The sequence below is a fragment of the Pelobates fuscus genome, chromosome 5 (assembly GCF_036172605.1).
Source record: "Pelobates fuscus isolate aPelFus1 chromosome 5, aPelFus1.pri, whole genome shotgun sequence".
Lineage (NCBI taxonomy): Eukaryota > Metazoa > Chordata > Amphibia > Anura > Pelobatidae > Pelobates > Pelobates fuscus.
Genome location: NC_086321.1, coordinates 327,057,866 through 327,129,954, shown reverse-complemented (window position 1 = coordinate 327,129,954; position 72,089 = coordinate 327,057,866). Strand labels below are relative to the sequence as shown.

At 42.7% G+C, this 72,089-nt stretch overlaps 1 protein-coding gene across 1 annotated transcript; it reads right to left on the bottom strand.

The window, feature by feature from the left end:
- Positions 1 to 21,127: 21,127 nt before the first annotated feature.
- LOC134610299 (C-C motif chemokine 21a-like) lies at positions 21,128 to 52,277 on the bottom strand. The gene is made up of 5 exons (XM_063453245.1): positions 52,213 to 52,277; positions 38,008 to 38,086; positions 30,126 to 30,246; positions 26,435 to 26,569; positions 21,128 to 21,586 (listed from the first exon to the last, which is right to left on the bottom strand). Exons 2-5 carry the CDS (start codon positions 38,066 to 38,068, stop codon positions 21,547 to 21,549), a joined length of 357 nt encoding a protein of 118 aa, XP_063309315.1. The 5' UTR covers positions 38,069 to 38,086; positions 52,213 to 52,277; the 3' UTR covers positions 21,128 to 21,546.
- Between the last annotated feature and the right edge of the window lie 19,812 nt (positions 52,278 to 72,089).

Here is a 72,089-nt window from a genome sequence, read left to right as displayed (position 1 = left end):
TGTTTGATTCGGGCGTGATGCCCGGAAGAACGGAAGGAGCGGTTCCCGGCTCGCCGACGAGCAGGTAAGCTCGTGTTGTCGGCGTGGCCGTGCTGGTCGGGCACGGCCGTGAGGCTCGGCGGGCCGGTGACCGCAACAGTCACTGTATCATGATACTAAGACTGCTGGACATCCTGGTATATCCAAAACGGTGTCAGCTGTTTCTCGGTATTTTTGGTGGGATACCTTACGCAAGGATGTCACTGATTATATAAGTGCTTGTTCCACTTGTGCATGTATGAAATCCTCTCGTAGAGTTCCTTGTGGGCTGTTGCATCCGTTACCCGTTCCCGAGAGACCTTGGTCTAATCTATCAATGGATTTTATTGTTGAATTACCCCCTTCGAATGGTAACACAGTCATCCTAATGATAGTAGATCGATTTTCCAAAATGGCTCACTTTGTGTCTCTTCGCAAGTTGCCCACTTCCAAGGAACTGGCTCTTATCTTCGCTAGAGAAGTGTTTCGGTTACATGGTATTCCCGTATCTATTGTATCCGATAGGGGTAGCCAATTTATTTCCAGGTTCTGGAAAGCCTTTTGCTCGGAAATGGGTATTTCTCTCTCATTTTCTTCTGCTTACCATCCCCAGTCTAATGGAGCTGCTGAACGTGCCAACCAGTCTCTGGAGCAGTACCTCCGTTGTTTTGTGTCTCACCATCAGGACAATTGGTCTGACCTGCTTCCTTGGGCTGAATTTGCTCGGAATAAAGCCACTCATGATTCTTCCGGCAAAAGCCCTTTTTACGTTGTCTATGGCCAGCATCCCGTTGTTCTTCCGGCTGCATTCTCCTCACAGGGCATGCCAGTTCTGGATGAGCATTTGGCTGGTTTGCGTAATACTTGGGAACAGGTTTAGCGTTCTTTGGTGGACTCTGCTGCTCGCCAGAAGGCTCAGGCTGACAAGCATCGCAGAGCGGCTCCTTCCTATGTTGTGGGGGACAGGGTTTTGCTTTCCACACGGAATATTCGCCTCCGGGTGCCTTCTATGAAATTGGCTCCCCGCTTCATTGGTCCTTATCGCATTATACATAAGGTTAATCCCGTTTCTTATGCCTTGGGTCTGCCTAAGAATCTGCGTATACCTAATGTCTTTCACACCTCGTTGTTGAAGCCTTACGTACGCAACCGCTTTACCCGGCATACTCCCCCTCCTGTCTCTGTGGAGGGTCATGAGGAGTTCGAAGTGTCTGCTGTTATTGACTCTCGTTTCCTTAGGGGTCGGCTTCAGTACTTGGTACATTGGAAGGGTTATGGGCCTGAGGAGCGCAGTTGGATTTCTGCGGATGCTGTTCATGCTCCCCGCCTTGTACGCTCTTTCCATTCGCGTTTTCCTGCCAGGCCTGGTCCTGCCCGGAGGGCGTGTCCTCGGGGGGGGTACTGTAGCGTTACTTACCTTATCCGGGGGCCGGCCGCGGTCCTCTCTTCAAGCCGCGCGCGGTCCTGCGGCTGCACGAGCCGCGCGCGGCTCATCCGACTCTCCAAACAGGAAGACGGGCAGTGACCGCGAGTTGCGGTCACATGTCCCGCCTGCAGCTAAGAGCGCGCCGCGAGTCTCGGGCGCGCTCTTAAAGAGACAGTGGGAGTCTAAATTGCAAAAAGGCTCCCATTGGCTCCTGTCATGCCAATCACCCCATACACTTACCTTTTGGGGGTGTGGAAGTGACAGGAGCCAATCACATTAGTTTTAAGGCTACTTATACTTACCCTTTTCCCTTAGTTCCTTGCCCTATCGTGGTTTCTGCTACAGTTCCCTTTAGTGCTTGTTGTGTTCAGTTGTGTTTCTCCGTATTTGACCTTGGCTTTGTATTCTGACTTCGTTTTCGCTTTATCCTTGTCTGTACTGTTTGCCGGCTTGCTGATTCCTGTGTACCAGACCCCGGCTAGTTCTCGTTTACGCTGTCTCTTTGTGCCCTTGACCTCGGATCGTTCCTGACTCTGTACTTCTCCTATTACGTCGAGTCCGGCCACTCTAAGGTCCGGTACACCTATCTCTCCTCTGTGCTGTCTTCTGTTTGGCTGGATCCTGCGTGTAGGGGTATATTCTCGTTACAAGAATACAATTTTCCTTTGCTCTATACCCCATCTTCTTTTTGGACGTTCACTTCCTTGTTCGTGTTGATTCTCATCTCTAGTTCTGAAGCTTCTGTCTGAAGTCATTGAGTCTTGACACTTGCACTAGAATAAATTATATGTTTGAAGCCAAATTTTTTTAAATTATTATTTTTTTTAAATCTTGTAACTGACATTTTTTATTTCTTTCCTGACTCTCTTCAATCATTATATCCCATGATATGCCAACTACCATAATTGCCATGTCAAGATCTATCCAAAGCCATTTTCTTTTCCCTTATCATACCCCTGACTCCACAGTCAGCCATGTTTCTTGTTCTCCCAACCATGTTTCAACTTTATTCAGCAGTCCATTTTTTGAGTCTAGCAATGTCTAAGTAGCATAGAACATTCCTGGACATCTAAAACATACAGGCTTACCTTAAAAGAACACTATAGCATTAGGAATACAAACACGTGTTCCTTACACTATAGTTTTACTGTACCTATTTTGGTGTCTGCCCCCCCATGAGGGTTTAATGAGTTTTACTTACCTTAACTTTCCAACTGGTTTCGCCATGACCACTCCACCTCCATGGCTGAGATCAACAAGATGTCAGTACATCTTCAGGGGGAGCGATGGAAGGCGTGAGCTCATGCACAGCACATCTCTAACTGCATTTGATTGAGAACTGAGTCTGACTCAGAAGACGTCCACAAAAGGTATGTTTAACCATGCAATGGAGAGAGTGCAGTTTCTAGTAAACAGCAATTTAGTTAGTTTAGTTTAATGGCCCTCCTCACTATTATTAAAGTGAGGGGAGTAGGTAGGGTGTTTTTCTTTATGGGGAACCCCTAGTCACCGGGGGGACAATTTTTATGGGGGGACAATATGTCCACCACCTTATTATGTAGGTCCACCTTCTTATTATTTAGTACCCCATCTGCCACCCATCCCCTGTTCATTTTATCTAGTAGTTGCCACCCATAGCCTTAAGGCCCCCATTTATTTTAGTAGTCTCACTTGTGGAGCACGGTTGGTGCAAGGGAGGAAAATATAGCTGCCCAGTCGCTAGTCTTTGTTTTTATAACCGCAAGCAGCCACCGGTAGACAGTAGGGGTAGGAGGTAGGATTTAACCTCCCTCATACCAGTAATGGGCACTTATACCATAGGCCAAGAGTGAGGGGAAACATGGGGGGATTTAGGAAGCGGTAGTGAGCACTCTACTTGTTATAAACTGAAGCGAATGAATGAAAGAACAATTTGCATGGCTGAAATTTCATCCAACAAGCAATTTGTTCTTCATTTCATTTCTTGTAATTTGTATTAATCCATTCGTCTTTTGGAATTTAGACGAAAATGTGTTGTTCCAAAAACAAATGTCCAAGACTAATGTCTTTAGTAATCTTTTAAGACATTCTTTTAAAATACTTTTTATTAAACAATTTTCAAAGTATAACAGAGTAACCATAATGGGGAAAATAAACTAAGGGAAAAGGTACAGAAGAAAGGAAAGGGAAAAAAAGAAGAAAATCTGTTTTTCTTCCTCAACAACAATGAAAAAGTACACATTAGAACCAACTTTTAATCTTATAAGCTACAGACTAATAGTATTTAGGGGCACAGCATATCATATATGGCGGTAGATGTGACTCTAAAAAAATAATATAATAATGGAGCAGAACAGATACAACATTTATTCCTAGTTGGAATTACATTAATAATAAAAAAATGGAGCTTCCAGTATTGAGGACAGATAGCATCTGGCAATATGGCCTGGCCTTTATTTCAAGCAGTGGCCCTCACACTAGTTCCCTTATGTCAGTGAGATCTGGTCAATGATCAGGAAGACAAAGTCCCAAAATTTAGTTGAGTTCTCCGTTTGTCAGAAAAAAACATTGGCACTACTGTCACTCTTCCCCAGCCAGTACTAAATTAGACTAAAGTTATAAGAGTCATTGCAAGAGTCTCCAGTTGTCACCTGTTATCTGAAACAGTCAAGCAAGTGGGTTCTGGTTATGGCAGTAAAAGGTCAACTATATATAGATAAGGCTGAAGATTTTTAATAGCCCAAATCAATGTCACACTATAAAACACCTTATAGATGTTTTTTTTATACCAGAGTGTATCTGGTTCAATACTGAGATCAGTCAAAGCACAGAAGCATCACGGTTATCACTGAAATGATAACCCTGATTTATTGTATATAAACTCTACCAAAGCACCCAAAACTACCTTGAGATGTCAAAATGAGACTTTACTAATAACTGACCAAAGAACTGTTGACCAAAACGAGGGATGCCTCAACCTTATCTGAAAAATAACAGAAACTCCAGGTAATTTTTCCCCAATTGTAGTAGTGACATTTGCCTTGTGGGAAAGCAGCCATCTAAAAATGGGGGTACCACCCTTTGGTGGCCATTACTCAGAATTCAGCCACCTCAATGTTACTTGCTTTGAAAGATAAGCTTGCACAACTCACCTCCTGGGATCTTGTAGTGGACCTACAGCCCTTCCAAACACCATCTGCATGTTTTCAACTGTGATGAATTCAAAGAAAAATAGAAACTGAAGGGCTTCATGAATATTACCCAAAGAGAGTATCCCTAGAAAGAGACCTCTCATCTAAAGCTAGGCTTGATAACCTTGAATTAAACAAATCTAGTATGGACTGTTCAGCCTGATATATCATTTGAAATGATCATCTGTGTCTACTTCTCTTTCAAAGAGTTTATGTTTCAGTTAATTTGTTCATTGCATGAAATTAGAACAGTATTCTCTCAACTCAATGTATTAAGTTATCAAACCCTAAATACCCTGTATAAACATTACTCTCTCACTCTGTTGAGAGATGTGAAGAGCGATCTAGTTCTGGACTAAACTCTAGATCTTTTGGTTGAGTTGAATAATCACCACAATATTGTCAACGGTCCCTAAAAAAATTCTGTGTTTGGAATTTTTTTTTGCAGAACTGAAAACACTTGCCGTGCAAGTCTACGAGAAACATATACCGAGTTTGATTATGCAGTCTTTTTTTACTCTCATTTTACCTTTTGTTTTAAGAAGCTAGCGTCTCCACTTTTCTGTTTAAAAAAGCCAATCAAACATGGGACGAGATATTTAAAAGTCATATGTCTCACCATGTTTTCCACTTATGATCCAATGATACATGGTCCTCACTCAAGACTCATAAGCTGCAACATGGATTTGCAAATCAACAAATGTTATACAGCATCAAAACTCATATTGTCATGCATTCCAGCAAGACCTTCAACTGTATTTTTTTTTTTTTTTTTTAATTCTTTATTTTTCTTTGTGCAAAGAATGACAGAACGTTTGCCCATGCCACAACAGCAGGGGTTAACCATATAAACACAGTAGTTATACAATAGTGACATGAAAATTACAGCACATTTTAAATTTTTTAAGTCATGGTAATGCTATCCGTACAATGCCATTAGTGGTGCAATACGTTAGTGATTCGGTTGCGCTATGTGTTTTGGGTACTTTAAGTAAGACTCAATGCTGAGTGTGACTCTCATGGCGGTAGCCCGGTAGTAGGGTGCGTGCGAGGTGTAGTTGTTATGCAAGCTTAATACATTTGGTTGAACGAGTGTGGGAATGTAAGTCTGCGGTTAACTGTAGGAAGCATGGGATGAAGCTGGTTGCACACTCCTACAGGTTATATATAACATCTTGACAATATACTTATAGTAGTGCCAGAGAATAGAATAAAATAAGATAAAATAGAGGTGGCCTAAACAGGTACTCGTAAGGCATGACATCAGCTTATAAGATATACACCAAGGCAATGGAAAAACGACAAAAACTTCAATATTTGCATATAGAGGTTATACGAGGTATGGAGCGATTGACTCGTCTGTATTAGCGAAAGTCCCGGTCAGCTAACCCCCGCAAGAGATAGTCCACAAGCCCACTCTAGTGCTTTCGTGAGATGCCAGGAGGATGAGAGACAAGGAGAGCAATAAAAACTGTGTGGTCAGACCTTAAACCTAGATAGAGTGAAAGTATCCGTTTGTTGACGCTAAGTACCTAACGTTGAAATCAAACTATATACATAAAAATAACACTTTGCGTGTTCCTTAATATTGAATAAAACATTGTGAATCTCAATCCACACTAAGGGGTGGCTCCCTGGGGGGGCCTGCGTAGTAATATCAAGAGTCACGCAACCCAGGGTGTTAAGTGCCGTGGTACGGCGGGTATAAAAGGGTCCCTAGGGGGGTACGGAGAGTCTATATGAAGCCCCCGGCATGCCCTGCTCATGATAACAAATAAAAGTATAGAAGTAACCATAAAAAATAAAAAACGGGAGAGAGGAGTCCGGTATATGTTAGACCTGTGTTCTGACTTAAATAGCCTTAATTACAAGTCTCTGTTTTGGTACGTCCTGGGGAGGCAGGTTACTGCTGAGATCGCTGGGTCTCTCACTTCAAGTTGGGGTTGCCCCTGCGTTGTGCAGCTGTCTTGGCACGAATGGCGCGGTCCTCGCTGGGTCCCAACGGTGCTTTAAGTTGGTCGTGTCTGTCCTGCTTGCAGGTATGAGGGAATTTTCCGGGAGGCCGAGCGTTGGTAGTAGCCTCACCGCCTCTTGCAGGTCTTTAACCGTGTGGGTTTGGCCGTTTGTTTGGACCTGAAGGGCCCTTGGTGAGCGCCATCGGTAGCCAATATCGTGTTGCCTGAGGAGCGTCGTGATCGCTTGGAGGGACCTGCGCCATTGCAGGGTGTCCCCGGATAGGTCTGCATAAAAGGTAAGGTTGGCGTTTTCAAAGGTGAAGGGAGTCTTTCCCTTAAGAGCAGTGAGGATCGCAGCTTTATCTGCCCCCGAGCGGAACCTCACCACTAGGTCCCTAGAGGCATTTTCTGGGGCCCTCCTTGGCTTGGGAATCCGGAAGATCGCCTCAAAGCTTATGGATTTGGCCTGCTGTGGTTTCAGTAGCGCACCAGTGAGCCTCCTTATTAGGTGTGGGAGCTCTTCCGTCGGTATGTCCTCCGGGACGCCTCTAATCTTGAGGTTGTTGTGACGTCTATGGTCCTCGATAGCAGCAAATCGCTGGTCAGTAGCCTCTTGGTGCTTCTTGAGTGCCTGTATCTCAGAGCGTAGGTCGGTTATCTCCTGGGCCTGTCCTGCTGTGGAGGCCTCAACCGCCCCTATTCGAGTGACCAAGCCCGTCAATTCTCCGCGGAGCTGGGCCACATCGGCTTGGAGCACCCGCTGCAACTCCCCCAGCATGTTCCTCAGCGTGTCTGTGGTGACCGGCTCAGGCGGTTTTTGAGGTTTAGGTGGAGGTGCCAGCGGGCTGAACATTCCGCCTGTGCATTCATCTAGGCTCAGCTCGTCGGAGTCTGAAAATCCCTCCATTGTGGCGGCCATTTTGGCCCCATGTGCGCCTTGCGCCAGGCGGAATAAATCCCCGATATCGGGCCCTGATCTGGGCCTGTCCGGTTTCGGTTTCTTCGTCTTCCGTCCCATGACAGTTGCGGATCTGTGGGCTCGGTTTGTGGGTCGTCGTTCAGACCAAAAAGCCGTTTTTATGAGCCGTGAGTGAGGAGCTCTGCTTTCATGCGACCGTTTCGGCTGGCTGCTAGGCCTGTTTTTGTTTTTTTGACAATCTGTTTTTATTATAATTTTTTACACATCAATGTTTGGTTAGAGTATAGTCGCATGAGTGGAACACAAGTTCTGAGTGGTACATAACATGACAAGATCACAGTAGCATTTACATAAACATGGTATTCAAACATTAACTATTTTATGTAGGAAGGTTTTACAGCTAGTAATGAGTAGCATGCAGAATGGGTAAAGCGGGCAGGGTAAACCCGGCATTTCGGGTACTAAACACGAGCTTGAATACCAGTAGGTACATTATCAGGCCATCAGCTAGTGCACCCCTAACAGGGCCGGACTGGGAAGAAAATTCGGCCCGGGCATTTTTTAATTAAGGCGGCCCACTGAAAAGGGGGAGGGGCCAGATAGGGTGTGTTTTCTCATCACCAATGACAAGCACGCCCCATCACAAATGTGCAGAGCTTTGCTGAAGAGCTCTAGCATGAATAAAAGGCCCTGTATTTGTTATGCACAGCACAAGCAAATTTAATAACATGATTGCACTGTGTTTGCTTGAAATTTGTCTCTGGCGTCTCCATAGATGGGATACCAGGAGACAAAAATGCCAGGAAAGAGTATTGTGCAGTGTGTGTATGAGGGTGCAGTGTGTGTGAGGGTGCTGTGTGTGAGAGGGAGATGTGAGTGTCAGGGGTGCCATGCGTGTGTATGTGTGTGTGTGTGTGAATGAGAGTGCTTTGAGTGTCAGGGGTGCAGTGTGTGTGTTTGTGTGAGTGTGGGTGCTGTGAGTGTCAGGGGTGCAGTGTGTGTGTGTAAGTGAGGGTGCTGTGAGGGTAAGAGGTGAATTGTGTGTGTGTGTGGGGGGGTGCTGTGAGTGTCAGGGGTGCACTGTGTGTGTGTGTGTGAGAGTGAGGGTGCTGTGTGTGTGAGTGAGGGTGTTGTGAGTGCCAGGGGTGCAGTATGTGTGTGTGTGTGAGTGAGGGTGCTATGAGTGTCAGGGGTGCAGTTTTTTTGTGTTTGGGGTGCTTTGAGTGTCAGGGATGCAGTGTGTGTGTGTGTGTGTGTGAGAGTAAGGGTGCTGTAAGTGCCAGGGGTGCAGTGTGTGTGTGTGTGAGTGAGGGTGCTGGTGTGTGAATGTGTTTAGAGGGCTTGTGTGTTAGGGGGGGCAGAGTTTTATATAAATATATAAAAAATAAATAAAAAATAAACAATCATTGATTGTATTCCCCCTCTTTTCTTACCTTTAGCCTGGGAGGGGGGACCGTGCCGCCATCCCTGGTGGTGCTAGTAGTGAGTGAACTCTAGCCTGTGAACTCTAGAGCTCCTCCGGGTACTTCTCCTGTCTCCGGGAGATCCTGCCACCTCGGCCCATGGACATCGTGGCCCACCGGTGTGCCCGATTGCCAGTTGCCATGTACGGTTGCCAAAATCGAGGCCCAGTGGTGGGTAGTGGGCCCCAGATCTGCGTTTTGCTGTTTCGACTTAGGAGTGTGTAGAAATGGCATGTGTTGTTGCGGCAAGGTTTGCAAGTGTAAAGACAGGCAGTCAGCTCTCAAATGCTCAATGAGGCTCCCCAAAAAACAAGATTTGGTTGGAGAATAGTACGGAGCGAGGTACAATTGCGTCCGCTCCCTGTCGAGGTCAGGCTCCGCCCCCCCAGCTGTATTTTTTTTAACCTATCTCCAACTGACACAAGTTTGTGAGTAACATGTATTGCAATGAAATACTCAAATGTTAGCTCCCTGTAGTGGAACTGCAAAGCCTACCAACTTGTAATAAAAAAATCACTATACATTTAGATTAGACAATAGATGCGTTTCTATTTAGATTAAGTTGTAGAAGAAATTGTAAGTACATAAATTTCTCATAGTCATCTAGGGAGTTATGAAATTCAGTTAAACAAAATTACATCGAAAACATTTTTTTCATTGGTACCTCACCCAATGCAGGCTATTAAAATATACCCATGGCTGTCCCATATACAATCAGTGACAAATTGACTTGGGTACTTTGTTACACACATGGTATTGATCAATCACCAAATTACAGCTTTTCTAATAATATGCTTAATATTCAATTTTCCTTTACTACTCAACTCTTTCTCATGAAAATGTCCCATTGTACCATCTCATCCCAGTCATGACATCAAGCATCGATAAATGTTGGAAATTGTGGATGCAAAACACTGTGTAATCTGTAATCTAACCATTTCACATTTTCAGATTGTTGGAGAAATATGTGCTGAGATTTATGAACTGATATGAATGGGGATAAACAGATTTTAATATGAATATAAATTGCCCTACCTATCGGAGATACACTACAATTAAAGTAGTCTTATGCGATGTATACAGTCATGACAATGTATTTTCTCTTGCATGAGATGACTTCTTTTGCCTTTCTGTACCCAGCCGTAATTTGAAACTTTTTCAATAAAGTTTATGAGTAAAGACATTTTATATTTATGTAAATTCACATAATTTTTCATTTTTAGGTTTCGTATCCCTGAACAGCAAGCAAAATATTTATATATTCCATGTTTATATGTAAAATAACCTTTCCATGTATCAAGGTTTTTCAATAAATGGCAGGATTGGATTTTTTTTTATTAAATTAAGAACTGTAGAGAATTTAAGTCCAAATGGCAAATATAGGCCATAGTTACAGCTTGGCTACTTTACCCTAACTTTTTCCAGTTGGATTTCAGTGTGATACAATATACTATTTAGTGAAAATCCTGCAGATGTTATGCTAAGGGATTTCACAATGAAGTAGATAATATAACTAAAACAGGTGATTATTTAAAATTAGAATGTTTTTAGATATATACAACTTTATATCTTTATGTGGCACACATTAAATTAGCCATTTTACAGATATACAGGGAAATAACCTATCACAATCATATATACCAGCAGGGACATTATGGTATATGGTAGGCATCCTTCTGTACTCCAGATGCTGTGGACTGCATCTCCCACAATGCCCTTACATCCATAATGGTGGCAAAGCATCAGGGGGGACACAGTCCACAACATCTGGAGTGGCGAAGGGTGCCTACCTCTGGTAAATTATTGTTTTAATGCCGAGTAGGGAATTATGACCTTCTTAATAGGTTAAAGGGACACTATAGTCACCAGTGCAACTACATGTATTCCTGACCCTATAGTGTTAACACAACCATCTAGCCCCCCTGGGCCCCTCATGCCTCCATAAATATAGTAAAAAAATCTTACTGTATTCAAGCCAGAAGCTGTAAATCTGCATGCTGTTAGACTCAGGTAGTGATGTCCCGAACGGTTCGCTGGCAAATAGTTCCCGGCGAACATAGCTTGTTCGCGTTCGCCACGGATGGCGAACATATGCGATGTTCGGTCCGCCCCCTATTCGTCATCATTGAGTAAAGTTTGACCCTGTACCTCACAGTCAGCTGACACATTCCAGCCAATCAGAAGCAGGCCCTCCCTCTCAGACCCTCCCACCTCCTAGACAGCATACAATTTAGATTAATTCTGAAGCTGCATTTTTTTTTCTTTTGTGTTTGTGTTTATTATACAAGATATTATCCTCCATAGCCAGTAACCTGTGTTTATTATACATTATCCCCATAGCCAGTAACCTGTGTTTATTATACAGTATCCCCCCATAGCCAGTAACCTGTGTTTATTATACATTATCCCCCCATAGCCAGTAACCTGTGTTTATTATACAGTATCCCCCCCATAGCCAGTAACCTGTGTTTATTATACATTATCCCCCCATAGCCAGTAACCTGTGTTTATTATACATTATCCTCCCATAGCCAGTAACCTGTGATTATTATACATTATCCTACCCATGGCCAGTAACCTGTGTTTATTATACATTATCCTCCCATAGCCAGTAACCTGTGTTTATTATACATTATCCTCCCATAGCCAGTAACCTGTGTTTATTATACATTATCCTCCCATAGCCAGTAACCTGTGTTTATTATACATTATCCCCCCATAGCCAGTAACCTGTGTTTATTATACATTATCCCCCCACAACCAGTAACCTGTGTTTATTATACATTATCCCTAACATAGCCAGTAACCTGTGTTTATTAAACATTATCCCCCCATAGCCAGTAACCTGTGTTTATTACACATTATCCTCCCATAGCCAGTAACCTGTGTTTATTATACATTATCCCTCCCATAGCCAGTAACCTGTGTTTATTATACATTATCCCCCATAGTCAGTTATCGTTGGACCTAGGCAGCATGATGTCTTAGGCCGGACCAGAGAGTGAGTGAGTGAGTGAGTGAATAATATAATATATATGTTCAGAAACATATTAGTAATGTATGTAAATCGGGTTCATGCAAAGAGGGTGAAAAGGTATTAAAGAAAAACACACTTATTGCATCAAATTTACAAAGCCAAACTTTTAAAAGCTTTCCTCATTTCTTTCTCGGGATGAGGAATATATCGGTTGTTGACTGAGGATTTCCATCTGCCCAATCTTTTAATAATATGCACTGGAGTGTCAGTTTTGAATTCTAAATGAAAGACCAGAGACATGGATACAACCCAATCTTAGGAGTAGTGTTCTGATGTAGTGTTCTGTGAGAGTAGTGGTGAAATGTGTGTGGCATGACTGAGTGTGGGTAAGTAAGAGTCAAGTATTTTAACTGGGGGATAATAAAGTGGTATAGCGGATGGATAAGTAGTTTGGTTAGTTTTAGAGGTTTGTAGCGAAAGTATATAGTGATCATGATTTTTAGCGATATCCAATATTTTTAAGGTGGTCTCAAACAAACATAAAATGCTATATAAAATTTGTTGGAATATCAAATAGTCGTGTACAGTAAATCAGAGAGGGCTCAGAATATCGAACCAACGATCGGTAACCTGGATGAAGTAGGGGGTCTATCTGTTTTATTAAATATGCGGTAATATGCTTTTAATGGGATAGGACGTTAGGAAAGGTGTGTGATTGGGATAAGTGGTTGTGGCTGTATTTACCTTATCCTGGGTCCGACCTGGCTCCTAAGCTTGAGCCGCGCGTGGCTGGATCACTCCTGCCTCCACACGAGCCGCATGCGGCTTGATCTCCTCTTCTGACTTAGCCGCGTGCTGCGCAGTGATCGGTCACGTGGCCCGCCTGGCACTAGGAGCACGGCTCGAGTCACGAGCTCGCTCTTAAAGGGGCAGTGGGAGCCAAAAGTTGATTCAGGCTCCCATTGGCCCACGTCATTCCAGCACCCCCACACACGAACGCAAATTTTTTGCAAATGGGTGAGTTTGCAGTTGTGCAAATGGACTGTTTGCGGTGCGTTAAATGGGGAGTTTGGTCTGTCACTGTGAAGTGGGCGTAACTCTTACACTACCTGATCGATACAACATCATACCTGATGTTTTAAAGCACGTTATTACAAACAATTTAGGAATGTGATTTATGCCCTTTATGGATTAAAACCAGACTCTGCATCAACTATGTAATTTTCCATGGGAGTTTTGCCATGGATCCCCCTCCGGCATGCCACAGTCCAGGTGTTAGTCCCATTAAAACTACTTTTCCATCACTATTGTGGCCAGAAAGAGTCCCTGTGGGTTTTAAAATGTGCCTGCCTATTGAAGTCTATGGTGGTTCGCCCGGTTCGCCCGGTTGCGAACATTTAAATTTTATGTTCGCGACATCACTAGACTCAGGAAAAACAAGCAGTCTGCTGACATGTGATAGCCTGATCCAATCACAGTGCTTCCCCATAGGATTGGCTGAAACTGACAAGGAGGCAGATCAGGGGCAGAGCCAGCACTATTTCAAACATAGCCCTGGCCAATCAGCATCTCCTCATAGAGATGAATTGAATTAATGAATCTCTATGAGGAAAGTTCAGTGTCTGCATGCAGTGGGAGGAAATACTGAATCTCTCCATCAACTCAGAAGTCCCTCTGGTTCACTCTGAGTGACTGCAACTGGAGGTGTTCCTAGCTTTCAATGTTAACACTGTATTTTTTCAGAAAATACAGTGTTTACATGAGAAAGGCTGCAGGGAGCTATAGTTCTTACCTGAACAACCACATTAAGCTGAAGTTATTCAGGTGACTATAGTGTCCCTTTAATTCTTTGGAGAATGTAGAAAAATAAAACATATAGAGAGAAGTGTATATAAAATATTATAAATCAGGTCATTAGGGCATGCTTTATCTCAGAGTAGTTTCTTATATGTGCATTGGTACGATTTGAAAGACTTCTTCCACCCTCCCCGTGAGCTCAGCTGATGGAATCTGCAGTTCTCTGGCCCATTTTGTCATGATAAAAAACATAAGGCTGTGAGAATTTGATATGCCATGTGTTAATTCTTGTAACCTTTGCAAAATACCCTGAAATGGAAAGATCAAACATATTCTATTACACTGTCAGAGTTTTCTCTAAAGTGAGAATTCAAAGTGAATTTTAAGTTTAAGGTAAAAATAGTCAAAGTGCAGTGGCGGAACAACAGGGGTCACGAAGGACTCAAGTGCGACCAGGCCCTCTATGTTCTGCCTGTTACAGGGGGGCCAACAGCTGTCTGGCTGGACACCTTAGGGCTGTAGGCACCGGCTTACCCAGATGTCAACCAAAATGTACAAAGTCTGGGGGGAGGATGAAGACAGGCAGTGAATAGGCTCTGATCTTTGAGCCCTTTCAGCACAGCTTCCTCGCGTTTTCTGCGGTAATGCCGGGAGTCTGGATATGATGTCACTCTGGCCACAGCATCACTGAAGGATGTGTAAGGAAGCTGTGCAGGAAAAGCACAAAAATCACAATTGCTCCACAGTGGACTTCAGGAAAAAGATCTACAATGGACCCCAGGGAAAAGATCCACACTGGACCCCAGGGACATAATCCACTCCAGCTCTCCCAAAGTAAGAAAGGCTAGGTAAGCCTAAGAAATGAATAAAAACACAATAAATAAAATTACTGTAAGAGTGTGTGAGAGAGAATGTGTATGTGTTTGAGTATATGTGTGTTTGTGAGTGTGTTAGTATGTTTCGGTATGAGAGTGTGTGTGTGTCTCTCAGTGACTATATGTGTGTTAGTGTTTGTCATTATTAGTGAGAGTGTGTCAGTGATGTAAGCATGTAAGCGTCAACACAGGGGATTGCGTTGCTTACCCAATCGCTTTATACTCACACACAGCCAAACCCTTTATACAATCACACTCAGATAACCCCTCAAAATCACACTCAGCCAGCCACACACATACACAGAAGCACACTCAGCCAACCTGCACAATCGCAGTCTGCCAAACCCCACACACAATCACACTCAGCCTCCACACACATTCATCTCACGTATATTACTTATGGGGGAGCAAAGAGGAGTGATACAGGGGGGCTTCCTTTGATTCTTGCACCAGGCCTGTATAGTCTTTTATTTAAAATTCACTTTGAATTCAAACTTTGGTAAGTAATTCACAGAATTAATTATGAAAGTGAGAAATTAAACTGAATTTAGCTAAATGCATTTTAAATTCACTTCAAATTCACATTTATGTGATGACACTCCAGCGCACTCTATTGGTAAAATTGAAAAATGTATTGATTTGAATAATTGCAATATGCAAATTAGGATATTGCAAACAACTAACCAGTTACAACTCTATATACATTTTCCTATATGTTAAAAAGTTGTGATTGTGTTATATATATATATATATTTGGTGAATTATTATGTTGTTTGTTCTTCAAATCATGTATGTTTATTTATATTTATATGGTTTTCACCTCATGCTAAAGGACAAATTGATAAATGCTAGTCCTTTTTCAAATTTAGTATGTTTGGGCCAGTTAAAAAAGAGCTACTTCTGAGAGCTGTAAGTGCCTTTTCAGAGGCAGCAGCTGGAGACAGCGCAGACATCAGGGTCGATACCTGCCTGGTGGAAGGAGTCTCAGGCAGAGGGGTCAATACCTGGGAGAAATTGGACAGGCAGAGGAAACAATACCTTCCTCGGAGGAGGAGGTGCAGTGAGAGTTGTCGATACCTTCCTGGGAGAAGCTTGATAGGCAGAGGGATCAATACCTTAAAATAGGGGGCATTAGCAGGTGGGCCTGTGCATTGAAATATAGCATGACCCTGATCTATGATGGCATTTTCTTATATCTGGTGAAAAGCGGAGGGATCTGCAACCATTCTGAGGAGGCAGACAGCTGCTGTCAAGAGACCATCAAGCCATCAAAAGGCAACAAGTGCTTGACCAGTACAGAAGCATGGAGTCCTAAGTTACAACAGCAGAGATGGAGGCAGCACAGGCAGAGAGGTTGATTCCTGCCTGGGAGAACCTGCACAGGTAGTATTGTTGATGCCTGCCTGGGAAGAGGAGGCGTTGGTAGGTCCTGTGCACTGAGACCAGCTAGGGTAGAAATAGCATGACACTTGTTTCAGCAAGGATACCTCTCTGTGGTGACAGACCCAGATCCAATGATGTTTTGTCACTGTTTAATTCTCACTTTAGTGAATAACTCTGACTTTCTTTGTGTGTCTGAATGACTCAAAGGAATTTACAACCTATCTGGATTGATCTCTTCCGAAGCTTGACTACCCTTTATTATCGGATAATATTCGCCACTATGATCAGAACTGTCTAGGAGAAAGTTGACATACACAACAAACCTTTTAAAGGACACTCCAGACCCCTAAAGCACTTTAACTTGCTAAAGCTTTTTCAAAAAGTGCAGATTTCAATAGAAAATTTTACATTTAAAAATTTAAATTAACCTTGTTGAAACCTCCCCCTCCTGCACCCCCTAGTTCTCAACCAGACAACCGGTCATGTTACTTCCTGGTTTGTTTAGATCAGTGGAGTTAAACACAAGAGGTAGGCTATTGCTTAGAACACCTGCCTTCCAAAGACTTATCATTGAGCTGCATTGGGAAGTCTGTGATAGGACAGCAACAGAAAGTCTGGGCAGGGTCTGAAGGGGAGGGTGTGCAGATCACTTAAAAGATCTGCAGCACTTGAATGCTGTTTTTATATAACCAACAAGCATAATAAAATTAACATGTTTTCATCAGGTTATATCTATTAAATAGAGATTTATTTTTTCATTTGGGCAGTGGAATGTCTTTTTTTTTACCTACAGTTCGAATTTAATTAACGTTCATTTGTTTTACATGATTTTAGAATGTATTAACATGAAAGAATTACCAGGTTTGGTATCAATTGGACTGTCAAGATTCGAGATGTTCGGATCTGGTTGTTATGGTGATACCAGTAGCACATGTGAAAAAACTGTATTGGTTATTTTAAGCCAGGTTTAGGATTCATTTATTTATATGCATAAAACTATGATTTGTACATCATGCTCCTCCTCAAGATAAAATGAGATGAACTAAAAGTGTATATAATAATAATAATGATACCTAGGAACTTTGTAATTCAGTTTGAGAGCCAACATTTATTCATTCATTTTTGGATGAAATTTGGCCATTGATTTTGTTTCAGAATTTTGTTATTTGGACCAAATATATTCCAATCTGTGCCGCAGCTGCATCTTGCAGCTATTTAGTAGATAACTCCCTACATTGGTACCCTTGTGGGATTGTGCCAAATTAGGAAGCTGTTTAGTAGATAGCTCTTTTTTGGTATCCTTATGGCAAACCCACAAGGATTATGGAGCTTTCTACAGAAAAGCTGAAAGACCAAAATTACAAAGAGCCCTTCTTGTTTTTCAGACAACTTCGTATTAGTTAATAATGGAAGTTAAATCCTTCCTCCTACCCCTTCCCGCCATGCCACGAGTAGGGGCATATATACTTAACAGCGAGCGACCAGTGGCTGCTTGCTGTTACAAAAAAAGACAACTGATTTGGCAGCTATTGTTTTCAGGCTCTAATCCAATAAAGGAAACCTGCCATAGGTCCCCCAGGATAGAGGAGCACATATCAAAATACTTAACTGGGGAGAGACATAGTGAGGGTATTAAATAAAATGAAAGGTACATAGTATCCCTCCACCCATTGGTAACAGATGGAGGACCTAAATAACAAGAGGTTGTGGACCGATTGCTCTCCTCCAGCCTCCCACCCATAAGCAGTGTGTGGGGGCCCTAAATAATAAAGTTGACAGTGGACCTATTGGGCGCTCCCATTGGTGCCAGTGGAGACGAATACATTTTTTTTTACCCCCCCCCCTTAGTGACTAGGGGTCGCCAAGCCCCTAGTCACCTCCTTCCCATAAAAAATACCCTACCTACCGTCATCACCCTAATAATAGTGAGGGGGACTATAAACTAAATACCTGTAAAATAAAACTGTAATTTTTACCATTAGCTGTCTTCCATTTTCTTTTTACAGTCATGAAAAAGGTAAAATAAAATTCCATAAGGTCAAGTTGAACTATAAAAAAAAGGACTCATTCTCAAAAAAAAACACTAGTAAAAAAAGAATCCATCTTCTCCCTGCTAGAGCTCTGCACAGACTTCTAAAGTCTTATAAAGGCTTTGCCACGCCGTGCATATTGAGTCAGAGCTCTCTGATTGGTTGGTTTAAACCTTTATAAGCCTTTCTCTGGCCTGTGAGCTCAGGAGGGGGGAGCAGGGAGGATTCTAACCTCATTTATTTAATAATACTAAGTATTTCTTTTTACTCAGTATAAGCCAAGATAAGAAGAGCTTTTTGTAATTTTGGTATCTCAGCTTCTTAGTAGCTAGCTCCCCAATCCTTAATTAAATTCTGACACGAAAATAATAGCCGAAAACGAATGATCAAACAGACAAAATTTGGTTTGGATGAAAATATTTTTTTTGTGCTAATGTATTCGGATGAAACAAAACTATTACTTGTTGTGACAGTCCTTCCAACCTTCAATCACAAAATTTGTCCTTCCACAGTCCACTTTGCGCTCTCAGCTCCATGTCTACAGTCCTTCGACACACCACTAAGCCTTTTATCTGGTGGTACGAGTAATGGGAGGAGGGCAGAATTAATCAGCATCTGTGAGTGTAAATACTATCAGTCTCATGTAGCCCAGAACATGTCCCATTGCTGCATTAACCCCTGTGTGACATGTCATGATTCCCTTTTATTCCAGAAGTTTGGAGACTTCCACGGACATGAAATGCCAGAGAGTGCATCAACGGCAAAAAGTGGATCAACAGCAAAAACAGATGTGAGAAAGGCTGAACTTGATGCCATTTTAAGTCCATCAAGTTCAACTTTGTACACTTCTCTGTTTTCTGCTGTTGATCCAAAAAAAAGTGATGGACCCAATTTGACACGATTTTCAATTTTGTTGCAAAATGTAAAACACTTTTTCATTTTAAAATGGTAGTCATGTTTCGCCTTGGTTCAACAAGCTGCTAGCCCACTTATTAACCACTGTACCCTAATATTTACTGATTTTATTTAAAAAGAGAATACCCTGTATAGACTTTTTTACTGCACTATGTGATATCACACTTTGCAAAATATGATTAACAAAAACAACAAAAAATGATTGTTGTAAAATAACATGCTTCATCATTTGGCTATCCAAATATTTAACATAAATATATATAAACATTAAATGAGATTTTACATTGCGCACATGCATACCAGTCTAATGGCTGATTTCCTATTTTGGACTACACCTCCAATGATGTTTTGACAGCATTATGGGTGTAAGAGCATTATGGGGGATGTAGTCCACAACATCTGGAGTGTCAAAGGTTGCCTATTCCTGCTCTAGGGGGTTCTAGCTCTTGTGTGAACATGCAACATATGGACATAGTATACCATACATAATATCTGGATGGCTGGAGGTTTAGCTTTTGGAATATATGCTGGAAATGTCATATGTTTTAAAGGTGAGAGTGCTGCAAAAGAGAATACTGATGTAGTGATTATGGCGGTTAGAGTGTCCCTTTAACTAAAGACCACGGTGACCTTTCATCATTAGAGAAAGCAAGTTAATGTTTAATAGACAGACAGGTGGTGGAACTTTATTGTCATCATTTTACTTGGTTATCAATCTAGTCTTTGATGTCTATCAGGGCTGCAAACTGTCAAGAATTCCTCAGTTATATGTGAGATATTGTTAAAAACAGGAAAGAAAGATTACTTAAATTGTCCAATTCAGTTTTTTTGGCCCAAAACTTGCATTTCATGTTTTGAATCAATTTAAATATTTGAAATGATCGTAGCAAGACTACTTTTGTTGTTCAAAACAGCGCTTCTCTTACACATGAAATAAAGGGAAAATCTAGAAATTATAAGTTGCATGCAAGATACAGTATTGTAATCTTTAGTATGTGTCCAAGATTATAAAAAGCAAATTTTATTTTTTTTAATTAAACAAGGGTTATATATACATTCAGATGTACAAAGTATGTATTTTTCCTCGCCAACAAAGTGTATTGTGGATATTGTAGTTGTATTAAAGCCTCAACTAACATTTAGAAAACAGAGTAAATTGAATAATTTCTGTTCACTTTAGATTTTTCTGTTTACATTTTCTGTTCTATTGAGGAGGATATAATTTTATTTAAAAAAAAACAAAAAAACAACAAAAAACATAAAGAAAAAATTGTGCTATACATCAATTTAATTATAAAGGGGAAATCCAGGTTGGAAGAGATCCATTAAGTCAGGGAGTCACGTTTAGGTCAATGTAGGACTTGTAGATTAGGTGCAAGCATGTACACAGCAGTTCTTACTGGATTTTCACGGCACCAGTGGTGCGAAAATAAGACAATACGATTGGCTAGCTTTAATATTAGAGTGCGCAGCATACTAGAAACTTATACATTGCAGTATTTTCACAGGTTAGACCTCTTCCCTAATCTTACCAGGATGAGAATCCTCCCAATTATTTCTGTCTAAGTCAAGGTCATCTCTATGTTATGTAAGGTTTATTTATTCAATTTGGTTATGGTTTATTGGTGAATGGTTATGTGCAGTGCCTCTCAGATCATTTAAATAAAAGCTGCTAAATCCTTTTACAGTCTCTTGTTGTGTACATCTTTATTTTGATATGTGTTATTGTTCTAATAGATTTGTTATATATTGTTCATGCAATGGCATATATTTTCTAACATTGGGAGGTATGAGATCGAGATGGGTGGGTGGGCCAATATTGAGATTTATGTCACTGGCAATGTCTGAAAAGGGTCTGATCTATCCAGAAAAGGGGCAGCCCCACTCGAAGGACTGAAGGGGATTATCATGCTGGCCCCCAACCGCATGATCTTACAGAGAGCTTTTATTTTGGTCTATGGAGTCTCAACTTTTGGACATGTTTAATCTAGCATTATAAATCTCTAGCTCTCTATCTACAGCCCCATAACTGTTGAAAGCAGAGGCTTTCGAGATTTGTAGTTTAATCGTCAGCTTTCTAATTATGAAGGATAAAACTACAAATCCATAAGTGCTTTGCTGTGCTTTCTGATAACATATACAATTGTATTAAGAAAATGGAGTGCAGCACTCCCAATGTTTCCTCCAAATATTGGTGCTTTTGCTGTAGGCCACTAAACCCCTTCACTTTTGATCAACAAGATAATCTTTGGCACACAGAAATTCTGTCTTATGGTGGTTTTATTGTCCGCTTAAACTTGACAAGGCAGCATTTCGACATTTGACAAAGACACTTCTTCTGTCGAAACATTGCCTTGTTACGTTTTGTGGCGCAATAAAAGCACCATGCGACAAAATGTACATGTACTGAGGATTATCTTCTTGCAGTATATACAATTGTGTTATTGTAAGCTGAGGGTTAGGAGTAAAGGTCCCGCACAGTTATAGTAACTAGCTGTAAGGAAGTATTTATTAAAGTAGGCATACAAGAAAATAAAACTATTTATTTAAGCAAAAAACCACATGGACCAACTGTTTTGGTGCACAGAGTGTCCCTTTAAGGAATTCTTTTTTCTTATTCAATGTAAATGATTCTTCATAATGGAACCATTAGCATGCCTGTATTAAAAAAAAGAAAGATAAACTTCATTATTTCTTTATGAAAATTGTAATCTATATTACTGTTTAAAAAATCAAAGTTAATGTAATATGTAAACCAGAGATAGCAGGAGAATAATCACATGATAATGGTGAAACAACCCAACAACCCCCCTCCAACATATACACTTTAGTTTACGTTATTTGAATTTTTATATTTCATAAACCTGCATGATAAACTTTTAGAAATACATATGAAGGATCATCTCCTACTCACATTGGATATAAATAAATATTCACTTTTGATTTTTGAAGGGGAACTCAAGGTTTGGGTTGATGCCAATTTGTTAAAATATAAAATAGATAATTCATTAACAATTAAAAATAAAAATGAAAAACAAGAGTTTGAAGTAAGTGCATTTGCTGCAAATACCCCAGTCTTGAGCTCTTCTGTAGTGAGCTATGTCCAGATTAAGATATTATCTACCCATTATTTTTTATATGGATTCTGCCCAGCAAGAGTTTAGGGAACATGTACCTTAAAGGGACTCTCCAGGCAGAGGACTTTGCTCACCTGGTTCCAGCGCCGGGAGCCTCGTGAAGCCGCGCCCCCTATTTCGTCAAAATGACTGTGGAAACATCATTGCTCCCTTGTGCGCATGAGCGGCTTCGCCACACATGCGCACATATTTCAGAGGGCGGCATTCATGCCGCCCTCTGAAGTCCTGAGCGCACTACCGCGCATGCGCGCGGTGTGCGCGGCCGCGAGCTGAGCTGACTGACAGCTCAGCTCGCGGTCTTTGCCCGCCCCCCTCCTCTGCTGACAGGCTGGAGAGAGAAGGCGCGCACACAGTGCCTTCTCTCTCCTGCACACGTCAGACGTATTTTAATACGTCTGATGTGTACAAGGCCTTTTTAGGGCCCTGCATGATAGGAAGTCCCTCTGGTGGCCGTCTGAGTGACGGCCACTGGAGGTATGCCTATCAATCAATGTAAACACTGTATTTTCTCTGAAAATACAGTGTTTACATTATATTGCCTGCAGGGAGCTATAGATCATACCTGAACAACTACATTAAGCTGTAGTTGTTCAGGTGACTATAGTGTCCCTTTAACATCAGCCAGCACTCGCTACAATTATCAGTCATTTCAGAACTCAGTCATTACCCTCCCAACTGAATAATGTTCTAATGAAAAAAGTTTACAATTAGAAATGAATCTTTAAATTATAGAATTAGGATTCATTTATGACATTAAAACAGTGTTTAATCGTGAAAATGGTATAAAAAATAAATACAAATTTGTGACCCACTCAACACTGTGGAAAAAAAGACAAAAATACCTATCTAATGGACTGCTTCCCCAAGGAATTTTTCCATGTCCTAAAAATAGCACGCTATATAGAAGAAACAACAGGGGTACAGCGGATCCTGGGAAATATAAGATAAAGATACATATAATGGCGTCTAACCCCCTAACACCACCAAATGTGCATGGAAAATATTGCACTCACAAACATAAAGATAATTGGAGCCCTGGCTCAGATACATAGTAATTCCCCACAGTCTCAATGCATTGAATTCCAGATTTAAAAGTGGAAGCCTCTATATAATAAAGAATAGAGTAAAATAGTGCAGAACGCCAATATGGTAAAAATTAACAGTGCATTTATTTATATGTAACTAAAAACAAAATTGACTGCATCACATTTCCAACTTGAACACATTACTTCAGTATGAATATTGGAGACAGACCCCTAAAGGAAGTCACTTGTGACTAAACGCGTTGGGCACAGGAAGTTAGTATCTTCATGATTGGTTGTTAATTACATGCTAGTCAATTTGGTTTAAAGTTACATATAAATAAATATGCTGTCAGTTTTTACCATCTTATATTTTCCAGGATCTGCTCTATCCCCATTGTTTTTTCTTTTTTATAGATATATTAAAACGGGGTTATAAGTTCTCATCTTTCCACTATCTATGATATCATAGTAGAACACTGACATCTAGTGGCTATATTAAGTGATTGTGTTCTCTCATTCCTGCTCTTTAGACTAGAACCTTTTTTTTTAAATGTTATCTCTGTAGGAAACAAATGAAATACACTTCCCTATGAATTGTTGGAATTATGTCTTGAATTTCACATTTATAGATCAGGGCTATTTCTGAAAGTGAATTTCAAGTTTAAAGGCAGAATAGCTGAACTGAGAATGTTTCCAGTTTGGCTTGTTTTAACCTTAAATTTGAAATTTTTTTTTAATTTTCACTATGGTAAATAATTCTACGTGCATTTAAATTAAAACTTGCATTATCGATAAAGTTTGCACCATAATTCCCTCTTTCTCTCCCTGTATTCCATTGTTACTCTATATCTTGGAGTAATCTCACATCTTTACCCAACAGAAAGACTTATAAAGGTTTCTAGCTCCCTGACATTGAATACTTGGCAACAATTCTATTTATCGGGATTAATGGAGTTGCTGCTGCTGACAACTACATTTACAGTTTAATACCTAGGGCTGTCAGATGCAACTGTGCATATGTACTTGCATGTTGCATTGATTTTACACCTCTCTGCGGATTCTTATTATTATTGGGACCTCTACCAGAGGCCTGGGAGTCTGAAGGGTCTGCACAGTATTTTAGTTCCTAGGACTGCACTATTTTGTACAGAGAACTTTGGCACTGATGATGATTTAATCTATCTTTTACCATTCTCTCTCTCTCTCTCTCGAGTGCAGTGACCTGAATTTTCCAAGGGGTTTATTTACAAATATTAAGTGTGTCAAACTCAGGGAAAATAATTCAAGTAAATGAAGGGGGAAAACATATGCGATATCTATGTACCAATATCAGCTCTAAATGAATAATCTCACATATAACCTGACTTGAGTTAGCTTATAACTGATAGTTTAAAATGATTTGAATTCTTCTCAGATGACTGTAATTATCTTGAAATAGTGGCCAATAACTCAGGGAACTACTGCTTTGGCCTTTGTGCAGACAGCAGATCTGACCGTAATCATTTTGGAATCAATTAATTACAGAGTAATTTCTATGTTCTTTATTTCTACACTTCGTGTTTTCAGGTTTTATGTTTCCAATACGTTGTGATTATTTTTGTTACTTTTATCGAACATCTTATTTAGACAGATATTCTGTATTTCAGATGAGCATTTATAGCTAGCCAAATAGACAGCAGGCTTCTCATGATATACACAGCACTGTAAATTTTTCAGTTTTGGTATATGCCAGGGATATGCAACCTTCGGCTCTCCAGGGGGCGGGGCCGGACCGCTGAGCTGGACGGTCGCAGGCAAGCAGAGCTCCTGCAACACCACGCTGAAAAATATGCTTTTAACACGAAAAACAGACCGACAGCTACGAAGCCTGCAGCCGAGGGACCGCTGGATCCAGGGAGAGGCTGGCTCTCCGAGCTACAGTCCCCTGGAGGGAAAATTCTCGATAACCTACCTGAGGCCTTCTCCGGCGGTGAGTGGGGTGGACGGCCGCTACCCCACTATCCTGCCATTCAGCACCCAACCCAAAGCTCTGAGCGGGCCCGGCCCCGTTTCCCCCCCCTATGGACCGGGGGTGATCCCGGTCCTCACCCTAAGGCTTTGATTGGGATGCCGCGGCCGAGGCTGGGGGGTCGGACCACTAGGCCCAAGATGGCGGGCGCCATGTGCGCAAGCGGCGAAGGGAGGGCCAGCACCTAACACTGATACACACGGCTAACAAGGCGTCTCCTGCCTTCAGACACGGCTGAAGCGAGACCACTTACCCCCGCAGCCACTTAAATCAGCGACGACGACGGCGGCACAAGGTAGTAGGAGGTAAACCGCACGCTGACTACTGCCGCCTGAATGGACTAAACCTGTCACCGGCACGACGACGAACCGACCTCTCACCCCACACCCAGCCTGCGACTGACCCACCCAGGAACCGACAGCCGCGTTCCGACTACAACACAGCTGCAGACTCACAAGAACCAGCGAGAACCCCACAATGCAGCATGGGTGGACTGCGTCCTGATACCTGCCCTAGTGGACATTCGCTTCCTGATATACAGATAAGGGCAGAGTACCAAGAAAGCAGGGCCTCAATCAGGGATCTCCACAGACGCTCAAACATAAAGTTCCCACATTATGAAGCAGAAGCAGTGTGAAAAACGCGGCTTTTCAAGCAATTTTTTTTTTTCATAAACAAAGAAGCATTTTAGATAAGTAACGTTTCAACATTCCAGCCGTTCAGCCAGTTCTAACTGCCCCTATTAGTGCATTCAGTGTGCAGGCAGCGTATTTGGGGCCTAGCTCAAAGAAATACTGAGCCTGTTGTATTAGCTGAGCTGTTAAAACCAACAGAATGTGAAGTCATTTTTATCCTATAACCTGCCTAAATAGCATGTCTTAAGCTTGTTAGTAAAACAAAAAAAAACTAGTGCATTTTACTAACATACCCCATTGCTCTCCATGTTATGTAATAATCTTGGTTTTGAAATATGTGGATTGCGGATTGCCTGTGGATTGCCTTTGGGGTACCACATGCCTGTATGTTACCCGCATATGCACTGCAAAAATAAAGAATTAAAAAAACAAAACAAAAAAAAACCTTCGGCTCTCCAGATGTTGTGGACTACATCCCCCATAATGCTCTTACACACATAATGCTGGCAAAGCATCATGGGAGGTGTAGTCCAAAACATCTGCAGAGCCGAAGGTTGCCTATCCCTGGTATATGCAATGAACTTGTGAATCATTTAGGCTGATCTCAGCGGATGAAAAAAAAAAGATCATTTATTCAGCCGTAACATTTAGCGGCATTCAGAAACCAGCTCCTCACGTCATCCTTTCACTTTGTTTGTTACCTTATCTCAGCAGGTTCTTTATAAACTTTATGTGCCAGTTTTGCGTACTGCAGCTTGTCAACTTGCTTCATTAAATCACGCACCCATTGCTCATGTGGATTTCCACAAAGGACCTTGTGTTTTTTAAAATGAAACCTGTACAGAAAGAAATACAGTGTTGCCATATTCATCTTGCTCAAGTCCAAAAACATTGATTAATAACAGATATTTGGTTCCACCAAGGTAACGTACATTTAGTACTTGGACATCTTTTAACCCCTTGAAAGTTGGTATAATTATTCCACTTACCATGGTTACTAACACCCATAATTCTCTGGGATAGGGTATGCATACTGTTAACAAGCTAATTTGTTGGGTGACTACTCAACTGCAACTCATGCAGATTCTCATTAAACATGCATTGAAAGGAAAGGCATCTAAAAGTACTGCATTGAGCCGCATGCACCCACTTTAGCTCATCCCCGGCTGTGTCCGAAGAATAGATGGATAAGTCTGAGTAGTATATGGGGCAGTAGGTCAAGATATGACATACTGTTATTATTATTATTGGTATTTTTATAGCCAACATATACCGCAGCAATTTACTAAAGTTACCGTATATACTCGAGTATAAGCCGAGTTTTTCAGCACATTTTTTGTGCTGAAAAACCCCAACTCGGCTTATACTCAAGTCAATGTCTGTATTATGGCAATTTATATTGCCATAATACAGACTGGGGGCTGGCAGCGAGCGCTTACCTCTCCTGCAGCTCCTGTCAGCTCCCTTCTCCTCCGCGCCGGTCCGTTCAGCACCTCTGTCAGCTCCCAGTGTAAGTCTTGCGAGAGCCGCGGGGTCATAGTGCGGCTCTCGCGAGACTTACACTGGGACTTGCAGAGGGAGCTGACCGGACCGGCGCGGAGGAGAAGGGAGCTGACAGGAGCTGCAAGAGAGGTAAGTAAACGCTCTCTGCCAGCCCCCCTCCTACACAGCCCATGCCACTGGACCACCAGGGAGTGAGAGCCCCCCTCCCTGCCATGTATCAAGCAGGGAGGGGGGACAAAAAAAAAAATATTATAATAAAATAAAAAAATAAAAAAATAAAAATAAATACTAATATTACATTTTTTAAAAAATAATAATTAAAAAAAATAATAATAAAAATGCCCACCCCCCACCAAGGCTCTGCAACACATACACAAACACACACTACATCACACACACTTACACTGCACTCATACACACACACTGCACTCATATACACACACACGCTGCACTCATACACACGCTGCACTCATACACACGCTGCATTCATACACAAACACTGCACTCATTATATATACACACTGTAAATAAATATTCAATTAACATAATTTTATATTCGGGTCGGCTTATACTTGAGTATATACGGTAGTTGTCGATTGCAGCAAGTTGGTTTTATCCCCAGTGCTAATCTACGTTAGCTCGTCCATATTTAATAATGTGATTCTGTTTTTCTATTTTATGATAATAAGCAAAATTCAGTGCCTTGTCATTGCCTCCAAAGTAACAATATTTTAAAATTTAACAATTTTTATCGGGTAATCCAAGCACCACAAACACTTCAGTGATTTGAAGTGGTCTTGGCGCCTGGAGTCTTTATGTGCAGGGTTTCACTGAAAAGCTTGACACACATATTAGAGACATAGAAACATGGAATGTGATTTGGACATTTAATGTGGATAAGTGCAAGATAATGCATCTTGGACGTAAAAACCCAAGGGCAGAGTACGGAATATTTGATAGACTCCTAACCTCAACATCTGAGGAAAGGGATTTAGGGGTGATTATTTCTGATGACTTAAAGGTAGGCAGACAATGTGATAGAGCAGCAGAAAATTCTAGCAGAATGCTTGGTTGTACAGGGAGAGGTATTAGCAGTAGAAAGAGGGAAGTGCTCATGCCATTGTACAGAACACTGGTGAGACCTCACTTGGAGTTCTGTACACAGTACTGGAGACCATATCTTCAGAAGGATATTGATACCTTAGAGAGAGTTCAAAGAAGGGCTACTAAACTGGTTCATGGATTGCAGGATAAAACTTACCAGGAAAGGTTAAAGGATCTTAACATGTATAGCTTGGAGGAAAGACGAGACAGGGGGGATATGATAGAAACATTTAAATGCATAAAGGGAATCAACACAGTAAAGGAGGAGACTATATTTAAAAGAAAAAAAACTACCAGAACAAGAGGACATAGTCTTAAATTATAGGGGCAAAGGTTTAAAAATAATACCAGGAAGTATTACTTTACTGAGAGGGTAGTGGATGCATGGAATAGCCTTCCATCTGAAGTGGTAGAGGTTAACACAGTAAAGGAGTTTAAGCATGCGTGGGATAGGCATAAGGCTATCCTAACTATAAGATAAGGCCAGGGACTAAGTATTTTGAAAACTGGGCAGACTAGATGGGGCGAATGGTTCTTATCTGCCGTCACATTCTATGTTTCTATGTGATGGCAGATAAGAACCATTCAGCCCATCTAGTCTGCCAATTTTCTAAATACTTTCATTAGTCCCTGCCCTTATCTTATAGCTAGGATTGCCTATCCCACGCATGTTTAAACTCCTTTACTGTGTTAACCTCTACCACTTTAGCTGGAAGGCTTTTCCATGCATCCACTCCCCTCTCAGTAAAGTAATACTTCCAGATATTAATTTTAAACCTTTGCCCCTCTATATTATAACCACTCTCCTGCCCGAGGCGTTATTCCACTTGTGACAACATCATTAGGGTGTCTTTAGCAAGCCCAGAGTTCCGACGTGGCTATTGGGAATTCTGTGCAAATTTGGTGCTATCAGGAGTGGGCTGGGGGAGAGCTTGGACGGTGACAGCTTGGTGGGTTTTAGTTATTTTCTTTTTTTACCTTTTTTATGGAGGTGGGTAGGGCAGGAAATAAATTGTTAATCTGACCAAAAAAAGACAGTGTTTTCTTAAATTCTTAAATATAGCCCATTAAATCTTTCTCTGTCCAAGAAGCATCCATAGCTTTTCAAAAAACATATCTAGGTACACTCAGTGGTGTATTTTGGATTTGTGCTGCCCTAGGCACGACTAAATTCGGGCACCCCCAAAATCTAAATTTGACCCCCCAATTCGTGTCACAGCCATTTTTTTGACTGACAGACACATGCCCTCATTGATACATGCACTGATATACACTCACTGACAGATACACACTCATTGGCACACACACACACTGACACACCCATTCTCACTGAAAGACACACACACACTTTCACTCACTCACAGACACACACTGACAGCTACACATAAAATGACATACACACACTGACACACACTCACAGGCACACCCATTCTCACTCACCGACACACACTGACAGCTACACTCACTCACAGTAAGGTGAACAGTCCCAGAACACAAGGCAAACAAGGCATTTGTCTGGGAGCTTGGGGTGGCATTTTTTGGTGGCCCCCCTAGGCAAATGCCTTGTTTGCCTTGTGGTAAATACATCCCTGGGTACACTACCAACCAAAGCTATTTAATGAATGGTCTAGTTACAGTAGAGCTTTTTATATTTTGTCATCAGACCTTGCTGTTTAGTGAATAACCCACATTATATTATTATTTCCACCAAACCCGAAATATCAAACATAAAATACTTGTTTTTAAAAGGGTGAATTAAGGTAGTTATAAGACAATGATACTCACACAATGGCTCTCCTGTTACAGCTTTCATTGATTTCTTGTGACTGGTAATATCGCACGTATTTATACAGAGTTTTATAGTTTCTTGACTTGGCATAGGAAATGCAACAGTCTTCAAAGTCCCCTGCCAAAAATGAACTTAGATTAATAGATATTTTTTAAATGTTTTGATATTTTTGAATACAGAGTTCATATCATCCGCAGATGAACAGGAGAGGCTTGATACTTCCACAAGTCCTCTGACCGATGACAAGACATAACATCTAGCTAGATATGGGTGTTTTTTTTTGTTTTTGTTTTTTTGAGCGGATTTAAAAATCCTATTGTTAAAGGAACCCTACAGGGTCAGGAACAGAAACATATATTCCTGACCCTATAGCGTTAAAACACTTTCTAGCCCCCCGCCCCCTAAATATAGCAAAAGCTTACCTTTACTCCAATCTGCTGCTGCTTGCTCTGCCCCTGATCTGCTTGTTTGGCTGACATCCGAAGTGGCAATCTCAGCCAATCACAATGTTTTCCTATAAGAAAGCATTGGATTGGCTGAGCCTGTCAATGAGGCAGATCAGGGGCAGAGCCAGCACAAGCCAAAGACAGCCCTGGCCAATCAGCATCTCCACAGAGATGCATTGAATCAGTGCATAAGGAAAGTTCAGAGTCTCCATCCTGAGACGGGAAACACTGAATGTCAGTGCTGTACACTGTGCAGCACTGCCCCATGAAGCACTTCTAGTAGCCATCTGAGGAGTGGCCAGTGGAGGTATCCATAGGCAGTAATGTAAACACTTAATTTTCTCTGAAATAACAGTGTTTGCTGCAAAAACTTGGAAGGGACTACTTATACTCACCAGACTGGTGACTATAGTGTCTCTTTAATCAATAAGTATTTCCCCTATGAGTGGCCCATCTTAGGCAAAACAGTGAAAACAGCCACTGTCAAGAAACAACAATAGTAGCCAGGGATAAGGGCCGTCCTGGAAAATAGGACTGGAAGTTTATGTGCTATATCACTATGTATGTTATATAAAAATAATTATTACATGTGATACAATTATATTACATGTTCAAGGATTTAGAACACTTACAGAGTTATTCACTTGTAACTGCAGCTGGTTCCCTTATTTACTACTATAACATCTTAAAGCATTTGCCCATAACACACTAAAGTGAGAATTCAAAAAGAATTGAAGATTATGCTAGCTTTAGTGTACTAATAATCTTAATAATGACAGGAAACATATATTTTGCATAATACTCCTTTACTGAGAGAAAAAACGGGTCGCAAGAGTATTCTGAGAACGGACAGCAACTGAAATAGCCTGCCCTTCGGTAGGTCCCCGCTCAGAACTCAAGCTGGTTTTAGCTCATCTTGTGCCATTACAGAGAGAACATATCTGAAGCATATCAGACTGGTCCCACCCATACGGGTAGTCCAGATCCGAAATGCCAGCAAGTTCTCTCTGCACGAGAGATACAGCAACCCCAGACGATCGTTTCAGCCTTGTTAGGCATCATCAGTGAGGCATAGCTAATATCTCTCTAGGCACCGTGAGCAAGGGGTCCACGTCTGGATTACCCTTTAAACTTATGGAGAGAAAAAACGGGTCGCAAGAGTATTCTGAGAACGGACAGCAACTGAAATAGCCTGCCCTTCGGTAGGTCCCCGCTCAGAACTCAAGCTGGTTTTAGCTCATCTTGTGCCATTACAGAGAGAACATATCTGAAACATATCAGACTGGTCCCACCCATACGGGTAGTCCAGATCCGAAATGCCAGCAAGTTCTCTCTGCACGAGAGATACAGCAACCCCAGACGATCGTTTCAGCCTTGTTAGGCATCATCAGTGAGGCATAGCTAATATCTCTCTAGGCACCGTGAGCAAGGGGTCCACGTCTGGATTACCCTTTAAACTTATGGAGAGAAAAAACAGGTCGCAAGAGTATTCTGAGAACGGACAGCAACTGAAATAGCCTGCCCTTCGGTAGGTCCCCGCTCAGAACTCAAGCTGGTTTTAGCTCATCTTGTGCCATTACAGAGAGAACATATCTGAAGCATATCAGACTGGTCCCACCCATACGGGTAGTCCAGATCCGAAATGCCAGCAAGTTCTCTCTGCATGAGAGATACAGCAACCCCAGACGATCGTTTCAGCCTTGTTAGGCATCATCAGTGAGGCATAGCTAATATCTCTCTAGGCACCGTGAGCAAGGGGTCCACGTCTGGATTACCCTTTAAACTTATGGAGAGAAAAAACGGGTCGCAAGAGTATTCTGAGAACGGACAGCAACTGAAATAGCCTGCCCTTCGGTAGGTCCCCGCTCAGAACTCAAGCTGGTTTTAGCTCATCTTGTGCCATTACAGAGAGAACATATCTGAAGCATATCAGACTGGTCCCACCCATACGGGTAGTCCAGATCCGAAATGCCAGCAAGTTCTCTCTGCACGAGAGATACAGCAACCCCAGACGATCGTTTCAGCCTTGTTAGGCATCATCAGTGAGGCATAGCTAATATCTCTCTAGGCACCGTGAGCAAGGGGTCCACGTCTGGATTACCCTTTAAACTTATGGAGAGAAAAAACGGGTCGCAAGAGTATTCTGAGAACGGACAGCAACTGAAATAGCCTGCCCTTCGGTAGGTCCCCGCTCAGAACTCAAGCTGGTTTTAGCTCATCTTGTGCCATTACAGAGAGAACATATCTGAAGCATATCAGACTGGTCCCACCCATACGGGTAGTCCAGATCCGAAATGCCAGCAAGTTCTCTCTGCACGAGAGATACAGCAACCCCAGACGATCGTTTCAGCCTTGTTAGGCATCATCAGTGAGGCATAGCTAATATCTCTCTAGGCACCGTGAGCAAGGGGTCCACGTCTGGATTACCCTTTAAACTTATGGAGAGAAAAAACGGGTCGCAAGAGTATTCTGAGAACGGACAGCAACTGAAATAGCCTGCCCTTCGGTAGGTCCCCGCTCAGAACTCAAGCTGGTTAAAAACAGCTTGAGAACTGAGCGGTGACCGACCGAAGTGCAGGCTATTTCAGTTGCTGCCCGTTCTCAGTATTCTCTTGCGACCCATTTTTTCTCTCCACAAGTTTAAGGGATAATCCAGACGTGGACCCCTTGCTCACGGTGCCTAGGGAGATATCAGCTATGCCTCACTGATGATGCCTTACAAGGCTGAAACGATTGTCTGGGGTTGCTGTGTCTCTCGTGCAGAGGGAACTTGCTGGCATTTCGGATCTGGACTGCCCGTATGGGTGGGACCAGTCTGATATGTTTCAGAGAAGTTCTCTCTGTAATGGCACAATATGAGCAAAAAACAGCTTGAGAACTGAGCGGTGACCGACCGAAGGGCAGGCTATTTCAGTTGCTGCCCGTTCTCAGTATTCTCTTGCGACCCATTTTTTTTCTCTCCACAAGTTTAAGGGATAATCCAGACGTGGACCCCTTGCTCACGGTGCCTAGGGAGATATCAGCTATGCCTCACTGATGATGCTTTACAAGGCTGAAACGATCGTCTGGGGTTGCTGTGTCTCTCGTGCAGAGGGAACTTGCTGGCATTTCGGATCTGGACTGCCCGTATGGGTGGGACCAGTCTGATATGTTTCAGAGAAGTTCTCTCTGTAATGGCACAAGATGAGCAAAAAACAGCTTGAGAACTGAGCGGTGACCGACCGAAGGGCAGGCTATTTCAGTTGCTGCCCGTTCTCAGTATTCTCTTGCGACCCATTTTTTCTCTCCACAAGTTTAAGGGATAATCCAGACGTGGACCCCTTGCTCACGGTGCCTAGGGAGATATCAGCTATGCCTCACTGATGATGCCTTACAAGGCTGAAACGATCGTCTGGGGTTGCTGTGTCTCTCGTGCAGAGGGAACTTGCTGGCATTTCGGATCTGGACTGCCCGTATGGGTGGGACCAGTCTGATATGTTTCAGAGAAGTTCTCTCTGTAATGGCACAAGATGAGCAAAAAACAGCTTGAGAACTGAGCGGTGACCGACCGAAGGGCAGGCTATTTCAGTTGCTGCCCGTTCTCAGTATTCTCTTGCAACCCATTTTTTCTCTCCACAAGTTTAAGGGATAATCCAGACGTGGACCCCTTGCTCACGGTGCCTAGGGAGATATCAGCTATGCCTCACTGATGATGCCTTACAAGGCTGAAACGATCGTCTGGGGTTGCTGTGTCTCTCGTGCAGAGGGAACTTGCTGGCATTTCGGATCTGGACTGCCCGTATGGGTGGGACCAGTCTGATATGTTTCAGAGAAGTTCTCTCTGTAATGGCACAAGATGAGCAAAAAACAGCTTGAGAACTGAGCGGTGACCGACCGAAGGGCAGGCTATTTCAGTTGCTGCCCGTTCTCAGTATTCTCTTGCGACCCATTTTTTCTCTCCACAAGTTTAAGGGATAATCCAGACGTGGACCCCTTGCTCACGGTGCCTAGGGAGATATCAGCTATGCCTCACTGATGATGCCTTACAAGGCTGAAACGATCGTCTGGGGTTGCTGTGTCTCTCGTGCAGAGGGAACTTGCTGGCATTTCGGATCTGGACTGCCCGTATGGGTGGGACCAGTCTGATATGTTTCAGAGAAGTTCTCTCTGTAATGGCACAAGATGAGCAAAAAACAGCTTGAGAACTGAGCGGTGACCGACCGAAGGGCAGGCTATTTCAGTTGCTGCCCGTTCTCAGTATTCTCTTGCGACCCATTTTTTCTCTCCTCAAGTTTAAGGGATAATCCAGACGTGGACCCCTTGTTCACGGTGCCTAGGGAGATATCAGCTATGCCTCACTGATGATGCCTTACAAGGCTGAAACGATCATCTGGGGTTGCTGTGTCTCTCGTGCAGAGGGAACTTGCTGGCATTTCGGATCTGGACTGCCCGTATGGGTGGGACCAGTCTGATATGTTTCAGAGAAGTTCTCTCTGTAATGGCACAAGATGAGCAAAAAACAGCTTGAGAACTGAGCGGTGACCGACCGAAGGGCAGGCTATTTCAGTTGCTGCCCGTTCTCAGTATTCTCTTGCGACCCATTTTTTCTCTAATACTCCTTTACTACTCCATAGCAGCAAAGACATATAGGGCAAAAAAAAAAAAAAGGAACCAATCAGAGACAGGCAGAGAGTATAAGATACGCCTTCCACTGAGTCACTTCCTCTTGATAACAGCGACATCACAAGTCCCATGATCAACTAAAGACGGAATAACGAAGACAGTTCAAATTCCAGGAACAATGAAGAACGGTTAGATTCATTCAAAACTGGGAACAACTAATATTCTTTGTGGAGGACCGACTGGCACCCCGACTGGGTACTTCCGCCAACCATGCTTCCTAGTGCTCACTGAGTGCAATAAGCACCGCACCGAAAACCATAACCACTGTAGCCCCCTTTAGCTGCCGCAGCTTGGCTAGTGTCTCCCCGTCCCTTCCCACCCTGCACCAACAGCTAGATTCAGCTCCAAGGGGGAAGACCTCTCCTCCAAGAGAGTATAGAAGGTATATTAATCCAAAGAGCAGTATAGCAAATCCCCCCACACATGAGCCAAGGCTTAATGCTGGGATGTAGTCTGTAACTTGTATAAATGCTGTGACTTCCATTAAACAAACCCCTTTTCTGTGCCTGAGAGATAATGGAGTTAGGAACTGTACTAACTCAATTATCTCCAGGTACAGAAAAACCACACATTTTTCAGACACCCCAAAAGTACCCCCAAAACACATGAAACCCTAACAAAAGTTACATCCCCTGATAGCCTCGATCTAGGTGACCAACAATAGCCCAGATCGGTTCAGGGGTTCGGGAATGTCTATGGAAGTCATAATCTGACCAACCTTGCACATGGTCCTATGACCAAAACAGTTCCATGACATCACTGCTAACGGTCGGTCAAGTTCGTTAGTTTAAAAAACTAACAAACTACCGAACGTAGTCAATAGTCATAATGTGGAGCTTGTTCCCCTCATCCAGATGAATGATTCCATCGAACAGTGCCCTTGTAGGTGGTGTAGAATCTGAACGCAGGCGATGATGGAAATCCAGCGGTGTTCAGGAGTTTCCGTGTCCAATTTGAGTTTTATGAACGAAAACCAAAAACCGGTTGAAAAGAAAAGAAAAAAAGGAAGAGGACACACTCTTCCCATATAAAGTACTTCAGCAAGTTAAAGTGCTTTAAATGTGTGTCCTTTTCATTTATAAGTGAGTGTTTGTAATGAACAAATGAACATGCATATGTAATCAGGAGTGTATGTAGGTTACAAGAGTACCTGAGGCTCAAGCTTCCCCTCCCCTCCAAAACTAACTAATGCCGTTCTTGCAAAATTATAATTTAAGTGTCAAATTATTACACTGGCCGTGATGTAATATTTTTGGATAAGCTTTTCAAATAATTTACGATTCTTGGATAACATTTTAAAAGTATTTTTTTCAAAAAAATAAAATATCAAAAAACAAATCATACATAAAAAATATATATTAATATATCAGAAAAAATCTAAATGTTACATTTTTTCAAAGTATTAAATTTAAAAAAAATTATTCATGAATATTAAATTATAAATGCTTTTCCAAACATATTAAATAGAAGCCTATTTCAGAAGGCATCATGAAATCTGTCCTACTCACTGAAGGACTCAAAGGGCAGCTACTGGATTCCCTAGTAATTTATTCTAGAGTATGTGGATGTATTTACATAATTTTTATCATTATTTGTGCCTGGATTTACTACAAGAAAGCCCACAACACATGACACACATGGATACTGGGATACTTAGCCCTTTGCAAGGTCAATAAGACACTATGAGCCTTCATAAAGAACTCAATGGGCAAGTAGAGAACACCACTAGAAGCCAATTCCACAAACAATGTGGAATATACCAAAATGATATGCTATCCCAAATGCTGTTCTGCATAGACCTCAACCCCCTCAACCAGATAATCATGAAGAGTGTTCACAGACTCAGGTTCAAGAGTGGAGCTACCATCAGCCACCTATTCTACATAGAGGACATCAAGCTCTATGCCAACAATAAATGAGACATCGACTCACTGATCCGCCTAAATAGGATAAACAGCAAGGTCTTAGGAATGTTGCTCGGACTAGATAAGTGTGAGTGGATGATAGCAAAAAGAGGGAAGATGATCAGGACTTAAAGGAGTTGAAACACCAGAAAGCCAAATAGTACACAGAGAACAGTTACAAGTGCCTGGGGATACCACAAACACATGGGTACCGCGAGGAAGAGAAAGGGAGACAGCAACATCCAAGTAACTCCAGAGATTCAAACAGTCTATGCTCAATGGCATGAACAAGATCTACACCATCAATATATATGTCCTGTCAGTCATCAGGTACCCAGTAGAAATCATAACCTGGCCAGGAGAAGAGATAGACACCATAGATATCAAGACTTGGAAACTACTCATGGTGAATGGAGGATTCCACCAAAAATCTAGTACTCTGTAATCTAGTAGTCTGTACAAAGCAAGAATAAAGGGGGCCATGACCTGATAAGTGTCAAGGCCACAGTCATGGTTAAAAACGCAGAGCATCTGTACGTACATTCCAAAGATGGCTCCCAAAGACAAACTGCTAAGGAAATGGAGGAGACAATATGAGACAGAGCATGAATGTAACGAGGAGGTGCCATGGCAAAGCAAACACCTCCATGATCGATACATACAGTTTGTACATGCAATTTAGTTCTTTATGCACACCTTTTTCAGGTAATGACATGTTAATAGATACATGTTAACAGACGGGTTAGGGTTAAAGCTACAATATATGAAGTTGTTTCCCGTTTTATAATTGTTTAATAATGGTGTAAATTGGCATAAGTTAACTTTTTTTAAATTAATTACATACAAGTTTTTGAAGAATTACATACCATTTGAACCATGTATACAGAAACCAAGCAAGGTTACCAAAGTCAATAGACGCAGGTACATTTTTATTTCTTAGGCCAACTGAAAGAAAACAAAATTTACTGATATTGCAGATATGTTTGCAGCATCATAAGGCAACAACAACAACAACAAAACTATTAAATACAATTCACAAAACAAAAAACAAAAAAACCCACTTCTTTATAAACAAAATGTATATACATACAAAAATAAATGCATTCATTTTTTTTTTTTTAGAGCATGATTGGCTTTGATAATAAACATAAGATTTCATAAGGTTTATTTACAAGGAAAAACAGATTTAATAAGCAATCCTGTCCGAGATGCATACGAAGATAAAATAAAACGCACACAATATTTTCACAATATTACTTTTGACATAGGATTCTAAATTTATACAGATAGGCACATTATTATATTGAATGGTTCATGCATCAACTATCACTTTGGTGCAAGATATTAAGCTGATGAGCCTGGCATAAAAAAAAAATCAGTACTTAACCCCTTAAGGACCAAACTTCTGGAATAAAAGGGAATCATGACGTGTCAGACATGTCATGTGTCCTTAAGGGGTTAAACTGCTTCAGTTGTGTCTCCAGGAAATTTATCTAAGGGGGCAAAGTTCGCAGGAAAGACTGAAGGGAGAACTTATAAAATGCAATAGAAAAGTCCCACATGTAGATTATTAATTATTATTAATATTATTATTATCTTTATTACACCAACAAATTCTGCAGGACTTTACAATATTAATATGAGGAAGTTAAACAGGTAATTGAAAAAAAAATGAATAATCAATAGAATGAAGGTGGTGGATAGGGTTCTACTCAAACAAACTTGCAGTTTATTAGATCTTACTTGATAATTCACATGTAGACATATAATCATACCTTTATATGAGCAGATAAAATATTGACATATTGGTAAGGCTCAATTGCTCTCAGTAATATACGGGAAATGTTCTATTATCTAATTGTTAGTGCTTTCCCAACCAAATGTACGGATCTCGGTAATATACTTTCACGTCTACATGAAACTATTTATGATTATGAATAGACTGGCAATAAACCGTAGCATACTGATTAAAGCACACCTGCACTTGTTTAAAGTTTCGTCAATAAATTATTTACACATTATATCAATATACAAAGTGCACAAACCAGGAAGACATTGAAACTCTACCAAATGTGCAGTGCTCAAAGGGTTGGAATGTCTAGCAGCAAATGTAATTTCCAAATGGTTAGCAGACGTGGCACTGGTTTGGGCAAGTGACACAATATATCTAGCAAGGAGAGGAACTGTGTCAGAAACACACGGGCCTTTCACTGCTACATACAGTATTGACACATTTGAAACACTACACAAATACATCACCACATTCACACACACACTGCCACTCTACATTCCTACATTTACGCGCAATGCCGCAAAAAAACGCCTGATATTAAATCCCTAAAAAGCCATACAGCCCTGGACTGATGGAGATCATTTGGTACAATCAAGTAACAAGGTGGGTAAAATAAGTTTTATACAAACAGCAGTTCCAGGTAAAAAGAATCCTGGAACTCACAAGGATGTATCAAAAAGCCAGTCAATGTGAAAAATAAAATAAAAGCAAATGATACTTTGTACACATTAACCCATCTATGGAGCCCAACATCCAAGAGAAAGAGTTGGCTATTCCTAGAAACTAAAGGTGAATTTTCTGCTAACATTGTTTAATTCTGTAGGTATATCCTTAAAGAAAGCTTCTCATAACATGTGGATCCATTACAACACAAGGTTTATTTCAAAAGACAAAACAGCAGATCTGACAGCCTAACAAAACATGGAAACAATAAAGAAAAATCCATATCCTTTTTTATTTTGTGTCACATGCAGAGGCGTAACTAGAAACCATGGGGCCTCGGTGTGGAAATTGCCCTGGAGCCACCCATATGTTTACCCCCCCACCCCATACATCCCCGTCCCCTCACACACATGCAGACACATACATACATGTAGACACACATACGCACAGAGACCCATACATACAGACACATACAGACACACACACACACACACACACCTACATACAGAGACACATGCAAAATGTCACCCTCCTGTTTCCTACCTTTTAGGTGCAGGAGGGTGATTTTCTCATGAGGTCCAGTGGCTCAGGCTGATGGGAGTCAGAGTTCCCACTCTGAGTCCCTCCTCTCTTCCTCCTGCGCGGGCTCTGTGATTGAAGGGAGGAAGTGACAGGGGCAGTCACTTCCTCCCTGCGTTCTGATGTCAAAGGGGGCCAACTCGCGCTGTTAAATCGCCGCAGCACTGACTGGGCCCCCTGGAAATTAATTTCCATTGGGTAACCCTAACAGCATGGACCACCTGATGGGCCCCTTAACATGCGGCCCCGGCTGTTATACCGCACGGGCCGGAACACATGGCAGCCAGGCACCCGGAGTGACGGGCCTGGTCGCAGCTGTGACCCCTTCGACCGCGATTGTTCCGCCACTGGTCACATGGCACAAGAGAGGTTTTGCCCAACTCCAGGGCCTAAATATGGTAATGTTGTTGCACAGTGGCTCAGAGGTTGCAGCTTCTGTTAGTCCAACCATGGACACACTATAGAAATAACTACAGGTCTAATGCGATAAGGAGAGGAGACTAAACAAAACAAGGAAATACGTGCAAATACAAACAAAACAGGGAGAGATTAACCGACATAAAATAAAGAGAAATTCCAAAAGACACACACAGAACAGGAAAAAAAAGAAGCAAGGATGATTGGGAAGAAATTGTTTCAGAGGCTAGGGAAAAGTTTGAGATTCGGTGCTGGGTGGTGTAAGTTTGATACAGAAAGTTATTATCAAATTAAAAGAAATGGATTTAGATGGAAATGTTGAAATAGATGAAAATTAAACATTGGGTTAAAAAAAAAAAAAGAGCGCAGAAAACATGAATTCATTAAGAATTTTCTGTAATGGGCAGAAATAACTTGTGCCAGTATTGGACTGACATAATCAGAAGTTGTTTTCTGAGCCAATCACAATGATTTTTCAAATGAAAGCATTGGATTAGCGGAGACTGTCAAGGAGGCAGAGCCAGCACAAGTCAAACACAGCCCTGGCCAATCAGCATCTCCTCATAGAGATGCATTGAATCAGTGCAGCTGTATGAGGAAAGATCAGTATCTACATGCAAAGGGTGGAGACACTGAATGTCAGTGCAGCACTGCCCCAGGAAGCACCTCTAGTAGCCATCTGAGGAGTGGCCAGTGGAGGTATCCCTAGGCTGTAATGTAAACACTGCATTTTCTCTGAAAAGACAGTGTTTATAGCATCTCTATCCACAACACCATAAATTATTTTAGATCATTTTCTGGAAGAAACCTTTTCTTCAACAATTAACAATACACACTAAAGGCATCCATAGATAGATGCATGTAAATCTACACCATTTTGACTTCTAATATGTGATTGGAAAGATTTAAGATCTTGAAAATAGAAGTCAGCAAAACAACCTCTGGCTAGTTGGGCTACCAGAAACCATCAGAAAGAGCTGCTCTTCATCAACTATCGTTAGAAAAATCAATGTGGTTCTTTTGTGTAAAATTGGTGCGGAGTGCCCTACAAAGAAGAACCATATTGTTTGCCTGCTGAGTGCTTATGCAGCCAGCGTTTATTCATTCATTCATTTATAGTAAAAGCCAATTATCTAGTCTTCTAATGATACTCATCTCAAGATAATCTCTGATAAACCACCAGCAACAGGCTTTTATAATGGAAATTAAATAATTACCCATTGCAAGAGATAAATCATATTTGGGACCACAGAATAGGTAAATAATTGTATCACCTCGGCTGTCTCTTTGAATATTTCCCTAAAAGTAGTTTACATGCGTATTAGAGTTGCTATTGTTGCAAAAATATAATTGTGTACTACTACCTGTGTTTTGCATGTATCTGCCATTTTCTTACCAGTTGAATTTTTACAACTTTTTTGAAAACAGGAATATACAAGAAAGCAAAAGGGTGATCAATAAATGTGTATATAATTTCATTATTATGAGCAGTTACAATTTAAATACAACAAACTTTAAAATAACAAACCTGTATTCCTAGCACTATTGTGTTCCTATCTATCTTAGTTGTCCCCCCGCCCCCACATTTGCCATAAAATAAAAATAACAGTTTTACTCACATTTTTCAGCGCCGAGACTCACCATTCCGCCACATAGAGGAGCATTGGGGACCTGCCATGCACAAATAAGCTTCCACATAGCAAAGCATTAAACTTAAAGGTCTCCTCCAAGCTTCTGCGTCATGTGAAGCGCCTCTAGTGGCTGTCAGTATAGCAGCCACTAGAGGGGGATTTAACTCTTTAATGTAAACATTGCAGTTTCTAAAAAAAAATGACAGTGTTTTACATTGCAGGGTTAAAATGACATGACCACCACTGCACTCAGACCACTTCATTTAGATGAAGTGGTCTGGGTGACTTAAGTGGTCCTTTAAGGCACTAAAAAGAAACTAGGGGGGAAAAAAAAGATGTCACAAACTATAATGTTAAAAACGCACTTTAGGTGACTGGCTCCCCTTTGCCCTGTTAAAAAGGGTTAAAACGTACCATTTTTCCAGTGTCGCGTGTGTATTTTCCCGGTTGGCCTTGCCCCTGCTACGCATCCTTGGCTGATCCGCTCCTTTCCCATAGGAAAGCATTGGGAGGCAACATGCCACGCTGTGCCAATCAGCATCTCATCATTTAATCTCTATGCAGACTGTGGAGAAGCTGAACATCAGTGCAGCATTGAGCCAGGAAGCACCTCTAGTCTGAGTAAGGGCCACTAGAGGTGTTCCTAGGCAGTAATGTAAACACTGGCTTTTCTCTGAACATTAAAAAGCCTGCAGGGGCATGCTATAGATACCAGAACCACTATATTAAGCTGCAGTTGTTCGAGTGACTTTTAACTTAAATTATATATAAATCCTATGATGACCAGTGTAATTTGATGGCTAAATACATACTGAGGCAGGAGATAACGTTTCACCAGTTTTTACAGACAGTAAATTCCTTTGTAAATTCTTGTAGGTTAGCAGCTGCCATTTTTATGACAGAAAGTGTCATTAAAAGAACCATATAAACCCTTTGTTAGTAGATTTTTACCATCATGAAGAAATGTCGATATTAACATTCAGAAATATCAAGTCCCAGATCCAGGGAATAGTGTTACAGGTCTGTAGGCCACTAATATATTAACCCTTACATTCCAAGGTGTGGGGAAATCGATGGTGGGAACATTCCCTAGATTCCATATTGTTAACCCTTTGAGCACCAAACTCTGGCTTTTAACTGAAAAAATTGCATTCTTTCTAGCACCTGCACCGAAAGTATAATATTTCACGGTTTAATAATAGCAGGGCATCCTAAATTGATTAATTAAAATGAAAGTTAATTAAAAATAATTCATTAGAACAATTTGTCCAAAACAAAAAAGCTGTGCACATATCTTATCAGTGTCAGTCATAACTGGATTATAAAGATAACCAATGTAAAAAGTAAATAATAAACTGGAAAAAACAAAGAGAGATAAGGTAAACTCCATTCAATAAAGATATATTCACCAAAAATATTGTGTTATTCTTATCACATCCGGATGGAGAGGGACCGGATCAAATACTTAGGCATCTGGTTGACGGCAGACCCCTCCCAACTATATCAGCAAAATTATATCCCGCTGATTAGACAGTTAATAAACGATATGGAGAATTGGATTGACAAACCGATCTTGTGGATCGGAAGAATACATTCAGTGAAAATGAATGTGCTGCCTAGGATACTTTTCTTATTCCAAGCTCTTCCGGTCCACCTGACTAAATCTAACTTGGGCCCGCTTCAACAGGCTATAGGCAGGTTTATCTGGCAGAACAGAAGGCATAGGATATCTCGCAACGTCCTCTATAGAGCTAAGGATAGAGGAGGCCTAGGCCTTCCAAACCTTTACTATTATTACGCGGCGGCCCAGTTGTCCCAAATCGCATTATGGCACTCACCCCCGGATGAGAGGAGGTGGGTGGATCTGGAATCCTCCATGATGGGCCCAGACATGCCCCAGTTCCTTATGTGGACCCCTAAGGAACAAAGACCGATTGATCAGGTGGCATGCCCAGCGATACGCAACTCCCTTAAGATTTGGGACGCCGCCGCCATCAAATACGGTCTGACTTCAGCCCTGTCGCCCATGACCCCATTCTTACGAAACAAGGCATTTACGCCGGGCATGCAACCCCGAGACTTCAAAGGTATCGAAAGCACGGGGATGCAAAGACTGTGCGAAATGTTTGACAACGGCTCCTTCATCACGTTCGAAACGCTACAAAGCAGAGCTCCACTACGCCCCTTTGATTATTTTCGGTATCTCCAGCTTAGGGATTTTGCCAGAGACCCCCGGGTCAAAGCGGCCGCGCTGACACAATTGACGTTTTTCGAAAAGATGTGTAAGAGGGAACAATTCCCAACTGGCCTCATTTCCGGTTTGTACTACCATTTGAGCACACACACACGTAAATGGGGAGATCTCACATATACAGATCAGTGGGAAGCAGACCTCAATGAGGTTTTGGAGGGTATAGAATGACAAGATATATGGGAAGCTACTGCAAAATCTTCAGTGTGCGTTTCCTTGCAGGAACAATCCTATAAGACATTATTTAGGTGGTACGCCACCCCAGTGAAACTATGCCGAATGGGTATAAACCCGACGGACCTGTGCTGGAGAGGCTGTGGTCTTAAGGGAACATATATACACATGTGGTGGGAATGTCAGGAGGCACAAACCTATTGGAAACGGATTGCTGCTCTGCAGCAAGAAGTTTTTGACAGAGAGGTAAAATTGGACCCATGGGTGTATCTGTTGTCCAGATCCATGGAGGGATGGACAAAAACGGAACAAACCCTCGTCCAAAAAACAAACCTAGCGGCTAGAAGAGCCCTGGCGCAGTTGTGGTTGCAGAGGGAGACGCCTACCATAGCGATGGTAAAACAGAAAATTAAAGATACTTTCCTGATGGATAAGCTAACGGCTCAGGTCAGGGGGACACTGAAGAAATTTGATATAGTTTGGAACCCCTGGACAAATAGCACTGCGAAAGTCTGAGATAGGTAGGGTGAGTTAGAGCTCCCACACGCACCTCTGGGGTCATCTAAGAAAGGCGGTGCACTTTATTAACTCGAACTGGCCACAGGGTCAGTTGATACAGACTCCTGTGAGGGAAAGCGAGGACAGAATAGCAAACTATTCAAGTCACCCTTTTATCGGGCAATATTCCTTGGAATCACCCCCCCCTCCCCTACCCCCTCCATCCCCTTTTCTAAGTCCTCAGACTTTCGGGGCACCTCCTCTACTCTATCTTTCTCTTTCAATTCTTAAATCTTTATTTTTGGGCCCGATCGCACATGTTGGAAATATAAATGGGATGCGATAGAATTATGGGAAAGTGTTATGCTCTTGTACTACCCACAGTCGTATTATCCCTATGATTCTCCTTGTAACATAAGCGCGGTCATCACTTATCATTTGTTATCTGTTTACTGTTTTATATACCACTAAAACCCAGGCGGGATATCCAATCTTCCATTGAGCTGCGGTATACTCTGAGGATCGGAGACATACTGGCACTTAGCAGTATCTGGATATGGGATTTGGGTGAACCTGACTGTTAACTCATTTTGCTAATGTAACGTGTTATTATCACAGTGTACATGCTTGTTTACTCAAACTAATAAGCTGCTGTATGTGAACTGCTTGTGATGTCTTGTACTGGAATAAATAAAGAAATTAAAAATATTGTGTTATTTTTTTTTCTTACAAGGTTTATTGCATTTTAATATTCTTACAAAAAAACAAGCAGTTTCCATGAACTGTCACTGAACCCAAGGTGCAGCTAATATTTTTTCCGATTTTAATTTCAATAGGGGTTATTCACAAACGTGCATATAGGTACAATTTTTGGCAAAATAGAAAATCTGGGAAAATGGGGCAGGAGAATTTAAAAAGAATGTTTTCTGAAAATCTGACATTGTCTGGTCAGTTCCAGAAAAAGGTTTTACCTCTTAGTGAATTAATCTGAATGAGTTGAAATGAGTTGGCAGGAGAATGGAAAAACCTGGACTAAAATAGCCATATTCCCTAAATAATTGTCTAGTTTCCCTATTTGAACTATATTGTTCCCTACTTGACCTATATCATTTGTCATCCCCTGCCAATCACTGTCACATTAATAAATCTATGTACAAATCAGAAGGGACAAAGGAAAAAATAGGTCTGGAAAATGCAGATTATACAGCAAGCATGCAAGATATGTGATTAAATCATAATGTATGTTCCAAGACCGTTTGATTTCTTTGCTGAAGAAGAGGTAATATGAATTAGTGTCTGTGGAGTGCTCAAAGTATATTATTTATATTGCTTTGTGAGATAACGCATTGTGCTTCTGTGCTTGCAAGTTTCGAGCCTGGCTTTTCTAACTTGGTACATTAAATTTAAAGCAACAGTACAATTAAACCTGTCTGCATTGGCACATATCCCAATATAATGAAAGTCAAATACTATAACGTTTTTTTTAGGAGATACAGAAAACACAATTTTGTTTTGTAGATGTCTATGGTCAAAATAATTCCAAATTAAAAAACAACAGCAAAGAAAATAACCAGAAATAAGTATGTATTCCTAATGCTATAGTGCCCTGCAACATGTAGGTGACCAGGATCCCACTACCAGGATTAAAAGAGGCGTTTATGGGACCACAATAGAGGTGGTCAGCTCACACCCAGACCCACTCCCGCATGGAGTGTCCTTCCTATACTCCATGCTACAATCAGAAACCCCATCCGAGACACCCCTCTTCATGAGAAAATGGGAGGCCGCCCTTGGCAACACGCTTACAGAAGCAGAATGGGAATCCATCTGCTACCTCACACACCACTGTTCCACACACAGAAAAACACAGGAAACAGCCTATAAGCTGCTAACACACTGGTATAGGACACCACATCTCCTCCAACACGTAAACCCAGACCACTCCAGGCTATGCTGGAGATGTGAACGAGAGCTAGGCACCACAAAACACATTTGGTGGGATTGCGCGTTGATCCAACCATACTGGAAGAGGATACACAAAATGCTAGAGAAATTCACGGATGCACCCTCACCCTGGAACCGGCACTGATGCTCCTGCACCACACATCAGTTCCCCACTCTAGATCCAAAAAGTCCATGACTATTAGAATACTTAATGTGGCCAAACGAGTGCTCCCCCAATTCTGGAAACAAACAGTGACACCCCCGCTCTCGACCTGGTTTAGCCAAATGGAGGAACTCAGGACAATAGAGGAGCTGACCATGACGGCCAATACTACCCCTACGACCTACATGAGCATATGGACGCATTGGATCCTAGAGACAGCAAAGGAGGGATTCCAACTAGAACTCAGAACTGACGAACACCACAACACAGACAGATAGGACCCAGAACACATACTCCAGACGACAGAAGACGACTGACAGACGATCGGAACAGAACCCCCTCCTCTCCTCCCACCCTGATGCACCCCCCCTTCTCCCTAACGACCCGAGTTATACCACTGCCCGAACTCACCCTACCGCACCCACCGCAACAATGGATAACCTCACCCTGAATGAAAACACACACAGAATGGCACAAACCCCCCAGACCTGTCGGGGATAACACCCCAACGACATACCAGACAAACGAACGTAATAACCCCAGACGGGTCCGGAAATGACACGGCTAAAGCCGCAACCACCCACTCAGCAAGGGGGAACCTCTTGCCCACAATACCATCACATCCCTAATTAAACACAGGATATACTAACAGTAACAGTGGGGAAAACACAAACTCAACAAGGGCAATACCACACGACTCGAGACAAAGGACCCTATGAGAGGCCCGACAATAGAGGCCAGAAGAGAGGCCTATGAATCCAGGCTCACACACAGAAGAACCTCTAATACAATGTATGCACCGAAAAGATAGCGTGGGAACACCGACACACAGACGGAACTCGAACACGATAGCTGGGACATAACGAACGCACCAAGGTTCTTACATATACAAATGACACAGATAACGGTGCTCACTTCACAAACACCGACATCTTGTAAAATACTACCTAATCTGGACTAAGGACGGTTACTATGCATATGGTTCATCCCGTTTATAACATGTACAAAAACTTGTATTAAGTGAAGCACATAACACCAGAGAATGGGGACCTGCGAGTCCGTCCATGCTGTGGGCCTGCGAGCCCGACCTGATATTATTTGCCATAACACATTGTGGAGACCTGCGAGTCTCACTGATCCTTGATACCTGTACGACGAATAAATAAAAATTATATTCACAAAAAAAAAAAAGAGGCTTTTATGTACCTTTCAGTTCAGCAGTGCCAGTCTTCTCCACTTCTTTGGCTGAGATGATCAATGTTGATGATCTCCACCAATCCAATACTTTTCCATAGGAAAGCATAGGGAGACTAGTGCGCATGTGCGGCAAAACACATCCCTGTGCCAATCAGATGGTTTCACAGTATCCCTACTCACAATTAACAATAATATAGCAGGAGAGGAAAGACAGAATAAAGTTATAATTAAGATAAAGAAAGCTGAACAATCATAGCAGTAATAAATATCCATTTGGTTTGCCATTGGATTAAAAAAAAATCAGTCTGCTTGAGACTATTAATAGAGCTCGGAAGATCATTTTAATGATCATTCGGCTCTTCAAGGAGAGCACAAAAACACATTTCCCTATGAATACTTTTTTAGGTTTTTAAAGGGGCACTATAGGTAGCAAAATACTGCTTAATGAAGCCGTTTTGGTATATAGATCATGCCTATCACTGCTCAATTCTCTGACATCTAGGAGTTAAATCACGCCTGTTTATGCAGCCCTAGTCACACATCCCATCCACAGCCTGCATGAACAAAAAATGGTTTTATTTTCAATCAGACTTTAACTTGCTTTAGACGTGTTATCTCCTGCTCTGTAATTTGAACTTTAATCACACACAGGAGGCTCCTGCAGCTGTTAAAAGAGCATGAGATAAGAAATTCAAAATTGAACAAACTGCGCAATACAGGAAGTTTAAACATTAGATCTCTTTTTACAGGTAGTGTTTAGGAAGGCTGTGCAAGTCACATGCAGAGAGGTTTGACTAGAGCTACATAAACAAAGTGATTTCAACCCTGCATGACAGAGAACTGAGCAGTGAGACAGCAGCAGTTTTTCTCTTCTTTTTCTCTTTTTTTTCTTTTACTCCGCTTTTATCTTTTTCTCTTCTTAGTGAGACAGCAGTGGCCTGATCTATATACTAACACTACTTCATTCACCTAAGGTTGTTTTGGTGACTATATTAATAAGGTATTAACAGCTAAGTTTTAGCTTTTTTTTTTCTGGTTACTTTCTTCACTTTTTTTTTTCTCATTTAGAAACCCGTGCTTATATTCCAGCTAAACGGAATGCAATCCCTCATGTCTTAATAAAACTTTCAACTTATGGTGACTCTTGATTGTATCTGCTGTTTTTAACTTTGATGTAAGTAAATAAATTGCTAAACATTCACATATTTTTCCTTGCACTATATTGTTTTTTTTTTCTTCTCTCTGAGCCATGGTCTCTCATTGCTTGGAATAAATATAAATCCTGGACATATGAAGACACATCAATTCACTGGGAATTACCCATAAGGCACTATTTAGCATACTGGGTTTGAGTGGCCAATTGGAAAATATATTACCATTATTTATTATAACCCTATTTCTATTGTATTTGCTAGTGAAGACCAGAACAAGTCTTCAAGAGTATACATTATTTTTGCTGAGGGAAGGATTTTCTCTCTATATACATCTTTCTATTTCACTGGAGTTGTGATTTTCACATTGTATATTTATTTAAACCTTGGTCTGAATCTGCTAACTTCATGAATCCCATCAGTTTGTAGATACCGTATATACTCGAGTATAAGCCGAGTTTTTCAGCACATTTTTTGTGCTGAAAAACCCCAACTGCCATAATACAGACTGGGGGCTGGCAGCGAGCGCTTACCTCTCCTGCAGCTCCTGTCAACTCCCTTCTCCTCCGCGGCGGTCCGTTCAGCACCTCGGTCAGCTCCCAGTGTAAGTCTACAGTGTGAGCTGACAGAGGGAGCTGCACGGACCAGCGCGGAGGAGGAGGGAGCTGACAGGAGCTGCAGGAGAGGTAAGTAAACTCTCTGCCAGCCCCCTCCTACACAGTGCCCATCCACTGGACCACCAGGGAGTGAGAGCCCCCCTCCCTGCCATGTATCAAGCAGGGAGGGGGGACGAACAAAAATTAAATAAAATAATAATGCAAAATAATAATAATAAAAAATAACCATAATAAAAATGTATTAAAATAATTTAAAAAAATAATAAAATTGCCCACCCTCCCCCCCACTGCACTCATACACACACTGCATTCATACACACACACACTGCATTCATACACACACTGCATTCATACACACACTGCACTCATATACACACACACTGCATTCATACACACACTGCACTCATACACACACTGCACTCATACACACACACACTGCACTCACATACACACACACTGCCTTCATACACACACTGCACTCATACACACACACTGCACTCATACACACACTGCACTCATATACACACACACTGCATTCATACACACTGCACTCATACACACACTGCACTCATACACACACGCTGCACTCATACACACACTGCACTCATACACACCCACTGCATTCATACACACACACTGAATTCATACACACACTGCATTCATACACACACTGCATTCATACACACACACTGCATTCATTATATACACACACTGTAAATAAATATTCAATTAATATAATTTTTTAGGATCTAATTTTATTTAGAAATTTACCAGTAGCTACTGCATTTCCCACCCTAGTCTTATACTCGAGACAATAAGTTTTCCCAGTTTTTTTGAGTAAAATTAGGGGCCTCGGCTTATATTCGGGTCGGCTTATACTCGAGTATATACGGTAGTCTGATCTTAGGAAACCATCTACTTAACTAAAGATAGTCAATACATTGTTAAACACAGATCTGCACACACCAGTCAAGCCATAAGACTCGCTTTTCCCAAACTACAGCAAGGGATTCTGGGTGGGGATGTGCAAAGGAGTTAAACAAAGAATTACCCTTTTGCCTCACTATTCCACTGTAAACATGGATATTTTGGAGTTTGTGTTTGCTGTATACAACAGCTTTGAAACATAACCCAAGAAGAGTTGCAAAGCCAGCGAACTACTCATTGACAGCTGTTTCATTGTTAATGCAACTCATCAGCATGAGGTTGCTAACTGGCGTGCTAGTAAGGCTTGGCAAAACTTGTGGAAAACAAACCAAGAAAGTTATCGTGGGGGAAAAAAGTGATTGAAAACCCCTTCCCCCTGAAGTCAATGGATAGTCAATACTTTGTTAAACACAGATCTGCACACACCAGTCAAGTCATAATACTTGCTTTTTACAGAAATCTCACATTTGCAGGGATGTTGCTACTGTAAGGCATTCTGGGAGGGCATATGTAAGTAAGTTCAACAAAGAATCACCTTTATGCCTCATCATTCCTTTTTAAACATGGATTCCTTTAAGTTTATGTTTGCTGTACACAACACTCTAAGCACCATAACCACTACAGTGCACTGTAGAGTTTCTGGAGCAAGGGAACCTCGCTCTGATGCATTCGGACTCGGAAAGTGAACTGTCCAATTTAAGAACCTGTCTCTCACAGATGCCCCTGCTGCTTCCGGTCTGAGCTGGTATGGTTAAACAGACGTTAATGCTTCATACTAAATTATCGTAACAAAACTGCAAGTTATTAATTAGCTGCCAGTGTCAGCATGCTGTAGTAGTTATGGTGTTTAGAGTAGCCCTTTACCTATATGCTGAGTGAGAGAGATCATAAAGATTGGAATTCTTTCCTTAACTTGCACACCAAGGTTACCAGTGTACTCACACAATGCACAGTTTTTTTAATTTGTATTGTGATTACAGTTAGAATAAAAAGGTTAAATTATTCTGTGATTGTATTTATCTGTTTGATCTTTAATAATGAAAATAAATATTACTTACAGTATTCACTGTCTTCTTTTTGAGAAGCGGATCTATTTGTGTTCTTATTGTTGCTGTTCGATTGTGACCATGCCTCTCCCTTTTTATAATGAAGCTCCACCTGTCAGTTCGTTGAACTATGGAACATATCAGTTTTCATTAGTTAGCTTGAGAAAACAATATTGTTAACAGTGACATTATGATTAATGATGTGAACAATACGTTTTGGCATTAACACTTTGTCTTATTGACATGAGGTGGATAAAGCGAAATCAGCTATTTAGCCTTAAAGGGACACTATGGGCACTTTGACCACTACAGCTCATTGAAGTGGTCTGGAAGCAAACCCCATCACCCTTAACCCTCAGCATGTAATTATTGCAGTTTTTATAAACTGCAATAATTACCTGCTAGGGTTAACTCACCTTCTAGTGGCTGTCTACCAGATTGGTGGCTGTCTACCATAATGGTACATTATGTCAAAGTGTTTCACTGGAAAAAATATTTGGGAACCCCTGGTCTAAACCATATATATATATATATTTTTAAATTCGTTTTTTATTGAATTTTTCAAACTAAATGGGGTACAGGAGGGTGGGGTTATAAAGTAGATAATTACACAGTTTCATACATTACAAATTACTAATACATTCTTAAAGCGGCACTGTCATGCCGAACTTACCTTTCCCCAATCGATTCCTCTTCTCTCCCTCTCTCGGGATCTGTTCTTCTTTTCTTCCTATCTACTATAGTTTTCTTTAAAACATAAGAAAAATGAGGGATTATTTCTCTTCTGGAGGTTTCCTACACAATGACCAGCGGAGGAGCAAAGTGTGCTTCGTTTCCGGTGGTCACAACAATTTTCCCATGATCCTTAGCTTTCCTCCCTCTTCCTACGATGCTTCCTGTCACTTAGACAGAACGCTGGCAAAACTGCCGAATTGCGTTCTAACAGTTTCTCCATTCGTGTTAGAACGCAATTCGGGACTTTGTTCGGATCGGAATTTCATTCGAATGAATGAAACTCCGATCCTATTTATTGCTGTGGCTGCATCTTGCAGCCGCTTAGTAGATAACTCCCTAATTCCCACGGTATTAGGGAGCTATCTACTAAAAGGCTGAAAGACCTAAATTGGTCTTTCAGCCAAATTTACTAATACTAAGTAAAGATTACTTAGTATTAGTAAATAATATGCCCCTACTCTATACCGAGAGTAGGGGCATGTCTAGTAAGCAGTGAGCAGCCTGTGGCTGCTCACTGTAAAAAAAACACACAAAAAAACCCCCAAAAAACTATTGGCCCCACCCCTACTGTCTTGCCCCCACCCCTGCGCGGTGGGAGGGGGGCCCTAAAAAACAATAAGGGGTGGGGATTTCAAGCCATCCAATCACAGTGCTCTGTGTCATTTTACACAGCGTGGGAAAGTTCATTTTCCCACGCTGTGTAAAATGACACAGAGCATTGTGATTGGATGGATTTCAAGCCATCCAATCACAGTGCTCTGTGTCATTTTACACAGCGTGGGAACGTTTATTTTCCCACGCTGTGTAAATGACACAGAGCACTGTGATTGGATGGATTTCAAGCAATCCAATCACAGTGCTCTGTGTCATTTTACACAGCGTGGGAAAGTTCTTTGGAATTTTCCCACGCTGTGTTAAATGACAGAGAGCACTCTGATTGGCTTGAACCCACCAATCAGAGTGTTCTTAGCCTAATTGCAGGGCGGGGCAAGGCTTTGTAAGCCTTCCCCCGCCCTGCGGAGCTCAGTCTGCACGGAGCCCTCCATGGGTGAAGATGGATTATTTTTTTGGCGCTCAAGTTTTTTCTTTTTCGTCCGTTTTTTTTTTTGCGCTCGGGTTTTTTATTTTATTTTAAGTTCGACGGGTATAATGGATTTTTATTTGGCCTTTTTTGGGGCTGAAAAATGAAGATTTCAGAAAAAAGAAGACGTTGAATGGTAAGTTTAATTTTATTTACAGGGTAGTAATTTTATTCCCTCCTCACTATTTTTTAGGGTGAGGGGGGGTAGGTAGGGGCTTTTTTATTTGGGTGGGGGGTGGGTGACTAGGGGCCCCCTAGTCACCTTTGATGGAGGGGGGGTTATTTGATTTAGGGCCCCCACCCACCGCCCAGGGGTGGGGGCCGGGGGGAGGATAGTAGGTGTCCCCCCCTCCTCATTATTATTATTAATTAACGGTATAGCGAGTAGGGACATTGGGGAGATTTTATTCTCCTTTATACATAGAGTGAGGGGGGGACCTGGGGGCTTATGAAGTGGTGGGGAGCACTGCTCCCTGCCGCTTCTGTCTTTACATATTACAAGGAGGGAGCTGCGTGCCGGTAGCTCCCTCCTTGTAATAAACTGAATGAACAAACGAACACTGATACACAGTGTTAGTTTGTTTGTCTGATTTTTCTATTCATTCATTCGTCTGTCTGATGAATGAATGAATAGATGAAATTCCCGTTCGCATGTCCAGGTGTTTAACAGGGCATGTGCGGGAATCTCAGTGCTATCTAGTGTGGGCAAATGCCACAGGAGTATGGCAGGTCTTTTTTTATATATTTTTTAATGAATATTATTTTATTATTTATAAAGCACCAGCAAATTCCATAGCGCTGTACAATGGTTTGACTAACAGACATGTAATTGTAACCAGACTAGTTAAACACACGGGAAGCCAATGTAACGACTAACAGAGGGGGATGCGTACGGGCGGACAGGAAGAGGAGCCTCGCTTATAGATTGCAATGTTGCAAGCTGGGAACACATAAGACCACTGAAAAGGGAATTGCAGTAGTCAAGGCGAGAGAGAACAATGGGATGGACCATCACCTTAGCGTCCTGAGTTAATTAGGGGCGGATGCACGCTATGATTTTGAGATGAAAGTGGCAGGAATTGTCGATCGACAATGTTTATCAACAATGTTATGTTCTAATCCCAAGAAATGTGAAAAGGTACAAAAAGGGGGTCTTGCTACCCAATCCACCATCAGCAGCGTGCCATGGCTTCTCAGAGTCTTAACACATCTTCCTTGGCCACAAGCAATGCTGATATCTACATGTCCATGAGTACTGCTGACACCTATTCAGGCCACAAGTACTTCTGACATCTCTGCCATCACCACTGCTGCCACTACCTTCTGAAATACCATCACTATATGTATTCATGTCCCTTTCATCTCATTCACCACCTAAGATGCAGTTTTTTTTTAAATAAAATATATATTTGTATTAAAAAAAAGATGTCTGGGTACTGAACGAACTGCTTGTGAGCAGTCTTTTTTTACGTGAAGCTTTACGTCAATATAGACTGCTCATTAACAACTTTTTGAGAGCCCAGACATCATTTTTTATCATGAAGCTCAGCTTTTGGGACTTACAAGCCCGGTCTGGTTGCACCTTAGGTGACTGTATTTTTGCATGTGCGCATCCCTCTCCTGGATTTGGTTCCCAATATTTGTGGGGGTTTTGGTCTTATTCTGTACTAATTAGTGGCCAAAAATAGTCAGCTAGGCCCACAAGTAGTAGCAGCATCTTTGTAAAGCATGTAGGACTTCCCCATACACAGACTAGAGTACCTTTAGCAGCAGCTGGACTGGCACAACTAGCACTAATACTTCTAGACCTCCCGCCAAAAAACAAATAAGAGAGAGGTTAGCAGAGTGTAGTTTGTTGGTGCCATCAGAAGAAACCTATACTGAAGAGGTACAGCAGAGTACTGACGTGGTGTCCACAATCGCTGGTCTTCGTGTTGGTGGTGATTAAGAATCTAGAGATGATGATATTATTTTTCCTGCCACTTAACTCGACTATGAGCCAGAGGAATTACAAGAGGAGAGCGTGGAGAGGACAGAAAGAATTTTGAATCGCCTCATCCAATGGACTATCATCACTCAGCATTACTCAACTAGGTGCTAGTGTAGAGGCTCAGGCTAGTAAAAAAATTAAATAAGAAAGTTCCTCTTGCCTAGTTAATTACAGTGCTACTAACACCAACTCTGATTTACAATTCTTTTACTGATTTGTGGTTTTTTTTTTACATTTCTAGTGTGCTTCAGTGCCACTGCTTGTGTTTTGCAAATTGTAAGCCTAGGCCCAATCCCCATACCATCTTTGCAGCAAGCCTCTTCAATTCTACTCGACTGTTGGTAGAAGCTTATAGGACACTGTTTTTTTCCATGCTGAAGGACGATCACTTACGCTACAGACTGGATGTGTGGGAAATTTTTCTTCTCAGGTGAAAATCCCCTTTTTCCAAATGAAAATGACTTCTTCTGCTGCTGCTGCAGACTTTCATTGTAGTATATTTTTTCCCGTTTAACACCATATCTGCATAACAGGACCTTTAGCCCAGGTATGAGGGTCTGGGATTTCTCAGGGATGGATGGTCAGGAATCCAGAGATATAGGCACCTATACTTCAAGAGAACAGTGAACCTCTTCCTGGAACTCCAGTTTAGTGCACACCTAACCCCGGGAGACTTCTTAAGATATCTTCAACTGCCCACCTCTGTAGCAAGAAGATTAGTCCACACAGGAGCAGAGACCCCCCCTCACATTTTTTGAACAACTCTACACAGAAGAGGTTACGTCAAAAAGAACCAATTTCCACTATATACAATCACATTAGTGAAAACTCATCCACTTGAAACTTGAAATATAAAGAGCAATGGGAGGGGGAACTACAGCAAATATTGGAGGGTGGAGATTGGGAATACCTTTGGGAAGATGCCTCTAAGGTCTATATCTGTGTTACCCTTTAAGACCCGGTCTTAAAGACTATGTTACTGTAGTACATTACACCAGTCAAGTTATTCTGTATAGGAAGATTTGTAGACGATCTGTGCTGAAGGGGTAGGGGGGAAATTGAGTCATATCTACATATATCGTGGATTTGCCCTGGGGTAAAACAATTCTGGGAACAAGTCCGGGACGTCATTTTCAGATTGCTTCGACGACCTATAGTGTTGGAACCCAGGTCTTTCTTGCTCTCGAGGACCGTAGAAGATATTTCCCTCACCCGCAATCTGTGTTCAATAAGCAAACACTAGCAGCCAGACGAGCCCTGGCCCATCAATGGAGAAAAGAGTGAGCCCCCACAATGAGGGTGACGATAGAAAAAAAAAATCAAAGATAACTACTTAATGGACAAACTCACGGCTAGGTTAGACATTCTATTAAATTATTTTAAAAAGTATGGCAGTCCTTGGAGGAGAGAAGATTCTTTTGAATACAAAATAAAAGGCTTGGACTCATCATTTGAAGGAGGCTGCAGGGTAGACACCTCCCATCCTATCCTTTCACGCCACCCTATGTCCTTCCCACCCTTTCCTAAACCAGGTTCCCCTTTGACTTATGTACATATTTTTTGTTAACTTAATATATGGGTACACAACCAAGAAGACTGTGAAGTGGATCAGAAGCATTCTGTAAACAGTATATCCTCTGTATGATGGCTTCTGCAAAACAAAAGAATGAAAAAAAAAATCACAGCATATCTTACAAATTACACCAAACGTACAGTGGGAAAAAAAACAGAGAAAGAAATGTTGAACATATAAGCAGGGCCAGGGCAAGCAATTCTGCTGCCCTAAGCAAAGATCTATTTTGCAGCCCCTCATGAAATAATTCCATTGTGTCCCAAGTTTATTCACTAAACTCCAAAAGGAAACATTCCACAGATTTGTTTTAACAATTTAGCAAATATACCTCACATAAAATATGCTTTTTTATTCTGAAAGCCTCATTGAGAAGCCTCTGTGCTGGGGCCACAATTGGGCGTTTGCACACTCGATCACAACTTTCCCATTGAGCTCTAGTTCAGCTCATTGAGAAAGGGGTAAGGCAGGTGAACGCTAGTACAGCATGTCTGCCTCTTCTGTTAGCTCGGTGGAGCTAAAGTAAGTGGAAGAAAACCTCCCTAGCTGTGTGACAGACAGGGATGTTTTTTTGCACCCAATTATAAAAGGTCCGATTTCTGGGGGGGAGGGGGCCAGACTGCCAAGCCGGACAGCTCTTCCTGTATTTTGATTTTTGAGCTCACAAAAAGCTGATCTATCCCCTATTTTCTGACTGGAAGCTGTGGCCTACGGTGTAAGGGTGTGCTGGTTCCGTGTGAAGCTTAAAGGCCGTCTTTTGATCCCCTTGAGAGGATATCCTTTACCTGCAAAGCTGAGGCCTACTCAGGCAGTGAGTGGGGTGGACGGCCGCTGCCCTGCTATCCTGCCTAATGGTGCTAAGCTGGATGCCCAAAGACTGGCCTTGTTCCCCTCCCACCCCAATCAGTGATCCCGGTCCTCACCTTGTTGACCCCACTTCTACTACTAACTCAGGACTCCAAACTGCAGTAATACCACTGTGCACACCTCGAGTCTCACCTAAAATGACGGATGCCGTGTATTCAGCTGCCTACACCAAGGCGCTAGATGAATTTCTCTCCAAACTTGACACACTGTTTGCGAATATCTGGTGAAAATTGGCCCAACGTCTGCCGAGGCCTGCCACAAGGGAACAAATCGGTGACCCACCCAGAAGCTTACGCATTAAGATCATCACCATGTGTCTGAAACAGATGCACAAGATGTGGCTCTGCTGTTTACTATAAAATGAGGCATGACTTGCACGATACATCAAATCTTAATATCTATATTATGGATAGTCAATACAATGCTAAACAAAAATCTGCACACCAGTCAAGCCATAAGACTTGCTTTTCCCACAGAAATAAAAAATTTGCAGTGATGTTACTACCGCAAAGGATTCTGGGTGGGCATATGCAACTTAGTTCAACAAAGAATCACATTTTTGCCTCATTCTATTTTAAACATGTATTCCTGTGAGTCTATGTCTGCTGTATACAACAACTTTGAAACACAACTTAGGAAAAGATGCAAAGCCAGTGAACCACTCATGGACAGCTGTTTCATTGTTAATGCAAATCATCAGCATGAGGTTGGTTACTGACTTGTTATTGTGGCTTGGCAGTGCTTGCAAAGCAAAAACCAAAAAGGTTATGGTGGGGAAAAAGTTGTGATTGAAAACCCCTTCCACCTGATGTCTGTGTATAGTCATACAATGTTAAACAAAAATCTGCAATCCTTTGCGGTAGTAACATCACTGCAAATTTGTGATTTCTGTGGGAAAAGCAAGTGTTATGGCTTGACTGGTGTGCAGATTTTGGTTTAACATTGTATTGACCATCCACAGACTTCAGGTGGAAGGGGTTTTAAATCACAATTTTTTCCCCTACCATAACTTTTTGGGTTTTATCTATATTGTGTATGACATGTTGCTCTGATGTTCATAATTATAAACGGTATTATTTTATATGTCTCAATAAAAAAAGATAATTTTTTTTTTTTAAAGTTCCGATTTCTATTGAAATCGGCACTTTTATAAACTGTCAAGGCCCTGGGGAGATAGCGCAGCTAAGCGGACAAGGGCACATGTAGGAGTGTGGGGATAGATGCATAGCATTGGTTGGGAAAGAGTCTGTGGGTGGGTTTATGTTCTGTGTAAGACAGTGTGGGGGAGGTCTTACCTCAGTGCCACTTGGGATTCGGGCCAGCAAACAGCTTCCTGTCCTCCTGCTCCTGTTTGCCTGGGCCTGCAGATTAACACAGCTTGATGGTTGAGGCTCTCTGGCTTCCCTCAGGGCTGCTGCAGCGTGGATGGTGGCCGGCACCTGTGGGAACAATTGGCAAGCATTAATGAGGTATGGCTACCGGTGTGCCCCCCCCCCCCGCGGCCTACCCCCCCCTGGAGCACCCCCTGTGGTCTCCCCTGCTGCCTCCCCTGGAGCACCCCCTGTGGTCTCCCCTGCTGCCTCCCATGCGGTCCCTGCGGCCGCACCAGCACTGGCAGGCGTTCCCACCCGCCTGCCAGGCTCTCCCCTGATCCCACTCCTCAGGCCCGGTTGATGAGGTGGTGCCCGGGCCCGAGGCATCAACAGGACCGCGTGTCTGGGGGCTCCAGACACGCGGCCTACCAACAGGGGCCTGGATTTGAGGATTTCTGCGGCCGCGCGCATGGCACGGCCTTCTGCCACGAGGCCTGCCACGCGGCCTGCAGTCTCCTTTGCCGCCCGGCCTGGTACTCCCAGGCCGGGGATGCGGCCTCCTACCGCCGCACGGCCTGCTGTGTCCGCGGCCGCGCGGGCCCTCACTGCAAGGCCGGGGAGGCGGCCTGCTACTGCCGCGCGGCCTCCTGGGGCGTCTGCCGCGCGGCACACACGTGGGCCCCCTACCACACCATCCGCCCCGGCCGCCAGCGTTGGATTGCGGGCCGGGGGCGTTGGGCGGCGGATTCAGCTCTCCGGGCGGCGGGCGGCCGCCCGGCACCAGTCCAGGTCCCCCCGCGGCCGGCGGGGGTTTGGGGCAGTGAGTAGGCCCCCGCGGGCCGCGCGGGGTACCTTAGTACCGCCGTTTGGGATGGGGGGGGTCTCTTGGCCCGTCGGGAGCCTCCTCTGCCGGTGAGGAAGGCTCCCAGGGCTGTCTCCCCTTCTTCTTCTGCCAGGGGACCCAGCTTCCCCTTTTTTGGGCCCCCTGGTCCCCCCTCTTCTTCCCCATTTTCTGCTTCCTTCCCCCCCCCCCTCTTCTAGTGGGCCTGCCCTCTCCCCTCCTTTTTCCCTCTCCTATGTTTTCTTTTCCCCTCCCCTGGGTCTCCATTCCCTTTCTGTCTACCCCTCTATGTTCTCCCCCCCCCCTCTATCTAGCCTGGTCCCCCCCTCTGTCTAGCCTGGTCCCCCCCCCCGTCTATCTAGCCTGGTCCCCCCCCCTCTATCTAGCCTGGTCCCCCTCCCCCTCTTTCTAGCCTGGACCCCTCTCCCCCCCCACCCTGCAGGTCACTTACCTCGGCCATCTCCTCTGGGGCGTGGGCTCTCCTCTTCTCCACTGCTCTCTCCTCTGGACTCTGCTGCTGTTCATGGATCCCTCCAGCAGGTGGCGCATGGATCACAACTGTAGTCTTCTGTGGATGCTGGTACTGCTGTTTCTTTGCCTCGTCCTTCTGCGCCTGGTGAGTACTTTTCCCCCCTCTTTTAGCGCTTTGCGTGCATGCGTTGTTCCTTCTTTGTTCAGTCTGGTCCTCCTAGCACGGTAAAAAAAGAAAAGAAAATTACAAAAATTAAAAAATAATAATAATAATAACAGAAATAATGAAAAAAAAGAAAAAAAAAAAAAGAAAGCAAACAACCATAAACAAAAAACAACAACAACATAAAAAAAACCAAAAAAAACGAAAGAGAAGTAATTTGCAGTACAAAAATGAATTGTGTCCATTACCGCGTGGAATGAATTAAACGACAAACACATAACAGAACATACAACCGTGATTAAACTGTCCGGTACAAGGTGGTGAATTTTCAAAGCAAAAAAAAAAAAAAACCTAAACTAAAAAAAAAAAAAAAAAAAAGCAAATCAAAACATTTGTATATGTGTGTATGTATGTGTATATGTATATATATGTGTATGTGTGTATGTGTATATGTATATATATATGTGTATGTATGTATATATATATATATGAACGAAGAATGTTTGGGTACGAGGACAGCGCTTTCCCCCCCTTCGTTTCAGTATGTCTCATTTGTTTAGGTACACTTTCCCGTATCATATGTTTAGGGACGCTTTCCTGCAGCGTCTAGCGCAGCTGTAAGGGCCAGCGGAGCCTCCCAGGTTCACGTGAGCCTCCCAGGTTCACGTGACTCTGGGTGTTGCTGAGCTACTATGGCCCGCTTGGCTTGCACGCACTACTAGGGAGCATATGGGGGAAGGGGCTTTATTACAGGTGTGTTCCCTCCTGCCACGGGGGTCCCTTGGCTAAGAGGGACATTAGGGGCTCAGGGAGGGTCGTGGCGGGTACATCCCATGGCGCATATTCGGGTACACCGCGTGTTCTGGTTGGCATGGTCAGGGAGAGGGCTCCCTGCCAGTGGTGAGTGGTTCTGCGATCGGGATGCTCTCGGGACGCATATCGTCCCTGGGTGGAACTGGTTTGGTGGTAGATACTTTTTGCACTGTCATCCGCGGTTGGCAGTGCGACCCTTCTTGGCCTGGGACCGAAGGGGCTTCGTCCTCTGGTTTTACTTGGGGCTCGCCTGGCGCCTCAGCACGGTGCGTTTTGATCTCTGCTATCTGTCGGCTCGGTGCAAGGCCCGCAGTCCATGTGTAGCTCCATCGCCTGAAGTCCGCTCTGCGGGTCCACCCCCCCTTGGGATATGGTGCCCAGGGGGGAGCGGGGTCAATATCCCAGATTCTTTCTTTACTCAGTTGTTGTTTCCTTCCATGGGCTGGGTTTGGGATGGTGGGGGCTGCAGGGCCATGGGGCCTTGCTGATGAAGGCAGCTGTGGGATCGTTTTTTCCGGCTGCTGCCGGTACGCCCGTCGGGTTATTTTTTCCAGGCGTTGTTTCTGACAGTCCGGCTAAGGTGGCTCTGTGCTTCCACGTGAGTGCTCCCGACGTCGCTTCTGTGTGGGGCCGTCAGTGTCGTGTTTCCGCTCTCTGCTGCCGCGGTGTTTTCTTGGAGTAGTGTTTTTGAGTTTAGGAGTTCCGTGGCCCAGGCCTTACCCGTGGGTACGTGCTGTAGTCTCCTGGATAGTGGGATCCATTCCTGCAAAGGGGACGTCCGTTGCCCCTGACTGCGGTTTGGGACATCAGGTAGGAGGCGTCGGTGGGTTTGATGGCGTTGTGGGTTGCGGCTGCGCTACCCGTGGGCTCTCCTGGGTATGCTGGGCTTTGCCGGTGGGGGTTGCCCTTGGGACTGTATGGGGTTCCTTCTGGGCCTGCTTTTCCGCTGGCTTTGTGCAATCTGGCCTTCTAAGTCCTTGCCGCTGGCTTCCAACTGTTTGCCGCTGCGGCAGGTTTGGGGGTTTTGGGCCATTTGGGCTCTCGGTGGTGTACTGACTCTTGCCCATTGCGCGGGCTCTGGCGGACTCTGGTGTTCTCGGAGCTCCCCCTTCCTAGTAGCATGGTAGGCATGGGGTACCCAGCTCACGAACGAGTGGGTGGGGGTTTTTCCTTGGGGACCTTCGTGGGGAGGTGCTGGCTGTCTTTATCGTGTGTAGATAACCGCTTCCCTGGTGGTACTCTGGTACTCTGGTTGCGGCACCTGGCTCGGAGTGGCTTGGGCTAGGGGCGGCTGGTCTGGGGTTTTTGCCGGCTATTCCCATTGTGTTAGCCGATGCTCTGTCTTGTTCATTATAGGGCGCGGTGTTGATTTATAAGGCGGTGGAGGGGTGGTCGCTTGGTCCACCGGTCTGATGAGACTGGTCCGTGGGTTGATCTCTGCGGCGGCGTGGTGGCCCGCTCCAGTAAGGTGGGAGTGATTGGGACGGATGGGAATGTTTCTTTGTGGGTTCCGGGATGGGACTGCTCATCTACATGTTTGGTTACGGGTGTTGGGGGCGATTTCTGCGATTGGCTGGGGTCGGCTTCCCGTTCATGTTACGGTCGCCGGCAAGTGGGTGGAATTCTTAGATGTTGCGGGGTTGACTTTCTGCATCCTCCTGAGGTAGAGGGAATGCACGGGGTTATGGTTGGGCTCCTTCCATGCTGTAATGGGTTCCAGGATAGTCTGAGTTATACCGTTCGATCGGGGGCAGTGCAGGGTCCGTCCTTTGCCTGTTTTTCATTGGGAGTGCTGTCCCCTGGATTATTCAGCCTTCTCACCTTGTTTGGTGCTAGGAGATGGGTTTTTCACCCCCGCGTCCATTTAGTCGGGGTGTTCCTCTTGGGGGCTCGAATTCCTGGATAAGGATGGTGGGGAATTCAAGGGGCATTTATTTGGTTGGGGGCGGCTACGGACGCCGCCAGGCTGGGCGTGCCTGCGCCAATGGTTCAGAGGGCTCGAATGGTGGGAGTCAGGGTGGTGGGTTCCTTGGGTTCGCCTTGCTGGTCTCTGACTGGATTTATCTCCGCGGTACGGTCCCCCCTCCACCCCGGGCTGGGGAGGGTGGGATTTTCGTGTGTAATTTGGGCCAGGAGGCGAGGGCGAGTGGTTGGATCTTCCACCTTTGGGAGCGGAGGTTCGGTGGTCTGGCACCGGATACGTGAGGGGGGTGTGGCTCCTCCTCATACGAGGTCAGCTGTCCCGCCTCATGGGGTACCAGGGGTTTTGTCAGCCCTGGGTGGCATGACATGGGTCGGTAACGGTTTCGGACTTGGGTGCTCTTCAATATGGTCATGTTCCGCATTATGTTTCTTCCCCAAGGTTCTCGGGGGCTATCGCCCTTTCCGGTTGGCAGTGCGCCCCACAGGTGAGTGCCCTGGTGCGCTGTGGTCGGTCATTGGTCTAGATGTGTTTCTGGGTTTGTCATGGCCATAAATATTATAATAAAATAAAAAAATAAAAATTAACATTTCCAGTTCGCCTTTTGGGTTTGGCCAGATGTGGCCTAGTTATCTCGAGGGAAGGGTGCGCTTCCTGGAGGTCGGACTTGACCTCTGTTACTCTAGCGCTGCGTGAAGTGGTGGAACAGGCCATGGCTGGTTGTGGTGGGGTCCCCCGCTGATTTTAGGTGTAAAACAGCGGGGTTGTGGCGGGTGTATGTCCTTGCCAATTGAGTTTGGGGTTACGTTTAAGTAGATGGAATGAGATGAATACGTTTTTTAAGGTCTCAAACCTCCCCTGCTCTAAAGGTTAAACTTTAGGTTGCCTGAGGTCTCGTGCCCATCGAGCGTGGATAAGGTCGGCTGATGGCAGGCATTGGAAATATATGATTTTTATGACGAGGGGGGAGGTGAGAGGGAGTGGTGATTAGGAACCACTCCAGGTTTTATTGGCAAGGACGGTTGGGTCACTGTATAACACTATGGGTGGAGTTATATATGTATGTATGTTAATTTATGCTTATTTATGTCTAATGTTTTGGTTACAGAAAAGAAGAGATTTAATAAATAAAGTTATGGATGTGTTATGCAGTAATTTAGTTTGTCATAATAAATGCTGTGGCCTGTTTCATCCATACTAAGTGGTCTGTCGTTACTGGGGGGTTTAATGGGGTTAGATTTTGTTCTAGGCTGCATCGCGATTCCCCACTACGTACATACAAGGCCCTGGGGAGATAGCGCAGCTAAGCGGACAAGGGCACATGTAGGAGTGTGGGGATAGATGCATAGCATTGGTTGGGAAAGAGTCTGTGGGTGGGTTTATGTTCTGTGTAAGAGAGTGTGGGGGAGGTCTTACCTCAGTGCCACTTGGGATTCGGGCCAGCAAACAGCTTCCCTCCCGCCCACCCTATAGTACATTTCGTCACAGCTAGCCGGGGGTATGTCCTTGCCAATTGAGTTTCAGGTTACGTTTAAGTAGATGGAATGAGATGAATACGTTTTTTAAGGTCTCAAACCTCCCCTGCTCTAAAGGTTAAACTTTAGGTTGCCTGAGGTCTCGTGCCCATCGAGCGTGGATAAGGTCGGCTGATGGCAGGCATTAGAAATATATGATTTTTATGACGAGGGGGGAGGTGAGAGGGAGTGGTGATTAGGAACCACTCCAGGTTTTATTGGCAAGGACGGTTGGGTCACTGTATAACACTATGGGTGGAGTTATATATGTATGTATGTTAATTTATGCTTATTTATGTCTAATGTTTTGGTTACAGAAAAGAAGAGATTTCATAAATAAAGTTATGGATGTGTTATGCAGTAATTTAGTTTGTCATAATAAATGCTGTGTAAAATGCCTGTTTCATCCATACTAAGTGGTCTGTCGTTACTGGGGGGTTTAATGGGGTTAGATTTTGTTCTAGGCTGCATCGCGATTCCCCACTACGTACATACAAGAGAATGACAAAGTCCAGATATAAAAAGCACTAGGGATATCTGTTGGTAGAGTACAGAAAGAGTGAGCTAGTGGGCAAGAAGTGTGTTGAGACTTTACTAACCCGACACTGTGCGGGTTTGCAAATAGGCTGCTATCACAATGTTGCCTAGGCGTTTAACTTTAACGTTTAGCGTTTAACAGACTTTAATATCTGGACTTGACCAGGCTGTCAGATGGAGGTTTTTACAAATGAGTGAATCATGAAACAATTTAGTTGTCATTGTTGACATTGGAGTCACAGGAAACAAAGTCTGTCTTTCGTGGGTATGCAGAGATCTCTGCAAATGCTCAGTCATTCTGCCCAGGTCTGTCTTATGGAAGCTGCAAGGATATATGGCAAACTTTGCAAGTCAAATGATATATTATTTTGAATGTAACAAATATTGGCGTAGGAAAAGAAAAATCCCTCTAAATTCGCAAAGCGGTAAACTCCATGTGGTGGTTTGTATCTGTTGCGGCAGTTGTGAGTGATGTCGGGACTTTATTTACCACCAACACTGAAGACAAGTCCTCACCTGTGCTGACACCAGTCTCCTCACTTCATAGTGAAGTGAAAGTTTAGGGCGCATTTGTTGATAATATATTTTTATTATTCTATCTATGGTTTTTATAGTCATTGACCCTTGGCAATCATTCCAGGCTGTTCTGAACATCAAGGTGATTATTATATTTAGACTAAACTTTTACAACTTGGACTTTTTTATGACAAGAAGATTCCTGATAGCAGTTTAACAAAAGGACTGTGTCAATATAATTTGCAAAACCAATACTCAACTATAAACGTTGCAACGTATTCTGTCAATCTTTAAACTCGGTTGCTAATAACTAAGTTGTCATAAAGATTGTTATATTCGTTTATCATAAATGGAAACCACCAAATTTCCAACATGTACATGCACTATCAAGATTATCCTTAATATGTCTCTGACAGTGCAAGGGCAAATCACTGTCAGCTATAATTGTTGAGATAATACCATTTCAATATATTTTATCATTTAAAATTTGTTCCCACTTGTCTCTTAAAAGCTTCAATACTGACTTCTTTCAACTAATAAAAAGAAAGCATTGTATTCTATATACAGGCATACCCCACTTTTAAGTACACAATGGGACCGGAGCATGTATGTAAAATGAAAATGTACTTAAAGTGAAGCAATACCTTTTTTCACTTCCCAATGCATGTACTGCATTGCAATAGTAATTTACAGGCATAACTGATACTGCAACTGCAGATTTCCAGTGATTTTATTTCCAGTGATTTATTTAGTGATTTCCAGTGGGCTTTTATTCAGTTAAAACAAACAGTAAAAAGATTATACCATTTATCTTTAATGTTTTACTCATCTGACAACCTTAAACTGAGAGGAAAAGTAAAATAAACCTGTCCACTGGGCCATTTTCTGCCAATCCAGTGCCAAATTGTATTTATTAGCAGCTTAGTTGCAGACTTTGTTTAGAAACACCTCTTCATCATTTTAAGCATTTATGGTTTAATTTTGAATCTTCAGAATTGTGGCTAATGCAGCTAAGCTGCTAAGTCATAGTTATAGAAAATGGCAGGGTAAACGCTTTCACTGGATGGCAGCCGATTGCAGAATATGGACAATGCAGGGGCAGAAAAAAAATTATATGTATGTTCAGCTAGGAGTAGACATTATACATTTGAGATGATTAACCTGTGCCATGTCAGAAGGTGTGAAAAGTTTTTGCCCCAAAGACACTGAACTGAGCTGCTCCGGGCGAGAATAGAACCTTCCATTTCCTGTTCACTCGCGGACAGAAGAGGCGCGGGAATGTCTGTACTCACGAGGCACCTTTAAGTATACTTGCAGGTATGTCTGAACTCGCGAGTTTATGTAAAGTGAGTGTATGTAAAGTGGGGGAAAAAAACGGCAGAATAAATACAAAAAGAAAATCAACAACCATTTTGTCAGTAGATAAATTTGCTCAGGAGTAACTAAAAGTCAAATGCAGACAATATGTATTTCTCATTTATTTATTATTTGCATAAACATTGGCATATATAGTCTATTTATCTTTATTACATCACTAGTAAGTATACATTACTAATACAGCAGTCAGTGACACAATAGGCTAAATAATAAACAATAATAAATATTTACCGCAATTCACAAGCCTAATCGGGCAGAAACACGAGTCAAACAAACCCCCCAATGTTTCGGCTCCTCCTGGTAGCCTTTCTCAAGGGTGTCTATGAAAGTCTATAAAGGCTACCAGGAGGAGCCGAAACGTTGGGGGGTTTGTTTGACTCGTGTTTCTGCCCGATTAGGCTTGTGAATTGTGGTAAATATTTATTATTGTTAATTATTTAGCCTATTGTGTCACTGACTGCTGTATTAGTAATGTATACTTACTAGTGATGTAATAAATATAAATAGAGACTTTTTATGTTTTTTTGGTGTGCATTCTTTGTTTATTTAATTATTGGTTATTTTGGTATTTGAGGGAGTACCACTATTGAATAGCACCCTAGCAATTGTTTATTATTAATGTCTATACTATTGAGTATTCTCTCCATATTTTGTATATTATATACATATATAGTTTGCTAACACAAAGATAAAGCACCGCGCTTACAGCAGCAGTAGCTTAGTATCCAACAGCTTAAAATACATAGTAAAAACAAAGAGAACATTACCTGCGCTCTGGCCTAAATTCCCATGTACATTTAAACAAAATGGAGGCTCTTTAGTTTCATTCCAATGGCCATTTGAATATATAAGCTCACCTGCCACGTCAAGGCAAGCCTCAATAGGTGAGTTCATACACTAGCCATTAGATATGCTGATATCAGCCAAGAATCTCCAGTAAGACAGGAAGGGGTATTTTATAAACCCTTTAACATTTAACCCTTTATAGGGCTTCTACACATGCAATAAACTTTGCTGGTATCAGACAAAGTGTAAACATGTCTAATGAGACATGAAGGGGTGTATTTGTATGTGTTATAGCCCTATTCAGGGTTAAGTATGTATGGGTTTATAAAACACCCCTTCATGTCTCATTAGAGATGTTTACACTTTGTCTGATACCAGCAAAGTTTATTGTATGTGTAGAAGCCCTATAAAGGGTTAAATGTGAAAGGGTTTATAAAATACCCCTTCCTGTCTCACTGGAGATTCTTGGCTGATATCTACATATCTAATGGCTAGTGTAGGAACTCACCTATTGAGGCTTGCCTTGACGTGGCAGGTGAGCTTATATATTCAAATGGCCAATGGGGATTTAGGCCAGAGCGCAGGTAATGTTCTCTTTGTTTTTACTATATATAGTTTGCTGGAGATTATATGGTCCTCTTATCTTGCAACCATTCTGTCAAACTCAGAAGAATTGGCACACACGTATTGGCTTGTACAACCTGGCATTACCCAACTCCTCCCCTCTTCCCCCCCCCTCCCCCCCCCCCAGCCCCTCCAACAAACTGCATTTATACATTTAAATCAGAAGGGTCAACAGCATCCTATAACAAATATAAGCATGCTGATTGGGCAATTAGATAGGTAAACCTGAAAATAAAAACCTCATAGCCAAAAAGACCAACCCCTCCAAAAATAAATTAAAAGTATATTGCCAACAAGATTAGGAGTGAAGGTGTTGGTCCGTTGGAATCTGAGATGAGTGAGTTACTCAAGGAGGGTCAAGTAAGGCAGACATTCCAAATTATTATTTTTCTTTAGTATATAGGAAAGAAGAATCTATGTCTGTAGATTTGCAAACCTCTGTTACAAAAGCCTTACAGCAAACAGGTGATTATTTATCACAAAAGTGCTACAGAAATTAAATAATGTTAATGTAAACAAAATCCCAGGGCCAGATGGTATTCACCCATGTATGCTTAGGGATCTTAGTGTAGAAATATATATGCCACTCATTTAAATTTTTCATGATTCTTTTTTTTCAGGAATTGTACCAGAGGTTTGTAGAAAAGTAGATGTAGTACCTATATTTAAAAAGGGTTCAAAAGCTCAGCCCAGAAATTACAAGCCTGTAAGCTTAACATCTGTGGTTGGGAATTGTTTGAAAAGCTGTTAAGGGATAACATTTAAAATTCATTCTGAATAATAATATAATTAGCAGGTGATTCTTGCTAATGATATTATTATAATTAAAACAGGGTTTTATGAATAACCGATTATGCCAAATTAACTTAATAGTATTCTATGATGAAGTTTGTAGAAATATAGATCAGAGGGATCCAGAAGATGTTATATACTTTTATTTTGCAAAGGTATTTAAAACAGTTCCATGCAAAAGGTTACTATTAAAACTAATATAAGTTGGTTTAAAAAAAAAAAGGGGGGAGGTGGATCTTGGATAGAACACTGGCTTAAAGACTGAGTGCAGAGAGTTGCTGTAAATGAAACATTTTCAAATTGGGCAAAAGTAGTAAGTGGCGTGCCTCAGGGTTCTGTCCTGAGTCCACTTCTCTTTAATCTGTTTATAAATGATCTTGAAGTAGGCATTAAAAGTCATTTGTCATTGATTGCAGATGACACACAACTAGGTAAGATAATACAATGTGAATATGGTATAACTTCTCTACATTGGGCTTTGGGTAGATTGGGAGTCTGGGCAGGCAGAGGATATTATATTCAGGTAAATGTAAAATCATGCATTTTGAAATAAAGAATCCTCAAGTATTTTATACATGAAATGGGATTAAAGTTAGGAATAGCATTAAATGAAAAGGACTTGGAAACAATTTTATTAAAGACACGGAGGCTCATATTATGCATAACTCTTTCTTTTATTTCCTCAGCAGCAAAGATAGAGGAATATAAATATTATCAAAAATGAAAGAAAAAGGGGGGCGGGGCCTGACCGCCATGCTGACCGGTCGCAGGCCACAGAGGCTCCTGATAAACCTGTTCCAATATGGTTAAAACTATATGCAAAAACGCAAATTGAGTGACCTGAAGTTGCATCAAGCACCCGGGCAGAAGCTGGAGCCACCGCGGACCCTGAGATCGGGAGTGCCAGAGCCCCCTGCGGGCAATATGGGACTTCGGGGTCTGCGGCCTAGGAGGGTGGAGAGCGGGACGGATGGCCGCCGTCCTGCTTGTGAACCTGGCCGCCACGCAACAGCCTAGGGTCGCACCTCACAGGCCTTGCTTCCCCCCCCATGGGCCGGCGGGGTCATCCGGGTCCCCACCGGAGGGAATCCTCACCCTCTAAAGCCAGCATCGGACCTACCTGAAGGCGCGCACCACGAGTCAGGCCTCTAAAATGGCGGCGCCGCGATCAGCACCATACCATGCAACCTCGCATGCCTTCAGGCGAAAACAACACTACCCTCACTGTATAAGCCCGCATGGGATCATGCCCTCACACTACACGGAGAACGAGCTGGGACAGGAGATGGAGGACAGCGTCGGCGACCGGAGCCCACAGCAGCACCACTCACCTGGTACCTCTGAGGCTGGGCCTGGGAAACAATGTCGACTGGAACGACTCACTAGCGGCACCAACGGCAATCTAAGCTGCCACCAAAGCAACTGAGTCCATTGGCTGCCCTCCCTTCTCACACACGCCACTAACCAACGAGCAGCTCGCCCACAACATGAGACTCATCTCACCTCATCGCCCAACGAAGTTGGCTGAGCCTAGCCTCGGACGTGCTGATCACCCAGTGCCCCCCATGTTTTTTATATTACTTTTCGTTTGTATGCCGGTCAAATTAATGCTATCTTTTTCATGCACTTAGTCATCTCATGGCAAGCATAAAATGTTACCAGTATGAGCCTGATCAGTTAGCAATTTGGTGTTCAGTCGTTCACTCTGACAATGTTAATATCTGCCTACCTAATATGCCTTGATTACACTGTCTCAGATGCCCACAGCAACCTGTAATGTGCCCCCTGTACCTTAACAGCAGAGTTTAAGCTAACGTATTAGTCCTATCATTTAAAGGAGCTCTACGTTAACATTTCGTGTTACTCATCATTACTTTGTACCTAACGGGACTTTTCGCAACTAAACGGTTAAAGCGTGTTTAAACATTATTATAAAAATGTGCATGTTCCTCAAATGTCATTCCCAGCTCTAAAAGTATAATACTGA

Coding starts and splice junctions, on each gene's coding strand:
- LOC134610299 (XM_063453245.1), bottom strand. CDS start 38,068: ATGTACCTGCGTCTATTGACTTTGGTAACCTTGCTTGGTTTCTGTATA. Junction 30,247..38,007: donor CTGTATACATGGTTCAAATG/GTATGTAATTCT, acceptor CATTTTTGGCAG/GGGACTTTGAAGACTGTTGC. Junction 21,587..26,434: donor AAAGAACCTGCTGAGATAAG/GTAACAAACAAA, acceptor TTTTTAATACAG/GCATGCTAATGGTTCCATTA.